Source organism: Neovison vison, chromosome 7 (assembly GCF_020171115.1).
Source record: "Neovison vison isolate M4711 chromosome 7, ASM_NN_V1, whole genome shotgun sequence".
Classification (NCBI taxonomy): domain Eukaryota; kingdom Metazoa; phylum Chordata; class Mammalia; order Carnivora; family Mustelidae; genus Neogale; species Neogale vison.
In genome coordinates, this window is record NC_058097.1 from 60,373,098 (window position 1) to 60,444,365 (window position 71,268).

At 54.8% G+C, this 71,268-nt stretch overlaps 1 protein-coding gene across 1 annotated transcript; it reads right to left on the minus strand.

Moving 5' to 3' along the window:
* Positions 1-10,184: 10,184 nt before the first annotated feature.
* Positions 10,185-34,212, minus strand: LOC122913413 (glutamine-dependent NAD(+) synthetase-like). Its single transcript, XM_044260157.1, is given in 18 exon segments — positions 10,185-10,226; positions 11,250-11,431; positions 11,868-11,988; positions 14,821-14,890; positions 15,383-15,514; positions 21,206-21,312; positions 21,970-22,105; positions 22,467-22,632; positions 23,039-23,141; positions 23,517-23,565; positions 24,055-24,169; positions 24,200-24,209; positions 24,841-24,915; positions 27,871-28,002; positions 28,656-28,773; positions 28,890-28,978; positions 31,840-31,891; positions 34,136-34,212. Coding segments are annotated over 18 exon segments (1,776 nt in total).
* Between the last annotated feature and the right edge of the window lie 37,056 nt (positions 34,213-71,268).

Sequence of the window (71,268 nt, forward strand, 5' to 3'; positions counted from 1 at the left end):
GAGGAGATCCCTCACCCAATAGTGAGGGGGGAGAAATCCCCCCTCATGATTTGGGATCTCTTCTGATTTGGTTAAAGCATATTTTCCTGGGATTGTTGCCACCCTTTTAGTATTTTACTTGCTCCTTCATATACTCTTAGCTGGACAAAATGACAAGGCAGAAAAATTCACAACAAAAAAAAGAACAAGAGGCAGTACCGAAGGCTAGGGACCTAATCAATACAGACATTGGTAATATGTCAGATCTAGAGTTCAAAATGACAGTTCTCAAGGTTATAGCCGGGCTTGAAAAAGGCATGGAAGATATTAGAGAAACCCTCTCCAGAGATATAAAAGCCCTTTCTGGAGAAATAAAAGAACTAAAATCTAACCAAGTTGAAATCAAAAAAGCTATTAATGAAGTTCAATCAAAAATGGAGGCTCTCACTGCTAGGATAAATGAGGCAGAAGAAAGAATTAGCGATCTAGAAGACCAAATGACAGAGAATAAAGAAGCTGAGCAAAAGAGGGACAAACAGCTACTGGACCATGAGGGGAGAATTCGAGAGATAAGTGACACCATAAGACAAAACAACATTAGAATAATTGGGATTCCAGAAGAAGAAGAAAGAGAGAGGGGAGCAGAAGGTATACTGGAGAGAATTATTGGGGAGAATTTCCCCAATATGGCAAAGGGAACGAGCATCAAAATTCAGGAGGTTCAGAGAACGCCCCTCAAAATCAATAAGAATAGGCCCACATCCCGTCACCTAATAGTAAAATTTACAAGCCTTAGTGACAAAGAGAAAATCCTGAAAGCAGCCCGGGAAAAGAAGTCTGTAACATACAATGGTAAAAGTATTAGATTGGCAGCTGACTTATCCACAGAGACCTGGCAGGCCAGAAAGAGCTGGCATGACATTTTCAGAGCACTAAACGAGAAAAACATGCAGCCAAGAATACTATATCCAGCTAGGCTATCATTGAAAATAGAAGGAGAGATTAAAAGCTTCCAGGACAAACAAAAACTGAAAGAATTTTCAAACACCAAACCAGCTCTACAGGAAATACTGAAAGGGGTCCTCTAAGCAAAGAGAGAGCCTACAAGTGGTAGATCAGAAAGGAACAGAGACAATATACAGTAACAGTCACCTTACAGGCAATACAATGGCACTAAAATCATATCCCTCAATAGTTACCCTGAATGTTAATGGGCTAAATGCCCCAATCAAAAGACACAGGGTATCAGAATGGATAAAAAAACAAAACCCATCTATATGTTGCCTCCAAGAAACTCATTTTAAACCCGAAGACACCTCCAGACTTAAAGTGAGGGGGTGGAAATGAATTTACCATGCTAATGGACATCAGAAAAAAGCAGGAGTGGCAATCCTTATATCAGATCACTTAGATTTTAAGCCAAAGACTATAATAAGAGATGAGGAAGGACACTATATCATACTCAAAGGGTCTGTCCAACAAGAAGATCTAACAATTTTAAATATCTATGCCCCCAACGTGGGTGCAGCAAACTATATAAACCAATTAATAACAAAATCAAAGAAACACATCAACAATAATACAATAATAGTAGGGGACTTTAACACTCCCCTCACTGAAATGGACAGATCATCCAAGCAAAAGATCAACAGGGAAATAAAGGCCTTAAATGATACACTGGATGAGATGGACATCACAGATATATTCAGAACATTTCATCCCAAAGCAACAGAATACACATTCTTCTCTAGTGCGCATGGAACATTCTCCAGAATAGATCACATCCTCGGTCCTAAATCAGGACTCAACAGGTATCAAAAGATTGGGATCATTCCCTGCATATTTTCAGACCACAATGCTCTGAAGCTAGAACTCAACCACAAGAGGAAGTTTGGAAAGAACACAAATACATGGAGACTAAACAGCATCCTTCTAAAGAATGAATGGGTCAACCGGGAAATTAAAGAAGAATTGAAAAAAATCATGGAAACAAATGATAATGAAAATACAATGGTTCAAAATCTGTGGGACACAACAAAGGCAGTCCTGAGAGGAAAATATATAGCGGTACAAGCTTTTCTCAAGAAACAAGAAAGGTCTCAGGTACACAACCTAACCCTACACCTAAAGGAGCTGGAGAAAGAACAAGAAAGAAACCCTAAGCCCAGCAGGAGAAGAGAAATCATAAAGATCAGAGCAGAAATCAATGAAATAGAAACCAAAAAAACAATAGAACAAATCAACGAAACTAGGAGCTGGTTCTTTGAAAGAATTAATAAAATTGATAAACCCTTGGCCAGACTATTCAAAAAGAAAAGAGAAAGGACCCAAATAAATAAAATCATGAATGAAAGAGGAGAGATCACAACTAACACCAAAGAAATACAAACTATTATAAGAACATACAATGAGCAACTCTACGCCATCAAATTTGACAATCTGGAAGAAATGGATGCATTCCTAGAAACATATAAACTACCAAAATTGAACCAGGAAGAAATAGAAAGCCTGAACAGACCCATAACCAGTAAGGAGATTGAAACAGTCATTAAAAATCTCCAAACAAACAAAAGCCCAGGGCCAGATGGCTTCCCGGGGGAATTCTTACCAAACATTTAAAGAAGAACTAATTCCTATTCTCCTGAAACTGTTCCAAAAAATAGAAATGGAAGGAAAACTCCCAAACTCATTTTATGAGGCCAGCATCACCTTGATCCCAAAACCAGACAAGGATCCCATCAAAAAAGAGAGCTATAGACCAATATCCTTGATGAACACAGATGCAAAAATTCTCACCAAAATACTAGCCAATAGGATTCAACAGTACATTAAAAGGATTATTCACCACGACCAAGTGGGATTTATCCCAGGGCTGCAAGGTTGGTTCAACATCCGCAAATCAGTCAATGTGATACAACACATCAATAAAAGAAAGAACAAGAACCATATGATACTCTCAATGGATGCTCAAAAAGCATTGGACAAAGTACAGCATCCCTTCCTGATCAAAACCCTTCAAAGTATAGGGATAGAGGGCACATACCTCAATATCATCAAAGCCATCTATGAAAAACCCACTGCAAATATCATTCTCAATGGAGAAAAACTGAAAGCTTTTCCACTAAGGTCAGGAACACGGCAGGGATGTCCATTATCACCACTGCTATTCAACATAGTACTAGAAGTCCTAGCCTCAGCAATCAGACAACAAAAGGAAATTAAAGGCATCCAAATCGGCAAAGAAGAAGTCAAATTATCACTCTTCGCAGATGATATGATACTCTATGTGGAAAACCCAAAAGACTCCACTCCAAAACTGCTAGAACTTATACAGGAATTCAGTAAAGTGTCAGGATATAAGATCAATGCACAGAAATCAGTTGCACTTCTCTACACCAACAACAAGACAGAAGAAAGAGAAATTAAGGAGTCAATCCCATTTACAATTGCACCCCAAACCATAAGATACCTAGGAATAAACCTAACCAAAGAGGCTAAGAATCTATACTCAGAAAACTATAAAGTACTCATGAAAGAAATTGAGGAAGACACAAAGAAATGGAAAAATGTTCCATGCTCCTGGATTGGAAGAATAAATATTGTGAAAATGTCTATGCTACCTAAAGCAATCTACACATTTAATGCAATTCCTATCAAAGTACCATCCATCTTTTTCAAAGAAATGGAACAAATAATTTTAAAATTTATATGGAACCAGAAAAGACCTCGAATAGCCAAAGGGATATTGAAAAACAAAGCCAAAGTTGGTGGCATCACAATTCCGGACTTCAAGCTTTATTACAAAGCTGTCATCATCAAGACAGCATGGTACTGGCACAAAAACAGACACATAGACCAATGGAACAGAATAGAGAGCCCAGAAATAGACCCTCAACACTATGGTCAACTAATCTTCGACAAAGCAGGAAAGAATTTCCAATGGAAAAAAGACAGTCTCTTCAATAAATGGTGTTGGGAAAATTGGACAGCCACGTGCAGAAAAATGAAATTGGACCATTTCCTTACACCACACACAAAAATAGATTCAAAATGGATTAAGGACCTCAATGTGAGAAAGGAATCCATCAAAATCCTTGAGGAGAACACAGGCAGCAACCTCTTTGACCTCAGCCACAGCAACATCTTCCTAGGAACATCGCCAAAGGCAAGGGAAGCAAGGGCAAAAATGAACTTTTGGGATTTCATCAAAATCAAAAGCTTTTGCACAGCAAAGGAAACAGTTAACAAAACCAAAAGACAACTGACAGAATGGGAGAAGATATTTGCAAACGACATATCAGATAAAGGACTAGTGTCCAAAATCTATAAAGAACTTAACAAACTCAACACCCAAAGAACAAATAATCCAATCAAGAAATGGGCAGAGGACATGAACAGACGTTTCTGCCAAGAAGACACCCAGATGGCCAACAGACACATGAAAAAGTGCTCCATATCACTCGGCATCAGGGAAATACAAATCAAAGCCACAATGAGATATCACCTCACACCAGTCGGAATGGCTAAAATCAACAAGTCAGGAAATGACAGATGCTGGCGAGGATGCGGAGAAAGGGGAACCCTCCTACACTGTTGGTGGGAATGCAAGCTGGTGCAACCCCTCTGGAAAACAGCATGGAGGTTCCTCAAAATGTTGAAAATAGAACTGCCCTATGATCCAGCAATTGCACTACTGGGAATTTACCCTAAAGATACAAACGTAGTGATCCAAAGGGGCACGTGCACCCGAATGTTTATAGCAGCAATGTCCACAATAGCCAAACTATGGAAAGAACCTAGATGTCCATCAACAGATGAATGGATCAAGAAGATGTGGTATATATATATACAATGGAATACTATGCAGCCATCAAAAGAAACGAAATCTTGCCATTTGCGACAACATGGATGGAACTAGAGCGTATCATGCTTAGCGAAATAAGTCAAGCGGAGAAAGACAACTATCATATGATCTCCCTGATATGAGGGAGTGGTGATGCAACATGGGGGCTTAAGTGGGTAGGAGAAGAGTCCATGAAACAAGATGGGATAGGGAGGGAGACAAACCATAAGTGACTCTTAATCTCACGAAACAAACTGTGGGTTGCTGGGGGGAGGGGGGTTGGGAGAAGGGGGGTAGGGTTATGGACATTGGGGAGGGTATGTGCTTTTGGGTAAATTGGAAGGGGAGATGAACCATGAGAGACTATGGACTCTGAAAAACAATCTGAGGGGTTTGAAGTGGCGGGGGGGTGGGAGGTTGGGGTACCAGGTGGTGGGTATTATAGAGGGCACAGCTTGCATGGAGCACTGGGTGTGGTGAAAAAATAATGAATACTGTTTTTCCGAAAATAAATAAATTGGGTAAATTTGAAAAAAAATAAAAAATAAAAAAAAAATAAAAAAAAATAGAGTTTAAAAATGTCGGCCAATGGCCCAGGGATAGCTGACCTCTAATGATACAGTCACGGGAGCAGGCGCCGGGGACTGATGCCTTCAGGAGTCCTGACACCCTGTTGCCTGCCTCTGGCCCCGGGTCTGGACTCGCCGCGTCCCGTGATCCATCTCCCTTCAGCAAAGCTTGTCCCTGGACGTTCCAATCTCTTTGTGCTTGGGAAAATGCTTGAGGTACTCCATGGGCACCACCTGTCACGTGGACTTCTTTTGGCAGTCCACCAAATCCTGCCCTGATTTGTTTCTGTAGAACCGTGAGCCAAGAATGGCTTTCCCATTGTTAAATGGCTAGACTTTTTAAAAAAATAATAACCTGTGACAGTGAAAATTACATGAAATTCAAATATCAGCTTTAGTGAGTGAGGTATTCACTCATCATGTGTCATCTGTGGCCGCTTTTGGCTGCAACAGCCGAGCCGTGAGGAGCACACGTTTGGGCGGGGGTCGGCGTCTTCTTCTTAGTGTTACCATTAGGCATTCTGATAAGTAGGTTGGGGGCAAACGGCGTCTCCTTTGGGGACGGAAGAATGGACAGGAAGCTCTGGGACCAGAGGAGGTCAGAACACAGGGACATGGATTAAAGAGAAAAGAACAGAATGCCAAGGAGAGTGTCCTGGAAGACACTGGCCATGGAGGTGTCTTCCTCCAAGGAAGAAGAAAGAAGAGGGGCTGAAGAAGTCCAAGGGACAAACTAAGAAATGGTGGGAATCGAGGGAGGGAAAGCTAAGAAATATGGCGTCCAAAGGCAGAAGCCCAAGTCTTCCAGCAACAGGACGGTCACGCCGAGGACCCCAGGCCCTGTCGAGAATTCCCACCAGATTCAGCTGCCTCAAACAATTCCCATTTGTCACTTTGTTGTCACCTGGCAGTCCTGGAGGCCCCCGATCTTTGCGAGGTCTCAGTAGGCTATGTTCCCCTGGAGGCCTGTGTTCTTCTGGAGGCTCTAGGGGAGGACGCGTTTCCTTGCCTTATCATAGCTTCTGGAGGCCACCAGCATCCCCGGTCTCCTGGAGGCCACCGTCTTCAGAGCCAACAATACATGACTCGAAACTCTGTTGCCATGATCCCGTCCTTCGAAGCCTCCTCCTTACAAGGACCCCGTGGTTCCATGGAGGGCCCACCTGGGTAATTCAGGACCAGCTCCCTCTTTCATGCCCAGCTGATACGGAACCTTCATTCCCTCTTGCCAACCTAATATAGTCACAGATTCTGGGGATTAGGACACGAGCATCTCTGGCAAGAGCCGGTCTTCTGTCTACTGCAGCTCCTGGGACGCTCAAATTCACAACCCTAAGGGCCCCCATAGCATCTCAGGGGGATTGGCTGTGTTTGGGGTCATGGTCACGTGGGTGGTGCTGAAGCAGAGGCCGTGCAGGAAACCCCTCAGGGGCTGGTGCAAGGCTCCCGCAGTGGCACCAGTGCATGCAGGCTGCCACTCAGCTCAGGTGGCTCAGCACGGGACCCAAGGAAGGAGGTAGACTAGGTGACCTAGCCCACACTGACACTGCCCGCTGTCCTTCCCTGGCGTCCCGCACTGCTCTTCCCGGCCCGGCCACACTCAGAGCTCGGCCCTTGGGGGCGACTTGCTCCCCATACCTCAGACCCTTCCTCGGGTGCTTTCTGTGTTTCGTGCCTCCCTTCTCCTAACAACTCCTGTTTTTATCACATCTTTTTAAAAAAGATTTTATTTACTCATTTGTTGGAGAGAAATCACAAGTAGGCAGAGAGGAAGGCGGGGTGGGGGGAAGCAGGCACCCTGCTGAGCAGAGAGCTCAAAGTGGGGCTCGATCCCAGGACCCTGAGACCATCACCCGAGCCGAAGCAGAAGCTTCACCCACTGAAGCACCCAGGTGCCCCCATACCTTCTGTGTCTTTAACTCAAATGTTGGCCCTTTCTTTCTGCTGAATCCCAGAGCTCGATCCTATGATTCCATAAGCTGTGGATACCGGAGGTTGTTAGAGGGCAGAGACTGGGTCTCCCCAACTTGAACCACCTTTGCATTCAGCTCAGAGTCCGACCCAGAGGGGACAACCAGCAAATCAGTTTGTGAGAGACAGACAGGAGTGAGCCACGCGGATGCTCACGGGGCCGGGGCCAGGCCCAGGAGGGTGGGGAGGAGAGAATGAGATCAAGTCTCCTCTTCTGTTACTGCCGAAAACCAAGAAGAGCAGGAGGCCTCTCACTGAGGACATTGGTGGGTGGGGCTGTGGGAGGGGGTGCACTAGAGGGAAGGGGAAGGCGGCGGCAGATGGAGGGAGCCAGGAGGAGTGAGCCACCTGGTTTTCGGCCAGAGACTCTGCATTTCTGTCTTTGCCTGACCTGGAATGCCCAGAACTCACCATGAGGGGGGCACAGCAGTACCCTCGAGAGCTCAGTCTTCCCCAGCACCACCTGTGCTATAACGATTCTAGCAATGACATCACAGGGATGGCTCTGCACGTGGACACTGCTATCCACCTGCTCTTCCCGTCCATCATGGCGGTCATGGCCCCTTGTGGGTTGGTGGGAAACTGAATCATCATCTGGCTTTTCCGTTTGTCCATCAGGAAAAACTCCTTCTGTTTTTAAATTTTTTTAATTTTTAATTTTTAAATATTTTAAAATTAATTAATTTATTTTCAGAAAAACAGTATTCATTATTATTTACCACACGCAGTGCTCCATGCAATCCGTGCCCTCTATAATACCCCCCGCTGGTACCCCAACATCCCACCCCCCTCACTTCAAACCCCTCAGATTGTTTTACAGAGTCCATAGTCTGTCATGATTCACCTTCCCTTCCAATTTACCCCAACTCCCTTCTCCTAACACCCCTTGTCCTCCATGATATTTGTTATGGTCCACAAATAAGTGAAACCATATGATAATTGACTTATTTCACTCAGCATAATCTCTTCCAGTCCCGTCCATGTTGCTACAAAAGTTGGGTTTTATCCTTTCTGATGGAGGCATAATACTCCATAGTGTATATGGACCACATCTTCCTTATCCATTGTCCGTTGAAGGACATCTTGGCTCTGTCCATAGTTTGGCGACCGTGGCCATTGCTGCTATAAACTGGGGTACAGATGGCCCTTCTTTTCACGACATCTGTATCTTTGGGGTAAATACCCAGGAGTGCAATGGCAGGGTCATAGGGAAGTTCTATTTTTAGTTTCTTGAGGAATCTCCACACTGTTCTCCAAAGAGGCTGCACCAACTTGCATTCCCACCAACAGTGTAAGAGGGTTCCCCTTTCTCCACATCCTCTCCAACACATATTCCCTGTCTTGCTAATTTCGGCCATTCTAAATGGTGTAAGGTGATATCTCAATGTGGTTTTAATTTGAATCTCCCTGAGGGCTAGTGATGATTAACATTTTTTCATGTGTCTGATAGCCATTTGTATGTCTTGATTGGAGAAGTGTCTGTTCATATCTTCTGCCCATTTTTTGATGTGTTTGCCTGTTTCTTGTGTGTTGAGTTTGAGGAGTTCATTATAGATCCTGGATATCAACGTTTTGTCTGTACTGTCATTTGCATATATTTTCTCCCATTCCGTGGGTTGACTCTTTGTTTTTTTGATGGTTTCCTTTGCTGTGCAGAAGCTTTTGATTTTGATGAACTCCCAAAAGTTTATTTTCGCTTTTGTTTCCTTTGCCTTTGGAGACATATCTTGAAAGAAGTTGCTGTGGCTGATATCAGTGCTGGAAAAACTCCTTCTTATGCGGGCAGTCTATGGAGAAGGAGAGAAGCGTGTCCCTCCCTCTGCTTGTGCCCACATCTCGGGCACAACCCGATTCATGTTGTGGGGGCCTTGCTGTCACTGTGGGAAGCTGAAGGGAAGGTTTTATCCTGTGTAGGCTTTGCCGGCTCAGAGCCTGTGGTTGCACCCTGAGGAGAGTCCTCCTGGGACGGGTGGGTGGAGCCCACCCAGAGCATGGGCCTGGACCAGGGCGTGTGGGAGGGCTGTGCGTTGCTTGGGGACTCACCATCCCTCTTCCTGCCTCTCAAACACCTCCTGGTCCTCTGTGGGGGCCCCCCGGGCTGCAGCTAACTGGTTAAGGGATGGGCGTTATGACCCAGCAAGAAGACACAGGCACTGATTTCCTGCTGGATTCAAACCAGGGACTTGGCAAGGCAGAGGCTATAGGGCCCTGATGTGGTCATGAAGGGAGCCAGCAGAGGCAGAGGAGCCGAGCAGGGCAGGGGGAGGAGAGGCCCAAGTTCTAAGGACATGGGCATCCCCTGGATCCAGCCAGACCTGAAGCCAATCAGAGCCCTGTACTATGCTCCATGTTAATCAATAAATTCCTCTCCTTGTGTACAAGTTTCTTTTCTTAGGGAAGGCTTCTGGGCAGGGAGAGCAGCAGAGACCCCTGACTGCCCTCTCCCCAGCACTGTGGGGGGGACTGTGAGTGTGTGAGGCCCACCCCATTTCAGCTTCACTCTGCAGCAGGGAGGCTGTGGTCCCCTGGGGCTTAGGGCCCAGAGAGAGGATTCGTGGAACCGAGAGGGACTTGGAGGGGATGGACAAGGGAGGCTCTTCGTCCCACCACATATGTAGAGTCTGCTCCCAGAAACCACATTCTTTTTGTTGGAGCCTTTCTTGAAGGCACTAGAGTGGAATGATCCCTCTCCCGTGAGATAGGAAACAAGAGGCTGGTGTGGTCTTCCAGCCCGGGTGGCTGGGCCCCGACGCACGGTCCCCAGTGAGGCCTGTGTAGCACACAGCAGCTTCGTGGGAGGGGCCCTCTGTGCAGGAGTGGCGTCAGTCCAGGTCCTGCTGGCCTCTGCTCTCAAGCTGGACAACCTAGATGGAGAGGTCACGTGATTGTCCACACGATCAGAGCCCAGCGTTTCGCTCTGAATTAGGGTGGCGGTCACGGGTTGGACAAGCAGCCATGAGCGGTCCCCAGGATCATGAGGATGCAGGAAGAACACGGAGCACATGCGCGGGACGAGTTTGGGGGATGGTCCCTGCCGCACAAGACCACAATGGACTGTATCTCTCCCCACGTGTTTTTTCTGAGGTGTCGACACCTGCATGGCCTCTGAACCCCATTCCTGATTTGGGGAAACCCATCGGGGCCATCCTGGGCACTTCTGTAAGCCAGTGGCGTCCCCGCACTCTGCCCAAGAGGCCGGTGACACAGACAACCCCCCAGGCATGATCCCCGAGAACATCTCCAGACACGGCCTGTTTTCCCCTGGTATGACTCCGCCCCCGAGAACTGCGGGCTGGACATGAGTCTGACTTGGGGTGACTCCTCTGGATCCATGTCACCTACGCAGATGCTTCCCTCGATCACCAGATCGACGCTGCATCCATTGAGTCCGTTGTGATCGCTGGTGCAATACGGCCCTTGTCTCAGCTCATTGTGGTCAGTGTATCGGGGCTCCCCGCAGGCCAGCCTCCCTTTCCAGCCCAAGGGGTACACTACCTGTACCGGGGGGTGCGGCCCACGGGCACCAGACTCCAGCACTGGGCCTGGAAAGGGCAGGCGGGCCTTGCCTTGTAGGCTGGTCTTACTAACCCCTCCTTCGCCACATAATCACTAACCAGAAGAGGAACGGCGAGGCTGGGCCGCTTACAAGACGTGAGCCCAGCCGGATGCCAGAGCTGTCTGGAAGCGACAGCGAGGGCCCCCTGTCCCCATGGCTGCTCCTGTGAGTAACACGGCAGAAACAGCACACACCCGACCCACGTCTCTTGGCAGACACGAGGACAGTCACGACACTGCCACCCACAGAAAGCTTTCCAGCCCTGACCGGGAGCCAGCCAACATCTCCAAGATGGACACCAGATATAGGGAAGCACCTGCATCCGACTCACCGCATCCTTCACGCATTGGAACTGCCAGGGCCAGCTGGCGTGGTATAGGAACGGCCGCAGGTCAAACCTGTTGTCATCGGGGCTGTAGCTCTCCGCGTGGTATGCGGGCGTCAGCGTGGTCATATTGTGTCTGTTTGCCGTGTACTTGGAGAAGCGCCTCACCCTGTCAGCCACCTGGTGGGTGAGGACAGACGGGGCTGTGGGTCGCGGGGCATAGGGACCCAGGCCGGGACTCCTGCTCACCTCACACTGCGCACACTAGTGCCCCCTGCGTGCCAGCCACCCCCTGGCAGCCGCAGACGGATGTCCCCGTCCCAGGGTGGCTGTGGGGCTGTCCCAGGTGGCCCCAGGATGCCGCGTCAGTGGAGCTGAGCAGGGCGAGTGGGAAGACACATGGCGAGAGGATTCCAGGTGATTCCACGGGGACCGCCACGTGAGCCGGACGGCCGGCAGTAGTCCCACGCAGAGGACCTGACAACTGGGCGCTGGTGTCCCGGGAGAAAGAGCGCCACCATTTTAGGCCACGCAGGCCGACTCACTGCCTCCAGACAGACCATCCCTGCGGGGACCGAGTCTGCGGCTCCCTCTGGGGACTGGAGTGAGCGCCGTACCTGCCGAGGGAACATACGTCCTTCCATATGGTGGTAAGTCTGCAGAACATGCTGTAGGGCCTGGCCTTGGCGACCTTCCGGAGGCGGCCGTAGATGGACAGCTCCGTGTATGTCATGCCCATGTCTTCCTGCCGAGGAGGGAGAGGCAGCAGGCTGGTGCTAGAGGCGAGCTTGGGGTCCAAACGGCCGGTGGGCCTGGATCAAGGGGAGGGGCAGGTCCCCACGGGGCCACAAGCAGACGTGCGGTCTCACTCCCCGTCACCACCCGGTGCCATGGAGCCGGCGTTTGGAGAAAGGACCGGCCTGGTTCTGAGGGCTGAGGGATTGAGGTCTGTCCAGTCTCCAAGCCCCAGAACCTACAAACTGTGGGTTTATTTGGGAAAATAAAGGTTTTTGTAGATGTAACAGAGTGAAGGAGCTTGAGATGAGCTGGCCCTGGGCATGGGGAGCCTTTGTACAAGATGGAACGGGACACACGGGGAGAAGCTGCATGAAGACAGAATGGGGAGTGTGTCCGTGGCCCAGGATGCCCCGGGGGGCTGGACGAAGGACCCTCCCACCCTTGGAGTGTCCCGGTAGGTTGCAGGATCTTCAGATGACCTGATTTCGGCCTCCAGCACAATGAGAGGGTCCGTCATTTAAGCCGCTGGCCTGGGGGTTTGGCTCCAGCAGCCCCAGGAGGCTGATGCCAGGACCAAAGTCAGGCGGGGCAGCCTGACAGACCAGCCCTGCGCCCTGCCTCAGGGATCCTGCTGGCCCTAAGAATGAACAGCTCAGCACAGACTCCTGGGTCATACCGGCCATGGGACGCCCCTAGCATGGTTCGAAAGAGCCAGCCTCCCATGGAGGCTCACATAAACCCCTCTTGCATTTCTGAGTATTTGCTCAAATCCCCTCTCAACTCCCACTGTGGCCCAGAATATACAACCAGAGCCGAGACAGCCGACGGTGGAACTGGCCTTTCTGGAGAACAGCAGGACAGACCTCACCTTCATCCAGGGTCTCCAGGACCCCCAGTGACCAGGCCCTCCTTCCTGTTCCCCACCGCCCACCTAGTCTTCCTCTGGCCTCAGCTCCAATGTCACCTCCTTGGGGAGGCCTGTCCTGCCCCCATCAGGACACAGTCACCTTTGGGGCACCCAGATCCATGTGTGGGCAATACCAGGAGACACCTGGGACCCTCGTGGTTACCTCCCACTCATCTGTCCCGGAGACTCACACAGATGGCCGAACCAGCTAGCTCAATGCCGAGTCCCAGGGCCCAGCGGGTCTCGCCACGGACCTCCTTCAGCGCCCACTTCTGTGTGAATGTTTTCCAGTGCGACACTTGAATTCTCTAGATTCAGCAGTAACACCTGGAAGCTTTAACACCCCTTTCAGTGATGCACAGAACTGAACCAGAAAACCAACAAGGGGATGAGAAACTCGAACCCTACAAACCAACGAGCCCTAAGCGACCTCTCTAGAACATTCTGCCCACGACCGCAGAGCACGCATTCTCCTCAAGGCACGCGGGACGTTCTCCAGGACAGACCAGATGCCAGGCTGTAAAACCGGCCTCTATCAATTTCAGAACACTGGAAAAGCCTGCTTCCCAACCGTAGAGGAAAAGGGTAACAGACTTGGGGACACACAGAAAGTTCAGAAACCCCCAAATACGCGGGACTCCAACTGCACACTCTCGAGTAGCCAACAGGTGAGAAGAAATCACGAGGGAAATCAGACCTCGCCCAGAGGTGCACGAAAATGACAACGAGGCATAGCATGGCATCTGTGGTGCAGGGGTGTGGCAGTAAGGGGGGATTTATTCAGAGAGAAGCCCTCACTTTGCTCCTTGTGCCCCACAGCGAGAAGTGCGAGCTGACTGTCCAGCACACGGTAAGAGACGAGAAAGAGAAGACGGAAAGGGGCTGCAGGACGTCAGGTCCTTCCCGACACTGCAGATGAGCCAGCGGCTCAGGAAACCCGGAAAACAATTCCGTTCATGGGAAGACAAAGGAGAAAACATGCTTAGAAATGAATAACGGAACAAGTGCACGTTCACGCTCTGAAAACTGCAAGACGTTGAGGCCGTAAGAAGCCGAGAGTGAGGAGGGAGACTCATCACACCAGGCCTCAGAGGCTGCGTTCTCCGGGGTCGACACCTGCCAAGCCCAGCTGTGCTCTCGGCACACCTTCCATGGAGAGCCAAGCTGGCGCCGCATGTGCGGCAGAAGACGACACTCCAACGGGCGTCCAGGGGGCCCAGAGCAGCCGGAATACGTTGAAAGAGAGGGACGAAACGGGAGGACTCCCACTTGCCAACTTCAGAGCTTCCTACCAAGCAGCGGTGGCCCAGGGGGTGCAGCCCTGGTGGGGGACGGACCTGTGGGTCAGCAGAGTCTGGAACTGCATCCACACACAGACCCCTGGTTTCCACCCGGATGCCGAGACGCGTGCGGGAGAAAGACTGTCCCGGCAGCAAATGGCGCCGGGTGCCAGACGATCAAATCTGATCCCTTCCTCACACCACACACTAAGACAGACCAACCAGGTCACGGACTTCAAAATGCGAATCACGACAAACTCTCGGGAGGAGCACAGGTAAATCTCGGTGGCCACAGGCGCTGGCAGCAGGACGGTCAGTTGTGACAGACTCTGCAATGGCCCAGGGCCACGGAAGCCCACCCCGCTGCTGATGGCGCTGACTGCCCCTCCTGGCTCGTAGGCCAGCTTCGAATGGAGGGGACAAGAACGGTTCTGAGCTCGCACCCCTCCCACCTGCGAGAGACCTTCCCCACTCTCCCCTCTTCCAGGGCATCAGCCTCAAGAAAGCCGAACTGAAATGTCAAAGTAGCAGTGGGACAGGCACTGCGCTGGGCTCCCTGGTTGCTTGGGGCAGTAAGGAGGCCACGGGGGAGCCCAGCTTGGACTCGAGGATGCAGGGACATGGGGAACGGGGACAGAGCCGCCAGCAATACTTCATCCATCTGGGACACCTTGCCGTCAGTCAAGGGCTCCAGCTCTGCGGTGGCCGGTGCTGCCAGGATGCTGCGGCCAAGACACACAGGACAGTCATCATGGCTGCCACAGTGCTTGTGGACACGGGGAGGTGACCCCCACACTAACTGTGCAACGCTGAAGGGCCAGCTTCCTGCAACTCCCCTGTCGACCCTGAGTGGGCTGGTTGGGCTGAGCTTTCCTGGGGTGACGGACGTGGATGTCGGGGGGCTTCATGACCTGGGGAAGGAGCCGCGGGCAAGAGGCTACCCCACAGGGCTTCTCTGCCCAAGCACCGTCCACATTCAGAGCAGGTCATGCATCTTTGTGGGGCCATCCTGGGGGCACCTTCCCACTAGGTACCAGGGGCACACTTGGCCGCCATCAGCAACAAGGTCTCCAGACATCACCCAGTGTCCCTGGGGGCCACCTGGTCATAAGACCCCACATGCCCACTGAAGGGCGGAGCTGTTTCCATCAGGCAGGAGGGAGCTGCAGCCTGGGGTGGGGGGGGCACAGCCACGTCACGCGGGAGGCATTCACCCCTGCAGGGTGGGAAGCTGGAAGCGTTCCATGCAGAACTGGACAAAGGCCTTCAGGTCTGTCTTGCTGATTCCACCAATGGGGTTGATGTCTGCACTGGAGCAGTCGTACTTGGTCAGGTAGCCGAGGAGGCTTCGGGAGTGAGCACAGGGTTTCCACGGGGCTGACCTGAGGGGCCACATATCCTGCCTGGGCTCTGACCTCTCATCCACGCCCAGCGCCAGAGCTCGGCTGCTCAAAACTGTCTGCAAATGGGCAGAGCCAGCAGATGAACACAGGACAGTACTCAGCAGCCCTGAGAAGGTGTGGGGGCCGGGAGACGGGCCTGGGAATGCTGAGTCCCTGGCTGGGAGCAGTGCGTCTGAAGGGCGGGCGGTAGAACGGGAGGGCGTGAGGAGGTGCTGAGGGCTGAGTCCTTAGGAGCCTGTGGAGACCTGGCTGGCTCTCCACGCCCGTCAGCAGCCCCCACCCCCCTCAGAAACCTCCTCCTGAAACACACCCTCATCCTCTGCCCAGAACCTGTGAACTCGGGACCCCGAGGGCATCAGGGACTCAGCTGAGGACTGCAGGTGAGGTCCTTATCTTGGATTGTCTGGGGGTGGGGGGGGGCAAGTGCACTCACAAGCATCCTTACAGGTCTAGCAGCGAAGCGGGGGACAGAGCTGGGAGCCGAGAGGAAGGTGGAGATGCTGCCCTGCCAACACCTTGAGTTTAGCCCGGTGAGATCCGCAGTGATCTTGCGCCCCATGGATCGGCGAGAGGACACTGCGGGCTTGACCCAGGGACTCCTAGTCAGTCGTGACCCATGCCCTCCAGCAGACGCCTCCTTCTTTAGCCACCTCTGGATGGCAGGTCTCCACCCTATCCCCAGCGCCCACACTGCCCCTACCCCCACCCCACAAAGTGTTTCCTAACCCCGCCACATGCCCCCGAACCACCTTGCTGGTGGCCTTCCGGGCCTGGCCTCTGCCTGTATCGCCCGAGCTCACAGTTAGACTCCAGCACGGACACAGCCACTAGCTCCGCCTGACTGTCCCACATTCGGTCTGGCTGCAAACACAGCTGTCCCACGAGCACGGGGTCCCTCCACCCACATATCTGACCCTCTCCTGCTGCTCAAGAGAAAGACTGAGCTCTTATTCCTCCAGACTCCTCCCGGAGAGCAGGGCCTTGGGCATAAGCGTCCCAGAGCACCAAGCAGATGGGCGGGTAAAACCTGGTGCCTCCTTGAATGGGGCTCCCCCTGACCTGAGGTGCTTCTTGTCCTGTTGAAGGGGTGGCTGAGTGGAGACAGGGTCTTCTGGCCGAAGGGACAATGGACTCCATTCCACCATATGCCTCTGGCAGCCCGCCCCGAGACGCACTGGGAGATGACCGTGTTAGGGACAGACCCTGCGGGTGAGACCCCTCAGGGCAAGGCTCTGGCCTGGTCTGGGTCTAGCACAAAAGCCTGGAGGTAAGTCCTGTTGGCGCACAGGCTGGACCTCAGGACGGCTTTGCTCAAGGAGACCCTGTCCTGGACTGAATGTCTGGGCTTCCCGCAAAGTCACAGGCTGAAGCCCGCCCCTCAGTGTGACCATCTGGACGTGGGTCCTCGGGAGGTCACGCGGCTAATGGAGGTCACGAGGGTGAGGCCCTGACCTCCGAGGCCCAGCGTCCTCACCAGGAGGGATATTAGGCTTCTCCCAGGCTGCCTCGTGAGGGCACTGGGAGAAGGCACACATCTGTGGACTGGGGAGGGGCCTCGCCAGGGATGGAGCAGTGGGGGGGCGCGTGCTGACAGCCGGCTGCTGTCCCGGGGGGCCAGGCTCTCACCCCAGCTCGCTGTCCCGCTGTGGCCCCCGCAGGTGGGGACAGTCCACTAACAGGCGGGTTCACAAGCTCCAACGACCAACCCCTTGTCCGCTTGTGAGCCTAGGTACCGCCCAACGGCCCCTGCCTTCCCGCTCGCCCACGCTCCCTGCCCCCTAGGCCACACCTGCTGGGGCCGCACGTGCTCCCCTCTGGCTTGGGCTCAAGCCTTCGCCGCCAGCTCCCTGCCCTGGCCTTCCCCACACCCAAGCAACAAGCAGAGCAGCCCTTCCACCCGCTCTGGGCACCCGTCCTCTCGGTTCTGCAGCCTGGCAAGCTGTTCCCCCTCATACCGGGAATCTGCCCCCCGAAAATCCCTTCTCCATCAACATTCAGCCCTAGGGCCCAGCTGCTCCTGTACCTTAAGCAGCATTTTGCCGTCTACAGGCTTCCAGATTGGGGGTGCGGCTCGCCCCTGGACTCCAGAGTCTCTATCTAACTGCCCAACACACACGTCCACGGGGGCGTCTGGAGAAGTGTCAAAGCTGACATTCCCTACACAGGACCCTGACCTCCTCACCCACTTCCTGCGCCAAATGCTGGTCCAGCCTCCAGGGGCTCCGGTCAGCCTGGGCGTTCCCCCACACATCTGGTCCACCAGCAAATCCTGTCGGCTCCCCTCTGACGCCAAAACACACCAGGAGCCCAGCCCGCCTGGCCGCCAGCCCCACCCCGCAAGGCTGCAGGAACCGGATGGACAGGAGGCGCACCTACAGTGCCCGTGCATCCCTGACCCACCGGCACCTCCAACAGGGCAGACCACGCTCCCCATGAGGCCTCTGGGCTCCCCCAGCCGCTCTTGTGCACTCATCCATCACTTCCATTCTGCCGTTGGCCCACCAGGGCCCTGACCTCCCCTCAGTCTCCTGTGTGGAGGACAGAAGCCCCTAGAGACCTCAGTGCCTCCTGTGGGCCATGCTCTGTGCAGAGGAGTGTGCATACTGCAGCCTTGTGTGGGGGGCCTGCTTGCACCATCAGACCCGGCTGGCACCCAGGTTTGGGGGAGTGTCCCCACCCATCCCCTAACAAGAAACAGGGTCTCCCTGTTTGGAACTTCTTTGTTCAAACAGTGGTGTGTGCTCCCTCCTGCTCTTCTCGGAGTGGAAGCTCGGTTCGTGCCAGGGGGAAGGTGACCGTGGGACTAGCCCCAGGCACAAGCGCTGGGCACTGAGCCTCTGACACACCTCCCTGTCATCACAGGTGTTGGTGGGGAAGGACGCCCGTCAGGGACGCTGCCCTGGGAGACAATCTGGAAGCCTGGGCCTGGTTTTCCCCGCATGCCTTCTGCTCTGCGTCCTTGGCTGGACTCGACCATGGCCATGAGTTGCACCTGAGTCTCCGTCTGTCTTCCAGCAAGCACAGGGCACGGGGCTGGCAGCTCACAGCACCAGGACCCAGAGTCTGTGGGTCACCTGTCCTCTGCCTCGTGCTCACCCCTCATCACCTGTCCTTGCGGCTTCCTGGCTCCCACGTCCCTCTCTGCCACCATCACCTGGCCCCCGGCTCCACACGAGCATGCAGCTGGGCACAGCTGGCGTGAGGGCGTGACCCCACCTCTGGTGCAGTCTTGGCATGGGGGCACCCGGCCTAGCTCCCCGACCCGTCTCACTCGCTTGTCAACATCCAACGCTTATCCTGCGCCCTCTCTCGGCTGGTGACCACCTCCTGTCTCGCTAAGGAAGGTCATGGCCCTGACCCTATGCCACCCTGACTCGTGTCTGTGCTGTCTTCTCTGTAGCCTTCTATTGCTCTGTGGACACACAAGCCGGGCTCCCAGTAAAGCGAACCCCCACTTGGCCGCCTGCTCTCATCTCCTCGTGACACCGAACAGCTGTCCACCCACGTCCCCCTTCCTCATCAGTCATTCTTTTCTCTCCCTGCTAGACCTCTCTCATCGGACCTGCTAGACCTTTCTCATTCTACCTTAAGAAAACACCCTCCTCGTCTCACTGCTCCTTCCAGCTACCACCCCACATCTCCTCTCTCTGGCAGTGTGAAACTTCTAGAAAGAGCTGACCCCCGGTCTCCTCACCCGCTACTCTCTGACCTGTCCCAACTGAGCTCCCGGTACCTCCCTCAGACAAGACGAGCTGTGCAGAGAAATGACAATTGCTCTCTGTCCTGGTGGGCTCTCACCACAGGACATTTGCACAGGCCGTTCTCCTGACTGCATTTCCCTTCCACCTTCATAAACCAACTTCTCAAAGAGGCCTTCCCTGGCCACCCTACTTAGAAGCCCAAATTCACACCCCCCCCACCATGCCTAGCCTGGTTTTCTCTATAGACTTTCCACTTCCTACACGCATGATTAGTTTTCTTATTACCTGCCTCCTTCCACTAGAGTAAAATGGGAATTACTTTTCTGTTTTGTTCATGGCACCAAGAAGACCACCTGACATGTGACCCACGTTTTATCAATTCCTCGAAGAGTGAGCAAATCAGAATGTAATGGAACCGAAGTTAGGATGAAAAGTCACATTTAACAGAGAACCAACATGGCAGAGACTGTAGACCAGAGGTCCCCCCCAGGATGCGAGCAACGGGGAGATCATAGATGGGGACACAGTGAGGGAGAGTTGTCCAGTGGGGACAGAGGAAGGACAACTGAAACATTTCTGTAGACAGACTTCTATGATCTGTAAGAGGCCTGGTAGCAAAAAGTGATGAAAACAGATAAATATGTAAATAGGCACCATGGAGAACCTTTAAGCCCCCAGAAGCCACTACCCACCCCCCCGCTGGAAAGAAACCACTATTGTTGTTTGCTTTGATATTAAATCCCATAAGACAACGGTAAGCGTTGTGATAGGGAATGTGCAATAAAATCGTTACAGCAGCGGCACCATATCAACGATGACAAGTCAAACCCGTGTGCGAAGGCCAACAAAGCAAAACATGTCACCATTTCCCACTCCGTGGGATTCAGGACATGCCCCAGCTGCCCACCCCTCCTGAAACATCACTTCCTGACAGAAGCACTGATGGTACCAGAAAAGCAATGAAATTTGACAAATTGTGCATGAGAATGGTGAGAATATTTTTTACCAGCTAGAGGGTGCTAACCTCAATTTGTCATAATTAGGAAACAGGATCCAGAAGTCCAAAGTAGTGTTTATCAGAGAACACATCTGCGGACATTCAAGGATGTAGGAAGATTTAAGACCTTCATGCCACAGATAGGAAGATGGATAGATGAACAGGTGAGTGGGCAGACTGATGGACTGATGGGCAGATGGACGGATGGAGGAATGGACAGATGGATGGATGGACGGATGGACAGACGGACGGATGGGTGGGTGGATAGATGGGTGGGCCGATGGACAGATGGACTGATACACAGAGGAACAGACGAATAAATGACAGAGGAAGTTCCTGACGTCCTCTCCTAACAAGGAGCAGTGAGAACATCTGAGCAAGACCCCGCCTAAGAGAAGCGGAGAGAAGAAGCTGGAGCAGTGCTCCTGGCCTCCGCCGCGCACACGAAGATTCAGCTGAAATTTATCTGAAGAACAACAGGGAGGCTCTGAGTGTTTCTGAGCAGCAAACAATATGAGGAAGTATGTCAAGTCCCCATCAGACACAAGCTCTCTGCTTGGGAATGAGAACTGGACCCAGAGCAAGGACCTAGAACATGCTGGAACTGCCCAGGAAAAGAGATGGGTGAGACCCAGCAAGGTGGGTGGGGAGCCAGATTCCAGACCCAGAGCGAAGGGCCCCAGGCTGGGTGCAGGGCCAGGCCGGGGGGCAGGGACCCAGAGGGAAATGGTGTGGACCTGTCTCCACACCCGAGTCATCGGGAAGCTCTGGAGCAATGACGTCCCGTGGGCACCAGATGTGGCCTGTGCCGTGGGGAGATGTGACCCCCACAGCATGCGTCTTACAGACAGTGAGAACGGGAAGGGGCCTGGAAACACCATTTTGGGGAGCACGCACCCTCGGAAATCGGGGCCCTTGGGAGTCAGGCGTGCGTACCTCTCGTCCACGTTGGCCGATCCAAGCACTAGCAGTCCTCCGCGAGTGCCCCGGGCCCAGAGGCTCAGCTGAGCAAACATATACACCACGACCTTCCTTAGCTGAGCCTGGGAGACACGACGGGAAATGTCACCCTGTGCTGGACATGGCGGGGGCACACTGGCTCCCCCCCCCGCCCCTGTACAGCTCCAGGGAAAGGGGCTCCAAGTAGTGTAGAAGCTTTCTAGCATGCAGAGGAAGCAGAGTCCCCAGGGCCTGACCACCGCCACATCACTCACGCAGGTGCGACGGCCAAGACAGAAGGAGCTGGAGCCTGAGCCGGGGAAGACAAGAGCGCTCGGGGCGGGATGGGCCCCCTGTCGCACCCCCTTCACAGCTGGCATTGCAGGCGGAGGGAAGGCCACTGTGGCCAGAAGGAAGGGACAGAGATGGGATAGAGCGCAGCAGCTAGAGCCCAAGGACCCTCCACCAACCGGCTGGCTGGGGCCCCCCAAAGCAGCCTGGGATGATACGGGGAGCCACTCCCTGGAGATGCAGGAAACTGACACACGTGTGCGTCACATCTCACCCACTTGCACGCACATGCTTGTGCACTCACACACACGCACGTACATGCGTCCACCCAGGCAGCCCTCACAGACAACCTGCAGCCTCCTGCTCTCGCACACGCACACATGGGGGCAGGCACACCCTCTGCCTGGTGCACGAGTCCCCGTGCTCCCTGCGGCTCCCGTGTGAGGACGAGCGCCCGGCCGGAGGCTCACCTGCATGTTCTGCAGGGCCAGGTTCTCCCTGCTGCTCCCTCCGTGAGCCGCGAACAGAGGCCTTCAACCCGTCACCAGGCTAAAGATGCCCACGACGGCCGTCACCGTGGGCTCGATGTTGAGGCCGATGTGGTGGCTGCCAGGGAAATGGCAGGAGTGCATGGGGTGTGTGTGCACACGTAACACACACGCAACCCTGGATTCACTGTCCAACCACGTGAAAGTGTGCACTCCGCGGGCGAGCTCTCGGGGCTGCATCCAGTTCCAAAATGCGCCGGCACCCGGGACACAAGGACAACGGGAGGCAGGGGTGCGATCAGACACAGCGAGTGTCTGGGGGATCTGGAATAGTCTCCCTAAGCCCTGGCTCACAGGAGGCCCTAGGAACCTGTTCAAGCCTGGACGCGTGTCTAGCCAGGAGTGTGGGCTTGGGCGAGGCTTCCAGTGGCACTGGTCCTGCCCCAGAGCCCCCATCCCACACCTGCTGCCTCCTGTACCTGCCGATCTGCTGGGCCAGCTCCCTGGCTCTGCCACACGTCTCCTGGGGTGAGTTCTCACTGGCCATGTAGCAAGTCAGCACGCGGCCGGAGAGGTCCCTGGGGTCCTGGGGGGTGTAGCTGAGCTCGTCCACGATGGTCCGGACGTCAGCCAGCACTTCCTGGTCTGAAAACCACCAGATGATGGGAAGCGGGTGGCGGCCCCCTGCTGCGTGGAGCTCAGAGCCCAGTCCCTCCCTTCACCTGGGCAATGTCTCTCCAGATGGAGCTTCCCCCTTGTATTTCCGGCGTGCACGTTAAAGGGATAGTTGACGCAGGGTGCATGGGGGAGGATCTCGACCCAGGTCTGCCTGAGCCCAAGGCCCAGACCACACGGCCAATGCCCAGCAGCAACAGTGGGCTTGACGGCCACGGCCACGCGGGCCTGAGCCCCAGGGAGGGTCTCTAATGGCCTGCTGTCCCCACCTGAGCACGTCTGCAGAGCCCCCTTCACCTGCGATGGCCGGGACCCGAGGACCCCTCAGCCCAGTCCCCACCTCGGAGCCTCTCTCGGGCCACAGGACACTACCTACTTCCCTGCTTCACGGCCTTGCAGACCTGGCAGCACATGGAGTAGACGATGCAGGCAGTGGCCGTGCTGTCCACCCCACCACTCAGAGGTAAGAAGAACCCGGCCTGGAATGGGCCAACCACAGGCAGGGGTGAGCAGAGCCTTGGCGGAGCAGCGCACCCCGAATTTAGCCTTGTTCCACCCACAGATGCGGGGGCAGAAAGGCGCACGTTTCAGACGGATCTTCTAGAGGGAAGGGACCTCTCTGTGCAACAGGCACGTAGGACTTGTCCTCCACAGGCAGACGGCAGACCCACGGAACCACTGGGAGATGCTGTCCTGCCATGCTCAGTGTTACCAGACAGGACCCCGAGATGGAACCAAACCTCCACAGACCCTTTGGCCTTTGCCTCGCATAGATTAAGCAGCTGATGGAGGCAGCGGGAAGGACGGAAGTCCCAGCGGGCCACAGACTCAGACACAAACACGGGAAAGCTTACCTGTCGGCTACGTCTTAGAAAGTCCCAGAGCCAGCACGCGGGACCGAGGCTGCAGAGCAAGGGGGTGCGTGAGGTCGGGGGCCGCTGACCCAGTCGGCAGTTCACCTGGGCCATGTGCCAAGGTAGGAGCAGCGCCAGGAGAACTGCCGGTGGGAGGGGCTCCCGATTCACCAAGTCTCTGTGATAAGCACTTCATGGGAATTAACACATTTTTGTCTCCAAACCGCCCTGGGAAGTAGGTGATTATCTTTTGGCCCCGTTTTCAAACAGAAAAACTGAGACACAAAAAGGAAAGGCCAGGAAGGGTGTCCGAGCCCAAGGCCCCGGCACGAGGAAGCCAGGCCACCTGGCTATGCCCCCCACCCCTCCCCACCGATGCCACCTGGCCTCCTCTCGGAGTGGTCACCCTGGGCATGGTCTGGGAACCAGCTGCCCACACGGCTCTGGCCCCCGCCCCCCTGCAGGGTGCAAACCACTACAGTGGGCGAAGGGGGTGCCCCGGGACCAGCACCCCCACCCGCTCACATGGGCGGCCCACCTGATCTCCTCCTCGGGACTATGGTACGTCTACTCGATGGGCTCTGACGGCAGCTCCAAGAGGTCCTCGCGGCACGAGAGGTCGAAGTCCACCTTCACACGGGGGTAGGGTTCACCTTGCTGGCCTGCGGAGGGACAGTCAGGACAACGTGATGCCTGCGCGGCGCCAGGGCCGCGGGAGTGCGTGTCGGATCTCGGCCGAGCCTTCGCTCCCAGTGGGATGGCTGGAGTTGAAAGCGGTCGGGACCGACCCGCGTTGGAATCCTTGTGCGTCGAGGGGCTGCTGCTGTGGACAGTCTGGAAGTCCCTCAAAGAGGAAGGCATGGCGTGACCGTGCGGCCCAGCAGCTCCCTGCCCGAGTGCAGGCCCAAGAGAAGCCGCTCGCACAGAAACCCGTACACGTTCGCGGAGCATGCGTTCATCAGACAGAAGGCAACACGGGCCATGTGCCCTCCACATGGGCTGGTCATCACCACAGACACATTCTCTGGACGTGCTGCTCCGTGACACAAGCCAGACATGATCCCATCCGTGCGCCATGTCCACAACGGGCAACCCAGAGGCCGAAAGCAGGCTGGTGGCTGTGCAGGGCAGAGGGGGCACAGACGGAGCCTCGCGGCTCCAGGTTTGTTCGAGCTGCTGTGCTGAGTCGAGGGCTGTGCCTCCCCGTGAGTGTGCCAGAGGTCCCCGCAGCACAGTGTGGCACGGCCACAACAGCGTCTTGGTCACGTGCTCAGGAACAGTCCCTGGGGCGCTGCGGAGCACCTGTGGGCCTTTGTGGACTCACTGCCAGGTTTCGAGATGAAATCTCTGCCCTTTGGCTTCGGACGTCCTCCAAATCCAACGTGGCGGCGAGGACCTCCTGGAGAAGGGGTCAAAGAGGAAACCTGATTCCCGCTCCCCCCCACTCGCGTGGCAGACTTGGCCACGCTCACAGGTGCGCCACATCGCACACAAGAGTCACACCTTCCAAGGCAGGGACATTCCCGGGGGACCAGGCAGAGGGGACAGCCGGTGCTGTGGCTGACTCGACGCCCTTCCCTCTCACTGTGGCCACCACAGCCTCCAGTGAACTCAGACACACAGCAGCGGTGCCTCAGTCACGGCACAGGGCCATGTCTGCCACATCTGCCACAGACTTCTGAGATGCTCAGGATCAAGGGTTCCTTTCCTGCTTCCCACGGGCTGAACGGAGAGGAGACGGCCGGAGCTGCCGCTGCCCCGCGACCAGGAGAGGCAACCCCAGATCCAAGCCCACACAGAGGAAGCCAGGCTAGAGACGGCAGGGGGCTGGACCAGAGACCTGGCGAGCCACGTGCGCGGCCAGCAGGTGCTGCCTGTGTGATCGTGGTGACGTGTCCCTGCCCTCAAACCCAGATGAGACAGGAGTGTTAAGAATACAAAAATACCACGACACAGAAAAAAAATAAAATTTCAAAAAACAGCAAAAAAAAAAAAAAAGGTTTTGATTCATTTATGTCTTTATGAAAAACACCTCCTTGTCAAAGTGCGTCACTATAACATTGTCACTACAGGCTATAGGCAAGTTGGGGCAGTGAGAGCCGGTCCTGTGCACTGCATGACACGGGGGCTGTGGCCCCCACACTCGTGTGAACAGGCCTGTGGGCGGCTGCTGCCGTCAACACGGGGCCTGACCCCAGCTGGACACACCCACACAGAGAAAGAGAAAATGGAGCGCATGTGTCCTTTGGTCTCCCTGTCATTTCCCAAAGTGATGGGTCACCAAAGCCACCAGGCTCTCCACAGGACAAAGCCAAGGGAAGTGTGAGGCCACAGAAAACAAAGAGAGGGCAGATGATATGAACATTTTCATGAGAAGAAGCCTCCACTCCACCTTCCCCAGGACGGGTCAGCGTCCACAGAAACGCCTGAGGGAGGCGTCCAAGGAGCCAGCCAGCCTGCGAGGTTCATAAGAGCCCGAGAAGCACGTCGTGGGGAGGGGAAGCACCTCTGCCACTCTGTGTAATGGCCCTGTGTGCCACACAGTTTCTTCTGATCATTTTAGGTGGTCATGGAGGAAGTGGCAGGACGGCACGGCCTTTGGCCCAAGGACCGCGATGCCCTCTCTCCCTGCACGCTTGGACAGAATCAGAGAATTCCAGCCCGAGAGTCCCCTTGCAGAGACAGGAGGCAATGCCCCTCAGGTTCTTGTGCGCTTACGAATCAGCTGGGCGTGTGCTTAAAACACAGGGTCCCGGGGCGCCTGGGTGGCTCAGTGGGTTAAGCCGCTGCCTTCGGCTCAGGTCATGATCTCAGGGTCCTGGGATCGAGTCCCGCATCGGGCTCTCTGCTCAGTGGGGAGTCTGCTTCCTCCTCTCTCTCTCTGCCTGCCTCTCTGCCTACTTGTGATCTCTCTCTGTCAAATCAATAAATAAAATCTTAAAAAAAAAACAAAAAACACAGGGTCCCCAGGGTCCAACCGTGAGGCCTGGCTGAGGCCCAGAGCCTGCAGGGACATGCACACCTGGTGTTCCTGGTACCACCCCCACCCCCGCACAGCCAGTCAGTCCCGGGTCAGGTGCCTGCGGTTCTGATGTGTGGCCCAGCGTCTTGGCCATGTCGTCCTGGCCTGAAGACAACTGGGCATTCCCACGGGACAGAAGACAATGCACTGCCTTCTGCAAGAACTTGACCTTTCTGTCAAACCCTCCTGTCTCCATGGTGACCAATGCAAAGACCTGCAGGCCTCTGGGGACAGTGTCACACAGCAACGTGGCCCGAGGGTCAGCTGGGAGGCAGGGAGCGTCCCTGCTGCTGAACTCCCGCCCTGCACCAGCCAGGAGGCATTGTGGAACTCGCTGTCTCCGCTCCGAAACCCAGAGCGGTTTTATAACCACTGCCCTGCCCACAACCCCAGCAAGGTCACGGAGGTACCAGACGTCACCTCCCCGATGTGAGCTCCGGCAGGGCTGCGGGAGTTCCCGCAGGGAGTGAGCTCGTGCTGCCGCCCCTGCCTCTGAATCAGCGACTCCCGTCCCCACAGGCAGGTGGCTTCCGAGTGAAGATGGCAGATGCTGCGGGAGGACCCGCCAGGAACCCGGGGCTGACTTTCTGGGCCTGCGGCGGGACCCACACTTGTGTTCGTTTCTGGAAATAATAGCCATTTCCTTTTGTTTTGAATTTAAAAGCAAAAAACTAAAAACAAAAGCAGGAGCAAACAGTTCTCCACAAGGACTTTCTCTCAGCCGCCTCCACTGCAAAGGACATTCATGTCCAACGTGGCTGGATGGGCTAGCGGGACAGATGGTGCCCAGACCCACGTCCTCTGGAGGAAGGCGAGTGTCCACCAGTTCCGTACAGGCCCCCTTGGCTCGCCCCTCCCTGGTCCCTGACCCACCCCGGACTGCGGTGACGCCCCTCTGAGCTCTCCCAGGGCTCCCGTGCAGACACGCCCGCCCATGGCCTGCTGGCTGCGTCCAGTGAGACCACACAGCCCCACGGTGACAGGCCCCCCCGGAGGAGCATCGGGGCTTCCAGGATGTGGGGGCAGGGGGGACATGGGTGCCTGTGGCATCAGGCCTACAGCTAGCACAGACACACGCATGCCTGGCCACGTGGGGAACAGCGAGTGGGTCTTGAGCTCTCTGTCGAGCTCCCCTGTGCTCCGCTCCTGCAGACACGGGCCCCCCGCCAACGACCCCCATCGCTGTGGGGACCAGGACTGACGCCTGCTTATTCCCGAGGAGGCTCTGGTTCCACATCCTCCCTGGGGCCCCAGGGTCCCTTCTCTGCTGTCAGCACAGCCCCCCCCCGCCCCAGTGTGGTCACCTCTAGGGGCACACACGAGTTTGCTTACCACGTCGTCCAGGGAGAACTGGGACCCCTGTGCGAAAATGCAGCCGTTTATGGCGATCAGGGCGCAGCTGTTGTAGTAGAGCCAGTCCCCGTCACAGCCCTTCTGGCTGGCCAGCAAGTAGATCCCACCATTCTGGAGAACACACATGGCAGCAGGACCTCACCTCCCTGTCCTCAGCCCTCCTGCCACACCAGCGAGAGCACCCCTGCAGGGAAACCACACGCACGCTGTGGGCCCTTCCAATGCCTGTCACCACCCCTAGCCCCCAGCCCCCCAGTGCCCTCACATGACCGGAGGAGGTGGGAGTCCAGGGAAGACAAACTCCACACAGCAAAGCCAAGACCCCAAGCTGGCTTCGCTGACCCCAAGCCTATCCCGTGACTGTGTCATGCTGCCCAGTGAGAGAGGCCACCTTGAGGGCACTCCCCGTGCTCTGGCTCAGCGCCAAAAAGCCCGCAGCTCTCCTGCAGCCAGCGTCGTGACCCTGGGGACAGGTCCGGATGCTGGGGAGTGAGTCTGCGCCCGTTGGACACCGTGAGCCAGGAGTCCTGCTCCAAGGAGCAGGGATGGCAGCACCTGCCTCCCTGGTTGCCGGGGTTTAATTAGGTCAGGCAGGTGGGGCCCCAGGAGAGGAGTCCATGCAAAGTTGCTGAGCCCTGGCCATAACCACGGGCACCAGCACCTGCCATGCAGGCCTTGACCACCTGGGCTCCGGGGGCTCAGGCGTGGGGGACGCAGCACTGGCTCACAGTGCACACACCCCGGCATCGCGGCCTAGTGCCTACCTTGGCGGTGGACATGGTCAACAGATCAACCCTGGTGTGGGCTTTGCGTAGCACGTGGTGGCTGCCCGAGGCATCGGTGAAGATCTCCATGCCGTCCTGGCCCATGTCCACATGTGGGCTGCGGGAAGAGGCGGTTGACAGGAAGAGACGGGCTGCACGCCCGCCCCGCCCTCCCCAGCCCCAAGGGCTCCAGGCCACGCCACCAGGGCTGCTGCGCGCAGGGCCGAGCCTGACCTGTGGGGCGTCCAGAGCTCCTCACAGATCTCGCTCCCGATGCAGGTGCCCCAGGTGGCCAGCACTGTGTCTCCAAAGGGCACGATCTCCTGCAGCCGGAGGACAGGGCCCATGAGACCCCTTGGCCGTGTCCTATCCGGGCTGTGTCCCGACCTCACCACCCTTTTCCTCCCCATCCCAGTGTGGAGTAGTCCCAGCTCACGCGCCCTGGCACCAGCGGGCATCTCACTAGCTTGGGGCTGTGCTCTGCGTGGCTGCGGGGCTCACTGTGTCACTCTACACTTGAAGCTTCTGTTGGCACAAATTTCCCACAGTCATCCTAGTTATTAAGAATAAAGGATCTCATTTAGCAAGGGCCATCTACGCCAGCCATGGCACCGTACACCTTTCTGCATCACCCACGCTTTCACTGGCCTGACCTGGTGGTCCCACCCCTGTGCCCAGAAGGACCCGAGGCTCATTCAAGAAAACTGAGAAAGATCGCCCAGAGCCCAGGGGGCAGGGCTGGATGCCAGCATGTCTATCACCAAGAGCCACGTTCACCAACCACGCATGGCAGGAGCTCCCCAGGAAGGCGCAGAGCCCCCCCGGGGCTACCGGGCGGGGCATGGAGGCCCTGAGCCCCCCACATACTGACAGGCCACGCCGACGCCACTGCTATGTGCCCGCATGGGTCCAACTTGGCCACCACCCGTAATTCCAAAGTTACAGAAGAGGTGTTACTTTACTCAGCCAAGATATGATCCCGAGGCCTGGAGCACATCCTAGAACACCTGGCCGGGCTCCCTGAACTGTGCATGTGCATGTGTGTGTGTGTGTGTGTGCATGTGTGTGTGTGTGTGAGTGTGACACCCATACTGCCCAAGGCAAGAGCCACAGTGTAAACCTGGCCTTTTCTTCTCTGATGCCTCCTGCCATGGATGGACAAGGTCACTGTTCACTGTGGCTGTGAGGACAGTCCTCACCCAGGGGCCCCGCTGGCTGCCGTGGGACCACTGCACCTCAGCACGACGGCCATGTGGCAAACGAGAGCACGTGGGCATGGCTGCAATCCACACCCCATCGTGAGAAGGCCAGGGTCAGAGCGACAGGCTGGTGAACCACGTAGCCAAAGCCGGACTCATGGACTGCCCTTCCTCCGGGGGCCTGAACTGTCCGCACAGAGACGGTCCTGGGCAGTCCTCACCCTCTTCCTGGACACATCCCTCGACCTTAACCCACAGTTACTGAAGCCAATTCAGGGAACCATCGTCAAGCAGCTACCCCGCAAAATCCTTCCAGTGGCAGATTCTGTCCCATTCAGCCCGTGTGTCTCTCCTGGGATGGATTTTAGGATACACCATGATCCATAAGAATGAAATGGGGAGCATCCCACTGTCAGGATTGCAGTAGACATGTCTGTTTCAGACACAGACACACGGACACATACAAACACTCACGGAGTCTGTTCTGGGTCACAATGGCTTTAGAATGTGCTCACTGCCGCAGTTCAGGGTCAAAGGAGTGTCCAGGTCACTTGGGAGGTGACCAGACCTGCCATCACCTCAGGCATGCCTGTCCCTGACTGTCCGTGCAGAAGGCACTGAGCCCAAGCTGGCCCCTGGAAGGGCCTCGCTCACAAATCAAAGCCCGTGCCAGAGGCATAGTCTGGCTCCCAGCTGGAGGTAACCTCCATCTGGGTGCCAGGGCAGCAACTGTCCTCCACGGACAAGGCAGAGGAAGTCGCTGATGCAAAGAGGCCAACGGGGGTGGAACCTTGTGGGAATCAGGGGAGAGGGACCCTGCTCTGGCTCAAGCCCGTGCCTGAGACTCCGATGAATCCCGGCCAAGCCGTCCGCTGGAGGGAGTCTGTAAATGGCCGTGAGCCACCTGGAGTGTAGTCATCGGAGGACAGAGAACTCAGTGTCACAAGCTGAACTGTGCCTGTTAGAGCGTTGCCCCCCCGCCCCGCTGCTTCAGAACCTGACCGTGTCTGGAGCGGGGGCCTTGGAGGACATAGTTAAGGTAACATGAGGTCCCTGGGGTGGCTCTGATCCAGGGTGACCAGGGTCCTCAGAGGAAGAAGGAATCAGGACACAGACACACACGAAGGATGACGCCGTGAGGACCCAGGGAGAGCACGGCTGTCCACACACAAGGAGAAAGGCCACGGGAACACCCGTCCTGCCCGTCCCTTCCTCCCACGCATTGGCCTCCAGGGCCGAGAGGCAAGCATCTGTCATTCAGCACCGTCCCCTCCATCTGGGGTGTTGTCTTATGGCAGCTGGAGCCAAGTGATACCCCGGCAAGCGGAACGGGAACGCAGGCATAGCCCCGAGAAGGCAGGGCCCCCCGCAGCACCCTCTGTGTCCCAACTTCCGACCACCTGTGGGAAGTGGACAGAGCAGGGTTCCAGCCATCACCCCAGCAGCTTCCCGTAGGAAGAGGGTGGACGCAGCCCCCAGATCAGACCAGACGATCCCAGCTCTGATGGCCAGGCCGGCCAGGACCAAAAGACACGACAGATGCCAGATGCTGGGTCATCACACACTGAGCAGGCAGCCTCATAAAGTCTTCCTTGAGTTTTGCAATTAGAACCCTCCTTCCCCAACCCCAAAGTTGGTTGCTTGGGTGGTCCCTTGGCCCAGGCAGCAGCCCCAGCAAGAAGGAGCCCACTGAGGTAGGGTGGGGACCCCTCCTCCAGCTCCCCTGGCATCCCAGCTCCCCTGGTATGCTGGCAGGTGAGCTGGAGGAGAGGGGGAAGCATGAACGGGCAGAACATCACTGACGTGAGAGAAAGGAGGCGCCCAGCACCCCCGGGGCTCCAGCCTCCCTGTTCGTACAGGAATCTCTCCCTGTGTTTCGTTTTGTTCCTCCACCCATCAGGGCGGGTGAGTGTCCTGCCCCACGTGGTGCACGTTAGCCCAGAACAGGGACATCTGGCTGGAAATTGAGATCCAGTCCTACTCACCTGCTTCGTCACATCCTGTATCATCCGGGGGAGAAAATACTCCTCTGTCTGCCTGGGGAGGGAAGCACCACAGACCTGAGGATGAGCATTTCAGAAAGGAAGAGGACAGCATCTCAGCTTGAGCAAACACCCGCTCCGAGCTTTGAACCCATGGCTTGGCAGAGGGCTGTCAGCTGCGCATGCACCTTAACTGTCCCCATCACGGGAAGAGAAGCACGTAGGGTGAACAGAGGAAACTCTGGTGCGTTCTTGCGGACACCACGGTGCCCGGGATCTCCGACCGACTTGACTTCCCCACGCCTTGCAGTCCATTGCTCCTGAGACACATGTCACAGCCATTCTCTACAGAGCCGTCACGCTTCCCCCAGGTGAAATCCAGCTGGATGTCCTGATCGGTCTCTGAGACCAGAACAGCACACTGCATTAGCCAACATGACTGCGAACCCTTGTCATCACCGAGAAGACCGAACGGTCTCCCAGTAGGACAAGACAGATAGTCTAACACAGAACTTAGGTGACAGGCCTCTCCAAGGGCTACTCAGAGAGCTGGAATGTAAAAAATAGTTCACAAATCCAACCCCAAATGGGCTGTTACAAGACGCACAACAAAGACACGGAGTTACGTATATTTCTTTTTTCTGAGAATTCACAAGAACCTTCTGGGATGACAGCAACAGCTTTTACTTAAGTAAATCATAAAGCTGGGAAATAGGAGGGTGCTGCCTTCTGTCCTGCGCTAAAGACGGGGACAGGGACATGCGACCCTGCTGACCTCCGAGACACCCTGCCGTCCAAAAGCGAGCTCTCTATCACCATGGGCAAGTCTGCTGATGGCGATGTCACTGCGTCAAAATGCTCATTAAAGGGAAGAGTCCCCCCCACCTCAAGGTTAGTCCCTTCCCCTCCTTCCTCGCCACTCCCACCAGGACCCACTGAGGACTAGACCAAAGCAAAGCACTGGGAGACGGTATGCGGTCACCGCCGCACTCAGTCTCTTCTCCAAGGCCAGTGATCACCTTGTACCTGGCGGGTGAAACTCGCCGGGCTTCACCCAGAGCAGACATCATGAGTACAGGCCCTGCAGTGTAGCCTGTCATCTGGACCTTGGCTCAGGCTGGCCCGACCTCCTCCCACCGACCCCACACCTGACCCCTCTGCGCGGCCTATGCCCTTCTCTGGCTGAATACCCTTTCCTCCCAGCCAACACCCTCTGGAAAACCTAGCTGCAGACTCCTGCCAAGAAACCTATTTTGGCCGCCATGAGCCTTCTCTTCCCTGGCCAGCTACGGAGCCCCAGTGATGCCTGCCTTGCCGTGCTTAAATCTGGGGGCACAACCGAGAACATAATGAAAATGAGTAGATTCTCAAATTCTCTGCAGTCAAGAACTGGATTATTTTTTCTCGTTTTCTCAGGCCTGAAGCTGTCATGTGGTCATCACTATGGTAGGGACACAGGGACATGCCCAATCATCGAGACCATTTAGGCACAGCGCCCGTGAGTAAAAACCTCTGTCGTTCCAATGGTGCCGAAGAGAGAGCGGCAGCTCTATCTCAGTGTCTTCCGTGACCCCGCCATGGGCGTCATCACGCGAGCATCCATCTGAAGGAGCCACCATGAGACCCACATGTCCACATGACAGGGACATGTGACACCAGACTCCCAGGAAATCCAGAGACAACACGCCTCAGTAACAGATCTCAGAGAAGAGATTATCAGACGGTGGAAGACAGGAGAGCCTGTGAGCAATGAAAAGGGTCTGAAAAACTGGGACCTGCACAGATCTGAAGAACAGAGTCTCCAGCCGGGCACAGCACAGAGGACGGGGTTAGAGGAATGAGGCCCCAAGAAAAAATACAGGTACGTGGGCAGAGAGAGGACTGAAGGCCCGGACTCGTGGTGCCCCACGGCGAAGGCAATAGAATGAAAGCATCCAAGAGCGGGAGACAGAAAATATTCCCCAGATCACAGCCCCGACAGCAGGGGCCCGGGGGGCTCAGCGGGTGAAGCATCTGCTTCGGCTCAGGTCATGGTCTCAGGGCCCTGGGATCAAGTCCCGCATCGGGTTCCCTGCTCAGTGGGTAGCCTGCTTGTCCCCTGCCCGTCCCCAGCTCATGCTCTGTCACTCTCTCTCAAATGAACAAATAAATCTTTAAAAAAATTTAAAGTCTCGACGGTCATGTCAACACTGCCGGGTGCACACGGGGAGGGCAGGAAAAGCCTGGCAGCTGGAAGCTCTGCCGGCGAGGCACGGCCCTGCCGACAGCTGTGCACCCTGACAGCCACCGGCCGGTGTACCTGCTCCTGGCCTCGATGTGCCTCACACGGTCCCCGCTGTCCCCAGCCTGCGGCTCCCCGCGGGCGTCCTGCCTCATCCCTGCGAGAAGCCCACAGGTTCACAGCATGGGTGGGGGGGCTGCTCCCCCGACAAGGCCATGCCCAACTGTTCTGCAAAGTCGCCCTTGGTCTGGCGCCCTTGCCGGGAGCTGGTGCGTCCCAATGGTGCCGCCAGCTCACACTGGCCGCAGTTCTTGCACTCTCTGGCATCGGCTTGTCCGTTCCTCGCTGTCAAATTTTGCCATTGTTCTTTGTACCTTTAGTTGCCCGTTTGAGTTTCTCGGATTGAGAACTTTTTCTGTTTTCTATTGATTCAGGAGTCCCTTATACAACCTGAGCAGCAACCTTCAGGCATTCGGCAAACACTGCTCGGTCCTCACCGCCCGCTGGCGCCCTTCTCAGAGCTAAGGAGACCAGGAGGACAGGGACAGGCCACACTGACGCTGGCCACATGCTGCGCTCAGTGCCTCACACACCAACTCGTGTCAGCCCCGCAAGCACAGCTCTACGGGGTCACCACCATGATGGGGCCCAAGGTGCACAGAGGTCGGGTCGCTTTCCTGGCCGCAAGGGGCCCGGCTGGGTGGCAGAGGCAGGGATCGACCTCCCACCGCCAGAGACGCCTGCTCTGTAAGAGCCGCAAACAAGCCCTCCGTGTGGCTCACGCTTCACCTAAGCAAGCACGAGAAAACGAGAAAGCGCTCTCAGAAGATGGCCACATGTGGATTCCAGCAGAGATGGAGAGTCGGGGGATGGAATCTTCTGGAGTGTGGAAAATCAGAGCTAAGACCACCAGAGGAGATGGCCCAGGAAATTGGATCCCCAATCAAGAGACGTTCCAGAAACAGAACCCAGAACAGAAACTCGCCCAGAAAGGATGACCTTTCCCAAAGCCAAGGGTCACAGGGCCACAGAGGGCCTCACACAAGAGCCCAAAGACCCTCACCAAGGCCCGTAGAACAAAATATTAAAAGAGCAAAGATAACGAGAAGCTTCTCCCCCAGCCCTGGAGAGAAGAAAACTCGGACTAGCGGCAGGCTTCTCCCCGGTGAGGGCACGAGCCAAAGACAACCCTTCAAGGGACACAATTAAAACCATGCAAAAAAGTTCTGTTGAGCCTAAGGTTTTTTTTTTTTTTTTTTTTTTTTTTTTAATTCTGCAAAACTATTCATCACACATAAGAGCCCCATAAAGACATCTGCAAGCAGGCAAGGACACAGAGGGTGGGCATGGGGCCAGGGAAGAGCAGTTCCTGTCCCCAAAGCTGTCCCCAAGGCTATGTCACCTAAGTGACTGTCCCAGGAATCCTCACGAATGGGAACACACCTGACCCCAGAGATGTGGTCAGCAGGAATGGCCCTGTGCCTCCTAGGCTCCTCTTAGTCTGTTCCCATGAAGGCCCCACCTGCAGAGCACCTGGATGTTACCCGTGGGCCGGTCTCCTGCTCCGGGTGGCTTATCCACTGCTCCCTTCTCCTGTTCCAGCAACATCGCCAGGAGACCCCCAGGGCCGACAAGTGGGCAAAGATGCTACACAACTGGGACCACTACGGGCCCAGCGAGAAGGTGGGTGCCACACGCCCACAGAAGGCATCTCTCCCATTGGCGTTGGGGGTAAAGCCCCCTGCCTCCCCTGGACCCTGACCCCATGGGAGTGCTCCTGTCTGGGGCGAGTCTGCTAGCAGAGCACCAGCCTCCCCAGCCCCAAGCAGGCAGTGGAGGGAGCAACGGGTCAGGGCCCTAGTCCCCTCCTCTTTGTGGCATATGGGGCCCAGCTAGAGGGAGTCCCAGCCTCTCTGGGGATTCCCCGAGAGCCAAGACCAGAAGCTTCCGGATACCTCGTGATCCCCGGGCTTGGTGGGGCGGCCCAGGTTCTGGGTCGCAGCACTGCCTTGTCTCCTGCAGATGTGTCCGCGCGTTTATCAAGGGGTCCCTCGCCAGGTGAGGGGTCAGGTGTGGGCCCTCCTGCTCCATATTGCGAAGGTGAAGTCCACCCAACAGGGGCTCTACGAGGTAAGCCCTTGTACCCTTAGCTGAGGCGTGGTCCTTGGAGGAGGGCAGGGCAGGAGCCGAGGGATCGTTCACAGGGCAGCTCAGGACGCTCTCTGCTTCGGGGGCAGTTGGTGGCAGTTGGAGTTCTATGTGCTGATGCAGGCTCCTCCTCCCCAGTTCTGTCCCCAGAAAATTAAGGGGTGGGTTCAGCTCTTCTCCAAGGGCATCAGGCAAATCCAACGGGATGTGAACCGGACCTACCGGAACCATGTCATGTTGGGGGACTGCTATGGCGTCAGATGAGGCTGGGGGATAAGCAGGGTTCTGGGGACCCGGGGCTACTCGGGGGATCAGGCACGAACCAGGGGGCTTCTGAGTGGGAGAGGGGAGCAGGAGAGGGGAGGAACGGCCGACAAGTGGGCAAAGATGCTATGCCACTGTGACCACTGCGGCCCAGCGAGAAGGTGGGTGCCTTGTGCCTGCAGATGGCATCTGGCCCATTGGCATTGGGGGTAAAGCACCTGCCTCCCCTGGACTGCGACCCCACGGGAGTGGCCCTATCTGGGGTGAGTCTGCTCGGGCACAACCTGATTCATGTTGTAGGGGCCTTGCTGTCACTGTGGGAAGCTGAGGAGAAGGTGGAGTGCAGGCTTTGCCGGCCCAGAGCCTGTGACTGCACCCTGAGGAGAGTCCTCCTGGGACAGGAGGTTGGAGCCCGCCCAGAGACCGGGCCTGGACCAGGGCGTGTGGGAGGGCTGTGTGTTTCTTGGGGACTCACCTTCCGCTCTTCCTTTCTCTCAAACACCTCCTGGTCCTCTGTGGGGGGCCCCCAGGCTGCAGCTAACTGGTTCAGGGATGGGCGTTATGACCCAGCAAGGAGACACAGGCACTGATTTCCTGCTGGATTCAAACCAGGGACTTGGCAAGGCAGAGGCCATAGGGCCCTGATGTGGTCATGAAGGGAGCCAGCAGAGGCAGAGGAGCAGAGCAGGGCAGGGGGAGAAGAGGCCCAAGTTCTAAGGACACGGGCATCCCCTGGATCCAACCAGACCTGAAGCCAATCAGAGCCCTGTACTATGCTCCATGTTAACCAATAAATTCCTCTCCTTGTGTACAAGTTTCCTTTCTTATGGAAGGCTTTTGGGCAGGGAGAGCAGCAGAGACCCCTGACTGCCCCCTCCCCAGCACTGGGGGGGGGGTACTGTGAGTGTGTGAGACCTACCCCATCTCAGCTTCACTCTGCAGCAGGGAGGCTGTGATCCCCTGGGGCTTATGGCCCAGAGAGAGGATTCGGGGAACCGAGGGGGATTGGAGGGGATGGACAAGGGAGGCTCTTCGTCCCACAACATATGTAGAGTCTGCTCTCAGAAACTACATTCTCTTTATTGGAGCCTTTCTTGAAGGCACTTGAATGGAGAGATCCCTCTACCGTGAGATAGGAAATAAGAGGCCGGTGTGGTCTTCCAGCCCGGGTGGCTGGGCCCCCACCCACGGTCCCCAGTGAGGCCCGTGTAGCACATGGCAGCCTCACGGGAGGGGCCCTCTGTGCAGGAGTGGCGTCAGTCCACCCCTTCCAGGTCCTGGACGTCTCAAGCTGGACAACCTAGATGGAGAGGTCACGTGAGTGTCCACACGGTCAGAACCCAGTGGTTCTCCCTGAATGAGGTGGCGGTCACGGGACTGGATAAGCAGGGTGAGCCGTCCCCACGATCCTGAGGGTGCGGGAAGGATACGGAGCACTTGCACTGGACGAGTCTGGGCGATGGTGCCTGTCACACGAGACCACAATGGACTGTATCTCTGCCCACGTGTGTCTTCTGAGGGGCCCACCTGGTCCTGGGGTTTGCTAGACTCCCTGAATCCTAATGTCAGCCAGGCAGGCAGAAATCTGTCCTCAACTGATGCGTTGCTTAGGGGTTGGGCAAGTGCAGGCCCAGTGGGTCCAGGAATTTGGATGAGATGGCTCAGACCTCCATGACAAAGAAGGCTTTATGGTAGCTCACTCTTAAAGACTTGACGGCGGTTCCCGGGGGCCACAGCGTGGAGGGGGACGACGTGGGTACCTTATGAGTGGGTTGACATGTTGGTCCGAGCATAGCATGAACGGCCGTCCCAGCATAGCCCTACGAGGGGGCTGTCTGCAAAGGACAGCGGGGAGGGGACGTTCGCGAGGTGGACAGAGCTACGGGCATGGGGTCTGCATTGTGTGGAAGAAGACATGGTCTGCAATAAGGAGTAACGTGGACACGGGCAGTGGCACATAGCGTGGCTGGGAGACCCAGCCGTCATGGGTCAGGACGGGCTCAGACTCCCCAACGATGAAGGTCTGGGTCACCCTCCTGGGGAAGCAGACATAAGACAGAGACACACAGAGTGGTGGATGACAGATGACGAATATTCATTATGGCCTTGGGGAGTGGGCCCTGAACCCCGGGGACAGTCTTCAGTCACGCAGACAAGTGTCCCTTTGGCCGCTTCTGTGAAGGGTTGCCTTGGCTGCCCTTCCTATGGAGTTCTGGTGACTCTGACCAGTGCAGGGGCGGACCGGCTCAGACGCCTCTCATGCCCCCATCTTCCCACCGTCACAGCTGTTCTCAGGTGCAAACTGAGCCTTTATGGAATCTGCCCAGTCTCCTGTTTGTGCTTCTCTGAGACCATGACGTGGGAAGCAGGATTGAGCCCGTGGGTACACGTGGATAGCCTTGGTGCTGCGGTTGGGGAGGGTTAGCGCCCCGCAGGGGGTGCTCCAAGGATGGACGGTTAGTTGGTGAATAAGTCCCCTTCTCTGTCCCACCTGGGGTGGACAGCCCTGAGAGGCTTTCAAAGGTTCTAGTGTTCCGTCCTGGCTGCCCACACAGTGGCCACTCAACCTCCCCCATGTCGCCATCTTGTTGACCCGCCGCCCCTCCCCCTCTCCCTGCCTCCAGGGACCACCTCCCAGATAAACCTCTGCCACCCAATTCCTTGTCTCAGGGTTTGCTCCCAAGGGGGACCCAGGTGAACACACCCTCCGCTCCATGGTGGCGTCTCTGTGCCAGGTGTGAGAGCCTGCTCCTGTCCACGTTGCCGTCAAGCAACAAAAGAATCCCTGGGTCTTGAGGAGCCGTTTCCCCTTTGCATCCTGGTGTGACATTCAGACACAGTGGGCGGGTGGTGGACCTTGTTTTATGTTCCTCGTCAGCCCCGTGGCCTTCCAGTGTCCCAAGAAGCCAGCGGGGGTCCGGGCCACGGATGCGACCCCAGAAGTGGCGTGTCCTCCCAGACTCTGGTCTTCATACGCCTAGGGAGAAGCTGTCCTAAATGGTCTCGTCGAGAGCTGGCCGTGGAGACTGCAGGCTGATGTTTCTGAAGTGCCCCTGGATGCTGGGGCATCAGTTCTGGAAACCCCAAGCTGGTGAGCCAGAGACTGTGGGTTGCTGGGGGGAGGGGGGTTGGGAGAAGGGGGATAGGGTTATGGACATTGGGGAGGGTATGTGCTTTTGGGTAAATTGGAAGGGGAGATGAACCATGAGAGACTATGGACTCAGATGTGTTGACAAAAGCTTTGTTTGTAAAACAATGGAAAGTTCTTGGTAAAAAAAAAAAAAAAAAGAGAAACATCCTTTTAAGTACAGGGCTGTGTTTCCTGGAACTTTGGGGGCATTCCAAGGACATGGGAAGCAAAGAAGAAGTGTCGCAGGAGGGGATGCCCTAAGGGAAGGGCTGCTTTCGGGAGCCTGTAGCTTCTGCACCCACTCGCAGAGCAGCTGGGCCCCCGGGGGTTCTGTGCAGGAGGACATGTGCGGCAGTGGCGGCTGCCGGGTTTGGGAGCTGGACCAGGGAGAGCCGCTCCTCTGGCTCCACTGCTTGGAGCCTTCCAGGAACCCAGGACCCGTCTTGTGTCCCACCCGCTGGGGGTCCCCCTGGGAAGACCGCTATCTCTTTGGGCCTCCCGCAGCTCACGGTCCGCTCCAGGAAATTCTCTGGGGCCTGAGGGTCAAGCCGTCTCTGCCGCTGGCTCTCATTCTGCAGCTGCTGTGTCTGGCTTTCCCACCATCAGCCATCAGGACAGGTCACCCTGGGGCACTGACCCCTCCCCGCCCTGCACAGAGCCTCCTTCCGGAGCATCCAGCTTGGGAGGGAAAAACCTGTGTGTCTGGGCAGGAGTGTTTCCTCTCTTGATGTCACAAAGCCCTGAACTTGGCAAAGGAGTAGCTTCTGGGGGTCATTAACGTCAAGCTCAGTGAAAAAATGAGTTTTTCTGTGCTTCTTTTTAATGACCTATCCCTTCTCGTATATACATCCCTGCCCTTCCCTCCCTTTCTCCCATCCTCGGGGAACTTCCCCAACGTGGGCTTTCTATCTGCTTCATTTCCTTTTCTTCCTTGTGAATAGGAGAAACCCGTGAACAGAGGCCTACCATGAAACAATGGCCCCTTGGCCACACCGAGACCTGCAGCTCCTCAGGACAGGCCCCCTCCCTGGACAGAGCCATCCAGAACCCCGCCTTGTTGCCTGCAGAACCCCATGGGGTGGGGGAGGGAGAATCCACGGGCGTCCGCGGGTTATCCCCTCTCCCCATCCCTGGCGGCGGCGTGCTCCTCTGGGCGCCCGGCTCTTCTGGGCTTTCCCGCACCAAGGTCTTGTAGGTTGGGTGTCGAGATCCTTCAAATCTTCCATCGGGTTTGTCCCAAAGTATTTGATTGTTTCAGAATTTACTCCTTCGTATTATAAACAAAGTTCCTTCTAAAGTTCATGTTGCGGTTGTCTATGGAGAATATCCAGGGACCTTGCTCCATCCACACGTTCGTGATAACAGATCTTTTGCCCAGGTTTGGAGCTTTTGCTCGTAGGGTCGGGTTTTCTGCACGTCATGAGTTTACTTTATGCCTGCCATCTTTATGCGTCTCTTTCTTGTTCTCTCCTGTGCTTGTCAGCCTTTCGAAGAAATGCAGAATGCGGCATCCTTGTGTTGATCATAAACTCAAGGAGAAAGTTTTTTTTATTCTAAAGATTAAAAAAAAAATTTAACAGACAAAGATCCCAAGTAGAGAGAGGGGCAGGAAGGGGGTGGGGGAAGCAGGCTCCCCACAGAGCAGGGTGCCCGAGCGGCGCTCCATCCCAGGATCCTGGGATCATGACCTGAGCCGAAGGCAGAGGCTTAACCCACTGGGCCGCCCAGGGGCCACACCAAATAGAAAGGGTTCCAATGAAGCATGATGGCTGTAGGTTTTCATATCAGATGAAGAAAGGTCCATTCGATTTTGAGTTTGTGGAGGACTTTTATCATCCACTGAGATTGAATTTTATCAAATGTTATCATCTGGTGAGATGATCCTATGATTTTTGTCTTTTATTCTATTCACGTCTTGAATGACTTTGATTAATATTTTGGCAACCTCTTTCTTGAGATAGCATTTACCATATTGTATAATTCACCCATCGGGAGCGTCCAATTCAGGGGTTTTTGGTGCAGTCCCAGTCCCAGAGTTATGTGAGAGACCAGCATCAGTGGAGCATGAGTGTCACCCCAGAGAGAAACCAGGACCCTTTAGCTGTCAGCCCCAATCTCAGTCTCTCCCTGTCGTCAGCCTCAAGCATCAATGAATCTCGTTTCTGTGTCTACCGATTTGCCTGTTTTGGACATTTCATACCAACACAAGCACACAATAGGAGGGCTTCTGTGTCCGCCTCTGGAAAAGCTTCTTAGTGTTTAAATAGCTTCCATGACCTTGATGTCTTGATGATTGTAGGGGAGTTATCCTAGGAGATGAATCATTTCTGTGGTCTCAGGGCTATACTGCTGGTCCCTAGTTGTCTGGTACCCAGCCCCAGCGTGGTAGGCGGGGAGAGTGTTCCAAACTACAGGGGTTTCATGAAAGAAAGCAGGTGAGAGACATGGGTGGTTTGCATCTCCACAGGGAGTTGCAGGATACTTGTTTTCTGCTTCTGGGAACTGGATGACCCTGGGAGGGACAGACCGTCTCTAGGTGTGCAAGGCCCTGAGATGTCAAAGCATCATGAAATATAGAAAGTACAGAACATGACTAATACCTTCCCTTCCCCCTGAGGTCCGAACCCCATGCCTGGTCTCTCCTGCCTGCACTGGGGCCCTCTCCACTCGGCTCAGGTACAGAGGGCAGGAAGGGATCCCATGGTCTCTACCTGTCCAGGTGAGCCTGAGGAGCCTGCTCCTCTGTCCCCGCTCCTTGGTGGCCACACCCACGTGCTGGTGGGCGACGTGTTCTCAGTTGACAATCTCTATTTGGAGTCCTCCAACTAGGGAATTGGGGTACGGGGCTACCCCCACCCACCTAGCCCTCTCCCCCAAATATAGACACGGGTGTGAAGGCCAAGGTCTCTCCAGTTACAGCAAGCAGTGAAGACATTTGCAAAGATGCAAAATGAGACATTCTTCTCATTCAATTCCCTTTCATTTTTAAAAAGATTTTATGTATTTCTTTGACAGAGAGAGAGAAACAAGCAGGAGATGTGGCAGAGGCAGGAGGAGAAGCAGGTCCTGCACTGAGCAAGGAACCCTGGGATCAAGACGTGAGCTGAAGGCCGATGCTCAACCCACTTAGTCACCCAGGCACCACTCTCTAAGTCCCTCTGAAAAGCAAATGGAGTTATTTTGTAAAAATACATTCCATGTTAACATGGAATGGGCTCTGGGAGAAGGAGAGATAACAAGCTTCTCGGACAAACAGAAACTAAATGAACTTGCAAACACCAAACCAGCCCTACAGGAAATATTGAAAGGGGTCCTCTGAGCAAAGACAGAGCCTAAATTGAACAGACCAGAAAGGAACAGAGACAATATACAGTAACAGTCAGCATACAGGAAATCCAATGGCACAAAATTCATCTCTCACAATAGTTACCCTGAATGTAAATGGGCTTAATGCCCCAATCAAAAGACACAGGGTATCAGAACGGATTAAAAAGGGCGCCTGGGTGGATCAGTGGTTAAGCCGCTGCCTTCAGCTCAGGTCATGATCTCAGGGTCCTGGGATCGAGTCACACATCGGGCTCTCTGCTCAGCAGGGAGCCTGCTTCCCTCTATCTCTCTCTCTGACTGCCTCTCCGTCTGCTTGTGATCTCTCTGTCAAATAAATAAATAAAACCTTTTAAAAAAAAGAACGGATTAAAAAAATGAGACCCATCAATAGGCGGTCTGCAAGAAACTCATTTTCAACCCCAAGACACCTCGAGATTTATAGTGAGGGGTAGGAAACAATTTACCCTGCTAATAGACATGAAAAGAGAGCTGGGGTGGCAATCCTTAAGTCAGATAAATTAGATTTACAACCAAAGACTATAACGAGAGATGAGGGAAGGACAGTCTATCCTACTCAAAGGGTTTGTCCAACAAGAAGATCTCCCAATTTTAAATATCTGTGCCCTTAACAGGGGAGCAGCCAATTATATACATCAACGAAGAACACAATCAATGAAACATACTGACAATAAACGATAACAGTAGGGGACTTTAACACTCCTCTCAGGGAAATGGATAGATCATCTAAGCCAAAGATGAACAAAGAAATAAAGGTGTTCAATGACACCCTGGACCAGATGGACATCACAGATCTATTCAGAACATTCCATCCCAAAGCAGCAGCATACACATTCTTCTCTAGGGCACATGGAACCTTCTCCAGAATAGATCACATCCTGGGTCACCAATCAGGTCTCAACCAGAACCAAGGGACTGGGGTCATCCCTTGCATAGTTTTAGACAGTAATATTCTGAAACTAGATCTCAACCACAAGAGGAACATTGGAAAGAACTCAAATACTAGAGGCTAAAGACCATCCTTTAGGAAGAATGAATGGGTCAACCGGGAACGTAAAGAATTTAAAAAATTTCATGGAAACAAATTAAAATGAAAACACAAGTGTTGAAAACCTCTGGGACACAGCAAAGGCGGTCCTGAGAGGACAGTATAGTGCAATACAAGCCTTTGTCAAGAGACAGGTAAGGTCCCCAATACACAACCTAACCCTACCCCTCAAGGAGCTGGAGAAAGAACAGAAAAGATAACCTCAACCCAGCAGGAGAAGATAAATAATCAGGATCAGAGCGGAAAACAAGGAGATAGAGACTAAAAACAAAACAAAACAAAACAATAGAACAAGTCAACAAAACTAGGAACTGGTTCTTTGAAAGTATTAGTAAGATTGACAAACCCCTGCCAGACGTACCCAGAAGAAGTGAGAAAGGACGCAAAGTAATAAAATCATGAATGAATGCGGAGAGATCACAACCAACATCAAAGAAATACAAACCATTCTAAGAACATATTGTGAGCAACACTATGCCACCAATGAGACAAGCTGGAAGAAATGGATGCATTTTTAGATACATAGAAACTACCACAACTGAGCCAGGAAGAAACAGAAAACCTGAAGAAACCCATAACCGGTAAGGAGATGGAAATCTCCAAACAAACAGGAGCCCAGGGCCAGACGACTCCCCGGGGAAATTCTACCAAACATTTAAAGAAGAATTAATTCCTACTCTCCTGAAAGTGTTCCAAAAATAGAAATGGAAGGAAATCTACCAAACTCATTTTATGAAGCCAGCATTACCTTGATCCCCAAACTGTACAAATAACCCATCAAAAAAACAAAAAATTACAGGCAGGACAAGACCTCACCTACAGCTGTGGCATCCCCTCCATGGAGATCTTGACCAAGATGGGCCAGATGAGCCGGCTCCAAACCACACTGCAAGCCAGGGACTGCCCCACCCCGCCTTGCCCGCCCCACCCCTGCCAGCAAGCAGGGCTCCCTGCCCCCTCTCCTCCCACACAGGGCAGCCACACTGGCTCTGACTCCATCTCCAGGACCCTCTCTGACACCACTCCGGGACCCCCGGGACCCAGCAGCCCCTAGTGCTGTTAAGTGTCCCCGGACGGCGGAATGGCAGAGAAGTGCAGGGCTCAGGGTCTGGGCTGACCCAGCTCCAGGGAGAGGGGAATGTCCCTGGACAGAGCTGCCCTGAGACAGACCCGAGCAGCGACCTTGGGGCCCTGGTCCCTAGGTCCTCAGAGAGCCCTGTTGGCCCTTGTTGGCCCTGTCCCTTTCGTGGTCTTGTGGGGACAAGGTTGGTAGGTCGGACGGGAGTGGGACATGGGTGTTCAATCCGGGAGCCAGACCCCTGGCCCGCCCTGTGTGTGTGTGTGTGGGCGGCACCTCCTGAGGAGCGAGCTGCCTGGAGGGTGCAGGCCTGAGGCTGCGGAGTGAGCAGGGCCCGGAGCCCCTTGTGTGAAAGCCTGGGTGGGCAGAGGGAAGAAGGACGAACTTTGCACAGACTGTGGTGACCTGAGGCCAGCGGCACCTTGCAGTCACTCTGCTACCAGCCCCGTCCTGGCCCTTTGGGCACAGGCTGGGTCGCACTCCATTATTGCAGGGTCTGGACGCTGGCGTCAGGCCCAGATGGGAAGGGCCCCGGGTCCCTCAGCGTTGTCTGCTTGGAGGCCCCTCTGCGGGGAGCCCTGTGGGGACTGGGGAGGCAGCCTGGGCCGAGCCACCCTCTTCTGTCTGGGTGACTGTCTGGCATGTGTTGCAGAGAGTCTGGGCTCCACAAGTCAGGCCGGCTTTGTATTCGACCACGACAACACTTTATTGAATGTCAGCAGTCAAGAGGGGCTCAAAACCAAGGGTGCCAGGCTTCCCCTGGGGACGGAGACCTGCTTCTCCTTCAGGGGCAGGGGGAAATCGCACAGAAGCCTGGGCACTAGTGTCCCCCACTTGTCGCCTCCACTGTGCTGACTGCGGGTGTCGGCACGTTTCCCGATCTTGGGGTCTTGAGAGGCAGGTGCTAGGATGCTGACCTGAGCTGGGGTGCAGCGTCGGGGTTCCTGGACAGGGTCCCGACACATCTGCCTGGCCTCGGCCAGTGCCCCGTGGCTGCCAGGTGATCGCAAGGGCCGGGACTCTGGTGGCGCTTGCCTCCTCCTGTGGGAGAAGGGAGGGCGGAGCCCACCCCTCTTCCTTGCTCCGCCCAGGCTGGGGTGAGCTGTGGTCCCCAGTGCTGCCCTGGGTGGGAGTCGTGCACCCGTGGGGCAGCCCAGCCCCCTGGCGGACACAGAGAGTTCTTCGTGGACTTCACAAGCTTTGGGTCAGAACTCAGGACTGCCCAAAGCCACGAGGCCTCGGACACTTCAGTTCTCCTTCTGGTCATTGTGGGGGTGGGGAGCTTGTGTCGTCTCTGCTCCCCCGGACCTGGGGTCAGGCCAGTGGAGGTCCCTCTATGTCAGTGACTTGTACCTTCTGGCAGGGGTGCCATCTTCTATAAAGTCCAGAGTGAGGAGGCAGGGCACCGTTCTGGCTGCCCAGAGCCTCTCAGCCCCCAAGTTCTTCTCCAGAGGCCTTGGGGAATTGATATAGGGCATCGAGGAGGCGGTCAGCGGGGCCAAGGCATGTGCAGGGCCCTGGGGCTGCGGGCTCTGCACTGGCCTGCAGGTGTCTCGGCTAGGCCGGTCCATGCACACACAGGGGCTGGAACTGCAGTGGCCCCAGGGCCGGAAGGGTGTTCTGGGTCCTACAGCGTCCTCCTTCCTGGGCTGGGGCGACCTCATCCCAGGAGACCCAGAAACATTTTGGGGCATGGTCGGGTGTGTGGCCAGAGGTGTGGCCCTGACAGGGGCTGAAGGAAAAGGGGCCCATGGTTGTGGCCTCAAGGCCATGTCCACAGGCCCCCCTGCACACACCCCCTTGGTGTCCTGGGAGGTTGGGGAGGGAAATGCATCGCTGTGGGGGCAGCCGCGACAGAACCGGGGTGCCAGGGGCTCCTGGCCACAGGGTTGCAGCCAAGGGCTGCGTCGACCTTCCCTCCCGCAGCGGCTGCTCAACCTTGATCACGGCCTGGCGTGGAAGGGGTCCCGGCTGCTCAGCATGTGTTGCTGGGCCTGGGGAGGCCAGCCTTTTCCCTCCGTAGAGCATCTCCACGGTAGGAGAAAACAAGAGGGCTGTTGGGTCTGGGGACCCATGCTCCTAGCCCAGGGGCAACTTGGGGAGCTCCTCCGGGCCGGCTGCAAAGAGGCAGACAGGGTCAGCGTCTCCTGTAGGCTGCTTGTGCCCAGCAGGCTGTGCCCCCAGGCTGTGCTCCCGGCTCCCTGGTTGTCCACCCCGGCCTGCCCCTCACCACTAATCCAGGCCCCGCATGCCCGGCCCCCACAGGGAGTACCCTGATGCTTGGGCTGGGCCTGTGTTCCCCGAGGTTGGAGCAGAAGAGCAGAGGGACAGAGACACGGAGGAGGGCTCCCGGGGACTGGGTCCACTGTGAACTGCCCCAGGAGGGCGAGTCGGGAGGGGCCGGGGAAAGGAGCCCACCTGGCGGGGGAAGGTCGCACTTCCTCCGTCGGAGATAGGCCATGGAGGCCCGAAGGTGTCTGAGGACGGCCTCATCCTCCAGGGTCCAGGGCTGGGCCAGGGTGTCTTGAAAGAAGGCCTGCAGCCCTTCCAGGGGCAGCTTCAGGAGGCGTTCTGGGCAATGGGTGTGAGTCAGAGCAGAGGGGCGCCTCCCCACCACCCCAGGATCCTGCCCGGTGACAGCGGTTGGGCGTCCCGCTTTTCCCAGGAGCACCACGGGCAGAGTCATGCAGGAGAGGCCCCGTGTCTGCTGTTCCTCTGCAGGGGAGCCCTCAAGCCACCGGCCAGCCAGTGTCCCTCCACCAATGCCAGCCTGTTCCTCGCTCCTGGGAGCAGTGGGCCATCTCCCCGGCCTCCCACCCCTGCATCAGACACCCCTGGCCTCCCGTGGGGTCCCTTACTGCGGTGCAGCCTGAGGACGGTGTAGGCCATAGCTGTGAGGACGCGCTCTCCGTCCAGGATGTAGGCGTCCCATAGCTTCAGGGTGAGCGCGAAGTGGGTCTGCGGGAGATCGGGTGTGGGGGGAGCAGCCTCAGTTGGGCCCAGCGGTTCTCCGCCTGTGTGAAGGCCTCCCGTCTACCCTGCCCCTGCCATCCCGTCCCCCTGGCTGCATCCGACGGGGCTCTGCAACCTGTCCCGTGGGTGTCCTCCTCCTGGGGAAGAAGGGCTCCAGACGACCTTGTGCGGGAAGGGACCTGCCAGTACAACATCCAGAAATGCGGGGCCACAGACTCTGCCCCACCCTCGGTGCCCACACACCCCGAGAGGCCTGCAGGTTGGCTGCAGAATGGGCCGAGGGCCCGTCTGCTCCCAGGCTGACCTGGCCTTCCTGGGGAGGCGGAGATGGAAAGCGCCGGTCCCGGGAACCTCCTCCAGGGGCCCTGTTTGAGTCTGCAGGAATGGTCTGGACCGTGAGCCTCAGGCTCAGGGCCTTCAGTGTCAAAGCCAGCCTGTCTGGAGCGTGAGGCTGAGCTCAGGCTTCCCCTGGGCCCGGGGCCGGGAGCAGGTCAGGGACCAGGTCTGCCTGAGGGCCTTACCCGGCCGATGAAACACTGAAGAAACCACTTGGTGGTGTACAGTCCTGCGCTCATCCCTTGCTCGTCCTGGCAGAAGGACACAAGGTGCTCGGGGCCCAGCCGGCTGCCACACGACACACGTGCAGCCAGGTGGACACACCCCGTGGCCCCGCTCAACCCGAGGGCGCTCTGGGCCCAGCAGGAGACAGAGCAGGACACCGGGCTCTGGGCAGCGTGTGCAGGGTTCTGCGGGTCCCATACCCTTGCCGCAGGCGGTGAGGGCTGGGCCTCCGGGGATCATCTACTCACCAGGTGTTTCTTCAGGCCTTTGAGCTCCTTCTCCATGATGACGTCATGATGCCGCTGGAAACGGGCCAGCTTTGGGAATCCCGGAGCGAAGAACCCTGAGAAGGCCCCAGGCACCCCCACCATCAGAGCCTTGTCCCCCACAGGTTGGGGGGGGTGAGTCGGCCAGGGGGCTTGCTCCCATGCCCTGACTGGAGTGTGTGCCCACAGCCCTCCCTGCCCAGGCTGCGTCCACTCGTCCGCAACAGCAGCAGAGCCGTCCAGGCCTGGGAGCCGTGCCAGAGGTCCCTCCTCCTCACAGAGACCCAGGTGAGTGGGTGGTTGGGCTTTGCACCAGGCCTGTCGGACCCAGCACACTTCCTGCGGTGGTCGCAGCAGGGGCAAGGGGGTCACCAGCTCTGAGGGGCAGAACGAGCCTCCCACGGGGAGTGTGATAGGGTTGTGCAGGCCCAAATCCTGGGCTTGGGTGCTGGACTGAGGGTCCAGAGAGCAGGACATGCCACTGCCAGGTCTTCGTCTGGCTGTGGGCTGCTGGCGGTCCCGGCGGGCAAGCCGGCTGCCAGACAGGGGCTGAAGGCCCTTTGGGAAGGCGAGAACGGTGTGCAAACGCTGGGGCCAGTGGTTATGCCTACAATCACCCTGAGGAGGCCGTGCCCTTTGCCGGTGGGGAGGCGGGCTGACTGAGGATCCCTGCCTGCCCCTCTTCTGCTGCCGCCCTGCGGGGAGGGAGTCCCGAGTTGCATGTTCCGCCCATGTGCCCTGCAGGTCCCCTACCGTGCATGGCGTGGGTCTCCAAGCTCATCAGCTGGGCCAGGGCCCAGAAGGCGTCTTCCTCACCCAGGAACATCAGGAGGAGTCCCACAATGTCACTCATCCCCTGGCAGTAGCCCACCTCCTGCAAGAGACAGACCCATGGAATGGGGCCACCTCGCTGCAGGGAGGTCAGGACAAGGTAACCGCCCTCCTTACCCAGGTCCCAATCCTCCCACCGGCTCTTCAGGACCCAGCCCTGAGCGTTAGCACCCAGCGCTCAGGGACTCAGGGGCCGTCCCTCTCCCTCACTGAGGTCTGCACCCCAGCCCGACCTCAGTCCTAGGGTGCAGGTCCCCTCGCTTGCGTCTCTGAGGCCATGGGAGTTGGAGTCCCAACTAGGAGTCCCGCCTGCTCAGGCATCCTGGAGACAAAGGGCACGCGTGGGGCAGGAGGGTTGGCGGCAGGGACACTCATTGGGTTGTAGACAGAATAGGCCAGGAGGACGTGGAACAGGGCTTGCTGCCTGGGGATCGGAGAGCAGGGTGGGTGGCTCTTGTCTGAGCAAGCCGCATGGGAGCCCCCCGAGGAGCAGAGTGCAGCCCCAGGGGACCCGCGGTTTTCCGCCAGTTTGAGGGCGGGACACTTGGGGCGGGGGATGCGGGTGGTGAGCATGGGACACGGGGCGGGGCCGGGTGGCATTTGGGTGTTCACGGTCCTGGCTATCTTTACAACTGTGTCCACTGTTGAAAATACAATGCCAGTCCACGCAGAAATACACCCAGCGGGCTGTCCCCTTGAGTGTGTGCCCCTAGTCTGTCCATGTGTGTCCTTGCCCGGCCGAGTCTGTGCTGTCAGGCCCCCAGCTCCCCGTAGTGCCTTCTGCCACGACCCCACGCTCTGGCTCCGCTCTCCTCCTACCTGTTCCACGCCAACCTTTGGGTTCCGCTCACATGGCTTCACGCCAGGCCCTGGCCCAACGCCCTCCCCAACGCAGCAGCCCTGTGTGGTGGGTAGTGACCCCTGGGTCCTCCCTCCCACGTTCACCATGTTTCCGAGACCACGTTTGCTGCTATTCCTCCCCCTCGCCTCAGAGACCCCACGTCTCCCACCCTGAAGCCCCCTGGGTTGTGCCTGACACCCCGAGGAGCTCACGTGCCCCCAGAATCCTGCTTGCCCCCCAGCCTCACCTGACGCCATAGCGGTCCCGGAACATGATGTGGTTCCGGAAAGTCCGGTTCACGTCCAGGTCGATTTGTCTGATGTCTTTGCAGGATAGTTGGGCCCGTGCCTTCATTTTCTGGGGGCAGAATCGGGGAGGAGTTTCCAGCATCATTACACAGAACCCCAACTGCAACCAACGGCCCCCGAAGCAGAGAGCGTCCCGAGCCACCCTGGGCCGTGTCCTGTGGACATCTCCTTCCTTCCGTGGTCTCTGAGGCGGGCCCGCCACCCAGGAGCCCACCGTGCCCTGGATCCTTGCGATAGGGATCGTGTGGGCAGACCTGGGGGCCGAGGACACTCCTGAGAGTCAGGCCTCGGGTCTTCCTCTCCCCGGCACAGAGCCTTGTCCTCCAGGACGGAGTGCCAGCCAGGGTCCTGACTAACCTCTCCCTGCGGGTGTCCTCAGCTCCTTCCCAGGCCTCCTCCAAGGGCCACCCCTCTGTTGAGGGTGCAAGGGCTTACCTTGTACAGCCCCTGGTGGGTGGACTTGACCTTTGGAATATCGAGCAACAGGGCCCACACCTGACCCCTCACCTGGGGAGGGACCCCTTTATAGAGGCGCCGACGCATCTGCAGGAGAGAAGGCAGTGCTGGGACCCAGAACCAGGCCCACCCCGCCAGGCCTGGGAGCAAGAGGCATCCGGAGGCTTTCGGCTTTGGCTCCGTGGTGTCTCTGAGAGGCTGCGTCTCCTCAGAGCAGGGCCCCGTCTCCCGCGAGGAGGAGGGCACTGGGCCCTGACCCGTCGCTTCCTCTGCTGCTGGCTTGGAACGGGGGAGGCTGGGGCTCTGCCAGCAGACTCACCCCAGAAAGGGGCCCTCCCGTAGGGTCGGGGTCGGGGGAGGCAGGGGGCTTTACCCCACCCCATGGGACAGATGCCGTCTCGGGCCCACGGCACCCACCTTCTCGCTGGGCCCGTAGTGGTCCCAGTTGCGTAGCATTTTCACCCACTTGTCGGCCCTGCGGGTCTCCTGGCGATGTTGCTGGAACAGGAGAAGGGGGGAAGAGGATAAGCCGCGTGGAGCGGGAGACCGGCCCATGGGCAAGGTCCAGAAGCCCTGGGGGCCGGGACTGTGCTGGAAACAGACTGAGAGGGGCCTGAGAGGCAAAGGGTCGCTCCCGCTTACTGCATCACTGCGGCTCATGTGCGTTCCTGGCCACGTGTGGTTTCTTGGGACAGGGGCTTTGGTGACCTAGCCCTGGGGACAGGTTTGGGGACTGGGTCTGCCGTCACCGGCCCCACGCCCACCCACCATGCCCTGCCCATGCCCCAGGACAGGCTCGTTCCTTGGCCTCTCGGGGGCTGAGGCTGGGCAGCTCCTTCTCCCTGGAAGGCAAGAGAAACAGAGTCCTGAGCACCAGGCCCTGGCCCCGGGAGACCCCAAGACATGGGAGGGGAGGCCTGACCCCGGGGAGGGCGGGGCTGCCAGCTGCCTATGGCTCAGGTGGATGCAGCAGCATCCTGCCTGGGGTGTGAGAAGTTGGTTGCTGCCAGGTGGGCTGGGCAGGTGTCCCTCAGCTGTCCCCCAGGAGGGACCTGCTCCTAAAGTGGGATGGGCCACTCCTAGTCCTGTCACTGCTGCCTGGGTGTCTCCTGTGACCATCAGTTTGAGGATACCACGGGCTCATAGGGCCCCCGTGCCCAGTGTCTCGCCTGCCACTCCCTCACTGTCTCCATCACCCTGCTCTCCCCTGACTCCACCCCTCTTGCTGGTCACTTTTGCTGCTCTGGCTCCTTGTATTGTCAGAGCCAAGGGCACGACCCCACCCTCCCACTGATGTCCACGGCCACTGGTCACTGGGTGGCGATCAGGGTCTGAGGACCTGTGAAGACCTATGAGTAGCGTGGCAACCGAACGTGGATTCTCCGGCCACGGTGAGGTCTCTTGGGGCCCCTCTGTCGAACAGCCTCCATCCCTCATAGCAAGGCCACTGTGCCGTCCCCTTCCCTGGTTCCCCCCTCTAGGACAGCCTTATGCCCCTCTCTCTGCCCTTCACCCAGGTGGGTCGGCCTCTCCTTCCGCTGCCCATCACCCCTCCCTGACCTGGCCTTGTCCCTGGCATTATCCTGCCATCCCCCAGAAGCCTTCGGGAGCTGTGGCGGGCCTGGCCTGGGGGTGTCACCGAAGGTACCCCTCAGCCCTCGCCCCAGACCACACTACCCTCCTCCGGAAAGGACGCCACCGTCCCAGAGCCCCTCACCCTCTGTAGTCCCAGCTGTACTGACTGGACACACAGACAGAATGCAGGAGGCAGGCCCTGGGCCTTCCCTAAACAGGTGTGGATGCCTCCTGTTGGGGTGCCCAGGGGTCCAGCCCAAGTCCCAGCTCCATTCCTGCCCCAATCTCGGTCTGCCTCCCGGGTCACCCAGCTCCAGCCAGAGCAGAGTCGGGTCCTCAGAGGGTGCAGGGTCGAGGCCCTGAGCTAGAGACATGGGTCCTGCCTCCACAGAGAGAAGTTTCTGTCAATGCATTCTGCCCCTGAGCTGGTCGGAGGAGGGCCCCGGGACTCACTGCAGGAAGCCGTGATGGTCCGTGAGCCTGCACAGCGAGAGGTCAGCACCTTTCCGGGAGTCCCCGGGAGACCCTGCTGGGCGTGCCTGAAACAGAGAGGGTCCGTGGTAGCGGTCCCGTCCGAGCCAGGGGCAGGGGGAAATGAGCGGGCAGAATGGTTCCTCTCGCCCCTGCATCCTCAGGTAGTCCAGGACCCTAGGAAAAGGGGTAGCATGAGAGGCAGGTCCTGTCGGCTCTGGAGCAGGCTGACAGCGTGCCTGCGTCTGTCAGTGATGCCCCGCTTTGGTCTCCTCTATGGGACTGCGGCTCTGGTCCGTGCCTGGGACATACGTGCTCTCGCTGCTGAAGTCTCCCTTGGGGCCAGACCTGCTCCTACATGCCTAGGACCCCACCTGGATCTCCTGAGCACCCTCTGTCTGGGATCCCAGCTTGTGCCTCCCAAGCTCTTGCCACCTATCATCCCCGCATGGAACTCATCGACGATGGACACCTAGGATCCCCGATGGACCCTCAGCTGCCTCCCATGCCTGGGACCGTCTCCTGCTTCGCACTTGTTCCTGAAGACTCTGGCCCATCCTTGGCTCAGGCCCCAACCCTGAATTGAGGGTCCAGCGAGTCGATGGGTCCCCTCTGGGCCTCACCTGGCTGTAATCGGCTAGGATGTGGGCTCGTTCCAAGGCCATCAGCGTCTCCAGGTCCTGGTTCATGGTGCTGCCAACCAAAAACATCTCGAGGGGACCCTGCATGAGACCCTCCAGGGAACCAAGGCATGTGCTCCCAGCAGGCAGATCCCCAGTCTGTCTGAGCCCAGAGTGGAGAGAACCCTGGGGCTCCAAGGGCCGTGCTGGGTCGACAGATCCCACCAGGGCACTGCCTCCCTGGGGCACTCCCACCTCCAGACTCCCTTCCCAGCCACCGTCCCCAGTACGTGGTCACACTGAGAGCATGGTCCCTTCACCCTGTACCCCCTGTACCTAATAGCACAGGCGGGTCCGGGTTTCTCCGGGAATTGCTGACCTGACGTTTGGGGTGGCGTCCCTGAGCCCAGGGCCGACAGCGTGAGGCTGGATGGAATGGCCGGCCAGCGAGTGTCCCTCAGGCGTGGGGGGATCGAATGTGACTCTGAGATGTGACAACCTCATGGGACAACAGGGAAAAGCCCGTGAGCGGGACGTCCCCACATGAACAAATGTCGGCAAGAGTCTGAACGGGCTCTCCAACTGGCAGCCTGGGGTTTGGGAATTGCCCGAGGAGGGGCGGAGGGGAGAGCAGGAGAGACTCTGAGCTCCCTGGAGGGGAGGGGCTTGCGGGCTCCTTGCCTAGGAGGCTGGGTCCCGGGTGGCAGCGGGGGCAGCCCACCCTCCAGGGGGATGTGGAAAGGCTGATGTGCCCGTCAAGGTCTGCGCTTGGGGTCTGGAAGTCTCAGCCACAGCCCTGGAGGCCCGCGCCGCTCCCCCTGAGCCCGCAGGCCCCACAGCGGCCCGAAGGGAGCAGCTCACACTCACCTGTGACCTGTCGCTGTGGGAGCTGCGCCTGTGGCCTACATGGGGTTTGTGGGGGGAGCGTGTCAGTGAACGTGTGGCAGAGCCGGGAACAGAGAGCGCGAGCGTCTCCAGCTGCCAGCGGACACAGAGCACATTGTGCGCCAGGCAGCGGCGGAACCCTGGGGCGCCACCGTTCCGTCCATGGCGGGTCCCGTGTCATCCGTGCGGGTCAGCGGGGTTCTGTCTGCACTGAGTTCTTCCCCCTGCAGCTCTCACTCCCTGGGAGGGTCTTGGTACCACGCACGATGGGAAGGGGAGGTTTGGCGCCCTCCCACCATCCTGAGTTCCTATGCGGGGGCCCTCGGGGCAACACCCTGCTTCGTCAACAGGGTCACGAATGTCCTCCCAACCCATGGGTTGCCAGCGGGCGTTCTGTCCTCGAGCACATTGGAGGGGTGCCTGGGGGTCTTGGTCGGGTGATGGTCCGCCTCTAGATGTTGGCTCAGGACATGATCTGCCGGGTGGAGAGATGGACCCTGTGTTGGGTCCTGGACGCTGCTGGGAGTCCGCGTCAGGGTCTCTCTCCTTCTCCCTCTGCCCTCCTTCCACCTCAGCTCTCTCTCTCTGTCTCTCTCAAATAACTAAGAAATCAGTGGTTTTCTTTCTTTCTTTCTTTTTTTTTTACAAACTGCATTTTTATTCATTTTTAAAAATTTTTTATTTTTTATAAACTTATATTTTTATCCCCAGGGGTACAGGTCTGTGAATCGCCAGGCTTACACACTTCACAGCACTCACCAAAGCACATAACCTCCCCAATGTCCATAACCCCACGCCCCTTCTCCCAACCCCCCTCCCCCAGCAACCCTCAGTTTGTTTTGTGAGATTAAGAGTCACTTATGGTTTGTGTCTCCCTCTCAATCCCATCTTGTTTCATTTATTCTTCTCCTACCCACTTAGGCCCCCATGTTGCATCACCACTTCCTCATATCAGGGAGCTCATATGATAGTTGTCTATCTCCGCTTGACTTTTTTCGCTAAGCATGATACGCTCTAGTTCCATCCATGTTGTCGCAAATGGCAAGATTTCATTTCTTTTGATGGCTGCATAGTATTCTATTGTGTATGTATACCACATCTTCTTTATCCATTCATCTGTTGATGGACATCTCGGTTCTTTCCATAGTTTGGCTATTGTGGACATTGCTGCTATAAACATTCGGGTGCACGTGCCCCTTTGGATCACTACCTTTGTATCTTTAGGGTAAATACCCAGTAGTGCAATTGGTGGGTCATAGGGCAGTTCTATTTTCAACATTTTGAGGAACCTCCATGCTGTTTTCCAGAGTGTTTGCACCAGCTTGCATTCCCACCAACAGTGTAGGAGGGTTCCCCTTTCTCCACATTCTCGCCAGCATCTGTCATTTCCTGACTTGTTGATTTTAGCCATTCTGACTGGTGTGAGGTGATATCTCATTGTGGTTTTGATTTGTATTTCCCTGATGCCGAGTGATATGGAGCACTTTTTCATGTGTCTGTTGGCCATCTGGATGTCTTCTTTACTGAAATGTCTGTTCATGTCTTCTGCCCATTTCTTGATTGGATTATTTGTTCTTTGGGTATTGAGTTTGCCAAGTTCTTTATAGATTTTGGACACTAGTCCTTTATCTGATATGTCGTTTGCAAATATCGTCTCCCATTCTGTCAGTTGTCTTTTGATTTTTTAACTGTTTCCTTTGTTGTGCAAAAACTTTTAATCTTGATGAAATCCCAATAGTTCCCTTGCCTTTCCTTTCGTGATGTTCCTAGGAAGATGTTGCTGCGGCTGAGGTCGAAGAGGTTGCTGCCTGTGTTCTCCTCAAGGATTTTGATGGATTCCTTTCTCACATTGAGGTCCTTCATCCATTTTGAGTCTATTTTTGTGTGTGGTGTAAGGAAATGGTCCAATTTCATTTTTCTTCATATGGCTGTCCATTTTTCCCAATACCATTTATTAAAGAGGCTGTCTTCTTTCCATTGGACATTCTTTCCTGCTTTGTTGAAGATTAGTTGACCATAGAGTTGAGGGTCTATTTCTGGGCCCTCTATTTTGTTCCATTGATCGATGTGTCTGTTTTTGTAATCAGTGGTTTTCAATACACATTAAAGACCATGAGAGGAATCGCTCTCATGTCTGCAGAGGTGCCGGCCTCCTTGGAACGGCTGTATCATGGCCTTTCATGGACCCACGAGGATTTCTCCAGGAAGCCCCTGGTCGTGTCTACTGCGGTGTTGTCAGCACTTCATGGTACATGCGTTTCAGGAGTGCCACTCAGTGATTCGACGGTTGTCCCCATTCATCAGCGCTCTGCAAGAGAAGTGTCCTCCCCCTCTGTCCCCATACCAAGTTTTGACCGTCCCAGGACGAGGGACTACATTCCCTACATTCACTGTTCGCGTTTCTGGGACCTCTTTAGCTTAGCACTGGAAGTTTAGAGCTCTCAAGAGTCTTCAGTTCTACTGCCCACCCCGCACCCACCACCCACGTTCCCTCCTGCAAATCCACCAATGCCATCTTTTCTGAGCAGGAACAAGCAAACCAAGTGTTTCTCGGGAATGAGGACAAACCCCAAATACCTAAAGGGAGGTGGAAAAAGAATACTGAAGCTGCTGGCATCCTTCTGGACTTCCAGGACTAGTCCACGGCCATCAACATCAGGACAGTATGGGACCGGCACAAAACAGACACAGAGTTCACTGGAACGGAATAGAGAACCCCAAAATAGAACCTCGACTCTGTGGTCTGGTCATCATCAACCAACAGGCGAGTTAGTCAATGGAGAAACCCAGTCTCTTCAGTAACTGGTGTTGGGAACATTGGAGAGCCACATGCAGAAGAGGGAACCTGGACCGCTTTCTGGCACCACACCCAGAAATGGACTCGGCAGGGCTGAAAGACCTCCCCGTGATGCAGGAATCCAACCACAGGCCAGAGGAGCACGCAGCCAGCGACCGCTCAGACCTCAGCCTCAGCAGCTTGTCTCAGACATGTCTCCAAAGGCAATGGAAACAAAAGCAAACAGGAACTGTTGGGAATTCGTCAAGACCAAAAGCTTTTGCCTAGCAATGGAAAGAGTTGATCAAGTCAAGGACAGCCTCCTGAATGAGAGAAGATATTTCTAAATGTTTTATTAGATAAACGACTAGTGTCCAAATTCTATAATGAGCTTATCAACCTGAAACCCCCCACCCCCAAATATATTGATGAAATGGGCAAAAGGCATGAACGTACAAGTGGAGATGTACAAGTGGTCAACAGAGACATGAAAATATAGTCAACATCACGTAGCATCAGGGAAATAGAAATCAGAATGTCAATGAGACACCAGCTTTCCCTGGTTAGGATGGCTTAAATGAACAAGTCAGGAAACAAGAAATGTTGGAGAGGATGCAGAGAAAGGGGACCCTCCTACTCTGTTGGTGGGAATGTTGTCTGGGGCAGGACTCTGGAAGACAGGATGGCAGCTCCTCAGAAGGAGAGGAACGACAGAGCTACCCTTGAACCCACCCATGCACTACTCGCTAATTGCCTGAAGGATAGAAACATGGTGTTGGGAAGGGACACGCACACCCCATAGTTACAGCAACTGTGTCCACGATATGCAAACGATGGAAAGAGCCCAGACGTCCATCAAGAGGGGAATGAATAAAGAAGGTGAGGGGGAGATACATATACACACACCATGGAATATTAGTCCTGAAAACAATGATTTCGTGCACCAGCTGGGTGGCTCAGTTGAGTAAGCATCTGCCTCTCAGGTCAAGTCAGGATCCCAGGGTCCTGGGGTCGAGTCCCACATCAGGACCCCTCCTCAGCGGGGTGCCTGCTTCTCCCTCTCCCTCTGTTGTTTCCCGAGTTCATGCTTGCTTGCCCTCTGTCACAAAATAAATCCAATATTTTTTTAAAAAAATAATGAATTCTTGGAATTTGCAACGGTGTGGATGAAAGTGCAGAGTATTTGGCTCAGCTAGGTCAGTCAGTCAGAGGAAACCATGATCACGTGCTCTCACTCAGTGTGGAATTTCAGAGACAGGAGAGAGGATCCTAGGAAACGGGAGGGAAACACAAAATAAGATAAAAACAAAGAGAGAGACAAAGCATAATAGACTCCTGACCCTGGGAACAAACAGGGATCCTGGAGGGGAGGCGGGGTGGGGATGGAGGTGACCTGGGTGTCATGGAAGACTGACGGGCCACTCAAGTCTCCCTGTGAAATGAGGAATACGTTCTATGGTCATTAATCAAATTGAAATATAATAGTTTCTTAAAAAGGACCTTTCCAGACGTACTAAGGTTCCATGAGCTCATACAGTAGGGCCCTGATTCCATCTGACTGGTGTCCTTATGAGAAGACAAAGAGACACCAGGGGCGTGTGCACTCAGAGGGACGACCATGGAGGACACAGGAGGAGCACGGCCATCCATACTCCAGGAGACAACCTCAGGATGACCCTCCCTGCCCACACCTGCAAGCTGGTTTTCAGCCTCCAGAACAGGGGGACCATGAGTCTCTGTTTTGTGAGCTCCATGTGTGAGGGCTCATGTTCCTGGAGCAGGTGACCACACGGGGTCCTCACCCGGGCTGCAGAGGCAGAAGGCTACCTCCTGAGACCCACACCTGTGATGTGTGTGCTTGTATCCAGGGTCATTTTGGGTGCTGGCCCTTCTGTAGGTCCCTGATGCAGCCCCTTCTTGAGCTCCCAGGAGCCCCCTTTATGGCCATTGCCCATCTTCACACGCATCGGGGATGTCTCCCCAAAGCCGTCGACAGAGAGAGGGCAGTGGTGGTTTTGACAGGATGACTGTGAGTTCGTTTTATTCGGAAGTGGGGACCGAAGAGCCACGGGAATCAGGCCAGTCTCTCAGGTTCGGCAGAGACGCTTTCAGCCTTAACCCCAGTACACTCCTGTGCTCACTCTCCCATTGGGAAGGCTCCTCCGGGGAGCAGCAGGCCAGGTTCTGGCCACAGGGTGCGTTGGGTTGAAGGGTCTGGGCGTGGGAGCACGGGGCCTCCAGCCACCCCCTTTTCTCTGGGATCGGGCGTCCTCCCAACTCCCTCCACTCAGGGGCAAACCCGAGACAAACCTGGATCGGGGGTGCCCGTGGCTGCAGATGGAGGATGGGATTGCCTCCAGGGGGAAGGGCATGGAAGCCATCGCTGTGGGAGACCCAAGGGTGCTTGTCGCAGGGGACAGGGACACACAGTTGCACCCTGAGCAGAGCCGCTGGCTGTAGGGGCTTCGTGATACATGCGAGGCGTCGGGGGTTCACACCTTGGGCCAATTTGCAGCCGGGCCACGGCCATCCTGGCTCAGACACCCAGCCCCAGAAGGGTGGCCGGCCTTCCCATGTGCAGCTCTGGACAGCCACATCCCGGTAGCCCCTGCAGTCCTCCAGCAAACACCGTCGGCAGGCTGGTTCGAACTGAGCCTGTCGAGGCAGCCCTGGTGCAGGGCCCAGGTGCGCGCATGGTGCTTGCGACCCGGGGTGGCCCCTTCAGGGATGCAGAGGCCCCCGAGGTCCCTGCGGGTGACTGACCAGTGGAGGCCGTCAGCAGGCTCCAGACCGGTGAAGGGAGCAGACCTCTGTTTCTCTGGGAGCGCCCGGCCTGGCAGGGACCAGCGAGGCACCGCTGCCTCCTATGACCAGGTTCCCCCCCATGAGGCCCAGACCAGCATCCTCGGGGCCACAGACGAGACAGGGAGCGGGCGTAGGCAGATGTGTTCCTCCCCCTCCCGGTGCTGGCGGTCCTGTGCAGGGTGCTGGGCAACGGTGTGGTGGCCTGGACTCTTTGCCTCCACGTCCGAGCAGTGCCCACCCATCTACTTCCTGCAGCTGGCCGCTGGCCAAGGCCTGAGCCTTGGCTCCTCGGTGTTCATCGAGCTGTAGAAAACCCTGGAGTCGTGGCCCCCCGGGACATGGCACACAGTCGCAGTCTGGAGGGGGTAACTGGCTTCTGCGACATGGTAGGCCTCTGTCTCCTCGCGACCATGACCACTCAGAGCTTCCTCGTGGCCCACGTCCCCTCCTGGGGCTGCTGCCGCCAACTGGTGACCTCGGTGGCCCAGAGCACCCTGAGCTGGGCCCCGGACCTCTGTGTGCACCCCGGGACTGTGGTCTGTGCTGACCGGGAGACAGACCCCCCCATGTGATTGGCTTCAGGAAGGACGGGAGGCCTTCCACCTGCTCGTGGGCCTCGATGTGAGTTTCCAGCTTGAGCCTGGCCTTCCGGCGCTCCCAGTGGTGTTCCCCTACCGGGACCTACCTGGTCTTCCACATGGCAGCTGTCCCTGTCTTCTTCTGGTGCTTGCGCTTCATGGTCACTAATCACCTGCCACAACAAGGATCCCCAAGCCTGGCCTTCCTCGACCCTTTGCTCCTGTCCATTAGGCCGGGAAGGCTGCCCCAGTCCTCTATGTCCTGGCTTTGTATCTCTGCAGGAGGGGGGTCTGGGGTCCCTGGGGATCCTCCTCCAGTGAGACCTGCTGAATGGGATGGAGCGGGGAAGGGAAGGGGCCCTCGGGTCCTGAGGCTGGGGCACAGGTGCTCTTCTGACCCACGAAAGCTGTGTGTGCTCTATGGGCTGCTGAGTCCTAATGGCCTCCTCTCCTGATGACCCCATTCCCCCGCCCCTGGAGAAATCCCCAGAGACCAGACAGGAAACAGAACAGCTAAAGGGGTCCTGCACCCCTCTGTCTGAGGTGGTACCTCCATCACCCCTGCGTATGCCTCCCATGTCCCAAATGACCTGCATCTATGTCTCCCTTTTCCTTAGCCCCCCCTTCCCATCCCCCTTCCCTGGAAAGCCAGGAATGATCCAGGATAGCATCGGAAGGGAGTCGTTGTGGGGCTTGGTGACCTGAAATCCAGGCCAAAGCTGGGGTTCTCCAGCCTCTTCCAGCTTGTCCGGGATCCAGACTCAGGCAGCTCTGTCTCCTTCCACCTCAGCTCCTTGGCTCTCAGTTCACCTCACCCACCGCCCCAGGTCTGTCCCAGGCATGTCGCTCTCCCTCCATCATGAGCACGAGGAACAAGTCATCAGCCCCTCTGCCCTGTGACCAGAAAGTTAGTGGAACTCGTGACCCTCCTTGGGCTCCGTCCCCGCTGCTCCCAACCAATGCTCTGGATCCAGCACAGCCCGACATTCCGGCCTCACCTCTGCCACAGTCCACCTTCCCAGGATCCAAGGACACCTGCAAGCTTTGGGATGGTGTCATCGCCCTGAGCAGGGCCCCAGCAAACCCCTGCCTTGCTTGAACCTGCAGCCCCCTCCCCTGCACCTCTGTGACTGCTGAAAACTCCACTGGATTCACCCTTCCCTCCTTCGAGGCACCTCCCCGGCACCCTACCCACGTGCCCACTCCTTTCAGTCTCTGCCTGTCACTATAAATGTCATCATAATTACGTTTTGTTGGTGACGTATTGTGTGTTAGTATCTGTTTATTTTAGATTTTCTCCATGGAGGTGTGAGGCCGTAGCAGGCTGGGACCACCCCATTCAATAGAACCCACCTGGGCATCTCATCTCCCTCTAGTCAGCTCTTTATGGACTCCATCCCCCAATACAGTCACCCTGGGGGTCAGGGCATCAATGTAGGAAGGTCCTGAGTCTGCCTTCCCATCTACAAGCTCAGTTTATGTCAGTGCTGGTTCATCGTGGAGGGGATAGTCAGGTGCCCTCAGGGTGGAGACGTGATGCCCCACTATCTGTTCCATGTGACATAGAATGTATTTTTACAAAGATATCTCTGTTTGCTGTTCAGAGGGAATTTAGAGGGGCACCTAGGTGGGCAGTGGGTTGAGCGACTGCCTTCAGCTCAGGTCATGATCCCAGTGTTCCCTGCTCAGTGTGGAGCAGACTTCTACCTCTCCCTCTGCCACTCCTCCTGCTTGTTCTCTCTCTCTGTCAAAGAAATACACAAAATCTGCACCTGCAGACAGTCTTTCCCTGCCAGGGTCATCCAGTTCCTAGAAGCAGAAAACAAGTAGCCTGAAACTCCCTGTGGAGATGCAAACCACCTGTGTCTCTCATCTGCTCTCTTCATGAAACTCGCGTAGTTTGGGACACTCTCCCCCTGGCCTCATGATGCCAGGGCTAGCTACCAGACAACTAGGGACCAGAGATATAACCCAGAGCTCACTGTAATTATTCAAAATATCCAATCCAAGACTATTTGGCTTGCATACCCTGACACAGCCGTTCCTTCCCACAAAACCCACAATAGATACTTGGCCCATGCTCTCCTCTCAGTCTCTGAGCCTCCACACTCACCCCATGCTTCCCTGTGGGATCCAGTGGAGCCCAGAGTGGCATGGCTCCTTCTCTCCAGAGCCATGAGTAGTGAACTCTCCTCTCAGACATGGTGTGTCTCTGTGTCTGTCACCATAGACTACCTGACTCAAACAAATCCTGGGAGCATCTTGAAACAGGGCTGGGGGTAGGCAAGGCAAGCACATCAAATCCAGATCTGGTGGAAGAGGGGACCCTCCCAGGTGGCAGTGGGCTAGAGAAACTGAGCCCACAGTCTCTCATGAAGGGAGAGGCTGGCTTGGGGAATTGAGCTAGGCTGTGGTGCGTTGGCATAGGAGACAGAGTAGGAGCAAAGGAATCCATTGAGTAAGCTGATATCTCGAGGATAATGGGTTACAGGCTTCTCTCATTGGAGAAGGGCGTTTTGAATATGGGAGATGGGGTACTGGAATGAACTCCAAATTGTTAGAATACTTAGTATCAGCATAGATTATAACTTTTAATTTCTATATAAATAAAGATCAGTAGAAATATAAAAGATATAAAAAGATACAGAAATCAGTGTAAATGTGTGTTTCTTTGTGTGTGTACACTATATACATACACACACTCACACAGACACACGTATATGTATTATGTTCACTGAGAAGGTCTGGATGGTGTATTGGAAGGGAGTAGGGAAAATTCCAGAAGTTTGTAAGCACACCCAGAACCCAGGTCTTGACTTCTAAATACAAAAAGAAAGCCAGGTCATCCTCAGAGAAATGCCTCATGCCAGGGCTAGAGCCCATAAGGGATCTGGACAACCTGGCTGTGCTAGAAAGTAACATAGGACTTAAGGAATTTGAAGACATGTCAAACGGACTCAGGAGCCAGCTCAAAGGGGCTCCTACTGGCTAAATCAGGAGCAAGCCAAGAGTGAAAATAAGGAACCGTAGTAACAGAACTGATAACCCTGAGAGCAAAATGGGAAAATGTAAGTATATTCTGACATGCTAACATAAATAAATGACAGACTCAATGAACATGAATGAGAAGACAATGGGTCTCAAAATGGTCTCCAGCAAAGTACGTATTCCTTACAAAGGGTAAAAGAGTATTTTGACGCTGAGGGATTCGCAGACACCACTTTGATCCAACCACTGGGGCGAGCACCATTCGTCACAGGCAAACCAAGTGGACACCCCCAACAGGAGGCAGGAGAAGAGCCAAGCCTCACTTCTGCACAGTGCCTGCCGAAGATGCAAAACCCAAACGTGACCGTGAGCAAACTCCACACAACACAAGCCAACCCAGAGGACATTTTACAGGATAACTTCCCTATCACCAACAAACCATCAAGGTCATGGAAGCTGAAGAAAGACTGAGAAGCTATTCCAGAGCCCAGAAGATGAAAGGAACATAATCACTGAAATCCATGCCAAGTCTGAACCACACCCTTGGATGGAACGTATGTTGTTGGGTCTTCGGCATAAGGTAAGTGGGATCTGATGATGAGAGCACGGCGAGAACTATGTTAACGTCTTGCTTTTGAAGTCCAGTAGATCCTGAACAGCTGAGGCATGCAGTTGCCCTGTGCCCCAGCAATTTCCGGCCTGGAGACCCACCTGAGCTGATTGCAAACAACTCTCCACACAGAATCACAGAGGGGAAGGCTCCTAGCAGCACCATTCACAACTGCCACAAAATGGAAACAACCCAAATGTCCATCAGCGGGTGATGGATAATCATAACATGATTAATCAATGGGCCACAAAGAGAGGGGAATTCTGAACCCTGCTACAGCATGGAAACACCTTGGAAATGTTCTTGTCCTTGAAAGAAACTGGGCTCAGAAGGCCATGTGTTGTGTGATTGCATTTCTGGTAAATGTCCAAAACAGGCAGATCTATAGGGACAGAAAATAGATTCGTGGATGCTTGAGGCTGAGGGCAGGGAGAGACCAGACTTCTGGGTTGACAGCTTTGGGGTGCTCCACTGATGGTGTTCTCTGTCACATAACACTGGCACTGTACCAAGAACCCCTGAATTGTACCCTCCCACTGGGTGAATTATACAGTATGATAAATGGTATCTCAATAAAGATATCCCCACAATATTGATCAAATAATTCAAGACATGAATATAATAAAAGACAAAAGTCTTAGGATCATCTCAACAGATGATAAAATTTGATAAAATTCAATAGCAGTTGATGATCAAAACCCTCAGCAAACTTGAAATTGAATGGATCTTTCTTCATCTGATCCAAAAACCCATAGCCAACACGCTTAATCCAAACCGTTTCTCCTTTAGTTTGTTGTGAACACAAGGATGCTGAATTCTGCATTGATTAGAGAGGCTGACAAGTACAGGCAAGAACAAGAGAGGTGGAACAATTCCAAACTCGTGATGTGCAGTAATCCCAACCATCCATACAAAAGCCCTGAACATCTGTAAAGGATCTACTAATGTTAACGTGTGGATGGAGCCAGGTCCCTGGTATTCTCCATCGACAGTCACAATGTGACGTTTAGAAGGAATGTTATTGATAATATGAAGGAGTGAATTCTAAAATCATCCAGTACTTCAGAGCAAACCTACTGGAAGACAGGAAGGACCTGGACACCCAATGTACAAAACATTGCCGTGGGTCCCACAGAAAGCTCGGCTCATGGAAGTGCACACCACCTTGTCAGGGATGGGAAGTCAGGATCCTCTACAGAGGCCCACGGATTCTCCCTTCCCCACTCTATGTGGTTCTACTGCCAACACAGTGGGGTTCCGGTTGGCTCAATTTGGGGAGGGGGCTGGTCCTGAGAAGCTGTAGGTCTTGGTGTGCTTAAGGGATAATCATGTTGTGGTGGGCTTTTGTTCCACTCAGGTCATTGTCCCACGGTCCTAGGATTGAGCCCTGAGTAGGGCTCTGTGTTCAGGAGGGAGTGTGTTTGGGATCCTCTGTCCCTCCCTCATTCGGCCCCTCCCTGTTGTGCTCTCTTTCTCTCAAGTAATAAACAATAAATCTTTAAAAAATGAATGCGGCTATTGTCTCCCCCACACATAAAATTCAGTTTGAAGAAGATTATATGTCTCCATGTGACTTGCAAAGCCATACAGCTTTGAGAAGGCAGTATTGGACAATACAATGATGACACTGGGGAGAGAGTGGGCCCTGAACCAAGATGTAGAAAGCCCTGAGAAGAGAAGAAAGTATGGAGGGATTGGAACACGGTCCAATGACAATATTGTGTCCTTCATCCAACCAAATGACCAAGAAATAAACTGAAAAACCAATCAGTGAAGTTCAACAATAATTTTTAAAGTTTTTAAATTTTAGTTGAGTCATCTCCCCACCCAACACAGGGCTTGAACTCATAGTCCTGAGATCAAGAGTCACATATTCCACTGACTGAGCCAGTGGGGTGCCCCAAGAATAGATTATAGTGCAAAGGAGCAAAAACAAAATTTTTTTTACCCAAAGTCTATTAAGAGCACCTTTAAAACGGTCAGAAGAGCTTGCCAATTTCTGAGCATCAGTGCTGCAGAAAAATGGAAATAAATGGGTCTTTCAGTTAAATGCTGCTATGAGCACTAATTCTCTAGGCAGAAAAGGAGGAACGTAGATGCATATTTTCCATCATACTCAGAAACCAGGAAGGTAATGTCTACACAGTAAGGTGCAAGGCTCAGGACATTGGAAGATGATGTGAGAAATGGTCTTCACCTCCTTCCTATAGAAAACATCTTCCTTAAATAAGAGGAAACTCAATAAACTTCAAGGAAGAGATGACCAGTGTTGACTGGGGCGATATCAAGCATATGTGTTGATCAAAAAATACCATGAAGGGTGGAAGGCTAAGGCACATGGCATGAGAAATACTTGCTGCAGACACAGAGGGTGAGAGATGAGCAGCTTAACATCCAGCAGGACTGGACCTTCCCCTGAGGGCACAGGCACAGTGAGCTCACTGTCACATCCTCGAGGCTGTCGTGAGAGCCCAGGGCAACGGGAGAGCATGGTGGTTGGGTCCCTGTGTGCTGCGCATACATGGGGAAGGTGTTGTCATCAAGAGCCGAGTCCTCAAGATCTCTGTCCTTACTTATTTTCCTATGAGGCAGCGAAGCTAGCAAATTACTGTTGTTAGATTTTTTACATGATAGTGTGGTACTTAATGCCAGAGACTTAATCAATATGGATGTAAGTGAGATGCCAGCACTAGAATCCAGAATAATGATTATAAAGATACTAACTAGGCTTGAAAAAAAAAAAGAAGACACTAGAGAATCCCTTTCTGGAGAAATATAATAACTAAAATCGGATCCAGTCAAAATCCCAAAGATTGTTTTTGAGATGGAACAAAATTCTGGCTCTAACTGGCAGGATAAATGAGGAAGAAGAGGGAGCCCTTGCTCTAGAAAACAAAACAAAGAAGAATAAACGACTAAGAAAAAGAGAGAGAAAGAGCTCCTGGGTCAAGAGGGGAGAGTTTGAGACCTAAGGGATACCACAAAGCCAAACAATATTAGAAGAAGTAGGATCCTAGAGGAAGAAGAAAGTGGGAGGGCAGCAAAAGAGATATTTAAGCAATGTGTAGCTGAAACATTCCTGATTTGGGGAAAAAGTAGGCATTCAAGACCAAGAGGCATGGAGAGCCCACCTCAAAATCAATAAAAAGAGGTGAACACCTCAACATAGCATCGTAAAGCTTGTAAATTTCGGAGCAAAGAGAAAATCCTGAAGGCAACCCAGGATAAGAGGTCCTTAACCTACAAGGGTAGAAACATAAGGCTGTCACTGGACTTGTTCAGAGAAACCTGGCAGGCTGAAAAGACTGGCATGGCATATATAGAGGATAAATGAGAAAAAGAGCAGGTGAGAATCTTTTACCCAGCAAGGCTGACATTCGGAATGGAAAGAAGGATAAAGAGATTTTGGGGCAAAGAGAAACCGTGAAGAAGTGAAGAGAGACCCGAAAGGAAACAAAGACCCAAAAGGAAATAGAGAATGTACAAAAAACAGGGACTCTACAGGAAATCCCGTGGAATGAAATTTATATGAAAACCCTTGGGATGCATGAAGGGCGGTCAATAGAGGAAGCACGGAGCAATTCAAGCCTTTCTGGAGAAAGAAGAAAAGTCTCTAATACACAACCTCACCTTCCACCTAAAGGAACTGGAGAAAGAACAGCCACTAAAGCTGATATCCGGCTAGGTAGAGAATTAATAAATGTTAGAGCAAACATCAATAAGCCGAAAGCAAAAGCACAGTACAACAGATCCACAAAACCAAGAAGTGCATCTTCGAAAGAATGCACAAAACGGGTAAAACCCTAGCCAGACATATCAAAAAGAAAAGAAAAGGACCCAAAAAGATAAAATCACGAATGAAAGAGTAGAGATCACAACCGACATCAGAAAAATACCAACAATTCTAAGAACATATTCTGAGCAACAATAGGCCAACCAATTAGGCAATCTGGAAGAAATGGAGGCATCCCTAGAAACATAGAAATGACCAAAACTGAAACCAAGAAAGAAAGAGAAAACCTGAATAGATCCATAACCCCCAAAATGAAAAATTGAAACGAGTGATCAAAACTCTCCCACAAACAAGGGTATAGCACTGGATGGCTTCCCAGAAGAATTCTACCCCACCTGAAAGAATTGACCCTTATCCTCCTGAAGCAGTTCCAAAAAATAGAAATGGATGGAAAACTAGAAATGAAGTGTATAAGGTGCATTATTTCCAAAGTTCATCGGTCACGTGAGTATGCATTCTTAAGCGAAAAAAGGTCTTTTCTGCATGTAGTGAACCATGGAGACATGATGCACTGTTTATATCCTTCCAGAAGTTGCTTCTTATCAGCACATTGATAAACGACTAGCGAGACAGAAAGAATAAAAAACAGGAACACACGATTCACCAATATTAGGAAAGAAAGATATCACTGCAATGCATGAACACATGGAAAGAGGAAGAAGGGAAATGACAAGCAAGTCACACACATAAATTGGACAAGGCCAATGACATGGAACAATTCTTCAAAACCACACACTTGCTATCACCCTCAAGAGGCAAGAGATAACTAGAGCAGTCCTTAGCGTGTGTATGTGTGTGTGTGTGTGTGTGTGTGTGCACGCGCACTCTTGCGCGCACGTGTGTGTGTTTCTATATCAGCAAGGAATGAGCTCAGTATTCACAGACACTGACCAGGTATCCCAGCAAATGAACTCCATTCTGACTGTGCCTCCCTTAAGAGAGCACTGTAGCTGAAGGACTCAGGCCCATAAGACAGCCTCCAGTTTAGACCCAATCTGGTTGTCTCCAGTGCTTCTGACTGACCAGCTAAGAATCAGAGACCCCCACAATCCCCTCCTCCAGGTCTATTCATTTGCTAGAGCAGCTCACAGAACTTGGGACACCAGCTGACTAGTAGATTAGGGTTTCATACTAGGTTTCATACTAGTCATTAGACTAGGTTTCAAACAAAGGATGGTCAAGGAACTGAATGAGTGGCCAGATACAGAGATACATAGGGTGAGGTTGAAATGGTCTCTGGTCCCTTCAGGAGTTTGGGACCCAGGCTGCTAGAATAGGGTTCACCGGCTTGGAAGCACTCTGACCACCCGCCTTTTGAGTTTTTATGGTGCCTCCAACCCCCTCATCACACGTGGCCTTCCCAAAATTCCCCTCAAGATCGTAAACCCAGCTGTGGTGGAGGGTGGCTCGTTATGTATAACAAGACATTAACATCACCTCCTTGGCTCTGAAAGAATTTCAGGAACGGAGGTCAAGAGACCAATGCTTAAAACAAAAGGTACACATTTTGCTCTAGAAATTGCAAGGGTTTTGGGAGGTGTGAACCAGAAACCTAGATGAAGACCAGATGACGTCTTTAAAGCAGGGTATCAGAGCCGTAGAACAATGATTAAAAATTGAATCTGTAGTTACCCTACTGAGAAATCCCCAGACCCAGGTGGTTTCCATGGTGAATTCTACCAGAGACTTAAAGAAGTAAAAGCACCAATGATATGCAGTCTCTTCCAGAATAAACAGGATAGGACGGACTATGTCCCAACCTACGAGGACAGCATTATCTAGATACCCACAACTAATAGTACAAAGGAGAGAAAACAAGGAAGAATAGCGGATTGGAGAGTCAGAGAGAAAGAGAAGGGAGGAAGGTGGAGAGGGTGGGAGAGAGGGTAAGATGAAGGGATAGAGGGAAGAAGGGATAAAAGGAAAGGGGGAAGGAAAGAAAGAAGAAGCAAGAAAAGGAGACAGAAAGGGCAGGAGGGAGGGAGGAAGGAAGGAAGGAAGAGGGAGAGATGAAGAAAGAAAGAAAGAAAGAGAGAGAGAGAAGAAGGAAGAAAGAAGAGAGAAGGAAAATAAGGGCCAACTACAGACCAATATCCCTTTGAACCCCATGAGAACCCTCATTCAATATATAATGAATTCAAATGCTAAAATATATAAAAGAATAAGGCACTAAAACCAAGTGCCAATTCTCCTGAAAATGCAAGATAGGTTCACAGGTGCACATGGATCATTGCAACCTGCCGCGTTAATGATCTAAAGAAAAAGATCACAGGTCATATCACTTGATACAGAAAGAACATTTGATGAAACCCAACACTCATTCATGATGAAAACCTCCAGCTAAATTGGAATAGAGGGGAACTTCCTCAACCCGTAAGGGACATCTCCAAAACCATCCAGAAGCTTCCATCAGGTGTAATGGGGAAGCACTAGATATTCTCCCTGAAACCAGGAATAAGAGCAAAATCTATGATCACGCATCTCATTCAACTTCATACTGGAAGTCAAGCCACTCCAATGAAAAATTTTAAAAAGTACCCACATGCCATCTGTACCCCATTGTTTATAGCAGCAATGGCCATAGTCACCAAACTGTGGAAAGAACCAAGATGCCCTTCAACGGACGAATGGATAAGGAAGATGTGGTCCATAGACACTATGGAGTACTATGCCTCCATCAGAAAGGACGAATACCCAACTTTTGTAGCAACATGGACGGGACTGGAAGAGATTCTGCTGAGTGAGATAAGTCAAGCAGAGAGAGTCAATTATCATATGGTTTCACTTATTTGTGGAGCATAACAAATAGCATGGAGAACATGGGGAGTTAGAGAGGAGAAGGGAATTGGGGGAAATTGGAA